The 72,089-nt window shown below is 39.0% G+C and overlaps 1 protein-coding gene across 2 annotated transcripts; it reads right to left on the bottom strand.

Moving 5' to 3' along the window:
- Nucleotides 1-25,735: 25,735 nt before the first annotated feature.
- On the bottom strand, nucleotides 25,736-64,993 carry LOC120528090 (CD209 antigen-like protein C). Of its 2 annotated transcripts, none has more exons than XM_039752109.1 (6): nucleotides 64,865-64,993; nucleotides 57,692-57,799; nucleotides 56,907-57,119; nucleotides 38,179-38,330; nucleotides 34,876-34,994; nucleotides 25,736-25,984 (listed from the first exon to the last, which is right to left on the bottom strand). In XM_039752109.1, exons 1-6 carry the CDS (start codon nucleotides 64,965-64,967, stop codon nucleotides 25,963-25,965), a joined length of 717 nt encoding a protein of 238 aa, XP_039608043.1. In that variant the 5' UTR covers nucleotides 64,968-64,993; the 3' UTR covers nucleotides 25,736-25,962. The 2 variants fall into 2 exon arrangements, with proteins under 2 accessions (XP_039608043.1, XP_039608042.1); XM_039752108.1 differs by lacking the exon at nucleotides 25,736-25,984 and adding an exon at nucleotides 33,647-34,225.
- Nucleotides 64,994-72,089: the final 7,096 nt, after the last annotated feature.

Below are 72,089 nucleotides of genomic sequence, written 5' to 3'. Positions count from 1 at the left end.
ACATTGTCGGTATTCTCCATAGCATTTGCCTCCAGTGAAACATGTGCCAGTGCAACTGAAGGCTGGCAGACGAGCTCAGGTAATGGGTGACAAGGCACACCCTCACCCTGATGCCCAGGCTCTGTCATTAATATTCCCATCTTGTGTTTTTTTTTTTCGTTCCTGCCAGTTTACTATAATTATTGGACACATATGTAGAGGAAATGTGTGTCTTATTTTATGTCTATGAAAGGAAGGACGGTAAAGCCTTGAATGAAACTGAGTGTTGATGCTTTGGGTAACAAGACAGGTTAAGGAGCAGGGAATGTTAAACGTGTCAGTGACTGCAGGGGATTGTGTAACTGGAAGATGATTTAAGAATACAGAAACGACAAAAGCTTAGTCTTTCAATAATTCTATTTACATCAATGATTTACTCTGTTGTGCTGCAGTTCAGAAGATTACTTTTTTACCCCCCACCACAGTCTTTGATAAGATGCATTCACAAGTAAAGGATGTTGATGACAAAGTCAGGTGCTTTTTTGAAAGTTTGGCTCCAGATGTGCTTATCCAGCTGCTCCTTTTTCTGATCAGTACCTCAGTGATCTTTATGTTCACCTCTGGAGTTTACCTCTGTTATATTGCGTCTCTATGTGAAAACAGCAGTGTCAGATGGGGGGGTTAGGGAAGGATCATGAATGCGAATGAGAGAATGAAACTGAAAAAAAAAACAACAAAGCTAACCTTTACAGGTATCATAAACTACACCGGCTGTTACAGACTGAAATCATATGTATGTTTTTATTCTAAAACAGTAAGAATACAGGCAGCTCAGTTCTCAAAATGGACTCATCCGGGATCAAACCCGTGAAGTTTTGATCACCAGTCAACAGCTGATACCGTTGCGCCACCGTCAGCTTCTTTTTCTGCAGTTATATTTTTGAATAAAAGTGAATTTGATCTGTTATATTTGTACCTTTTGTGAAAGTGTTTCTTTGATATTTCGACTTCAGGCGTCACACATTATACACTTCATGTCTACATTTTGTCAGTTATTACTAAAACATGAAAAATGTTTCTGTTTTACCGATGGCTTTACATAGATCGTTGTAGACACGGAACACACATGAAATGCAAGTGCTCCAAATAACGATATAGTATTTATAAAAGGTGTCATTTTGCTTGACTTCTCACTCTATACAACCGTAAGCAACTGACACGCAGGTAAAGAGACTTGAGCTGAGAAAACTGTTTGGGGAGGGGGGATGTGATAGCAGGCTGCTTGCTGTTTGCTGTTTATCAACACATTTAAAGGACAAAAGACTCTGAGGAAGAGGTGAGAAGTGATTTAAGGTGGGACGGATTTTTGAGTTTTTTCGTAGGCTCTGGTAATTCAAGTGTTAATGTAAGTAAATCAAAAATAGGAGTGGTCCATGGAAAGACACTGAGGGACTCAACTGATGACCTCACTCCATGTGGAGCATGTATTCTTTGTCTCTTCTACTCTTACCTGTACTCTTTGTCTCAACTAAAACAAATCAAAACTTTGAAATACTGCCACTACACAAAATCAAAATATCTGAATCAGCCAACAGATTACATTCTGCATATTTGCAACATTAGTACATTAAAATATCCAATATTCATTTTCCAAAAAATATGCAAGATGCAATACTATCAAAATACAGTATTTGAATATGATTTTAAGAATGAGTGCTGAATTTAGTGAAATGTTGAAGATGAGTTTAACTGGTCTGATTACTGTTTTGAAAAATTTGGACTGGCTAACTATTTCTCATCCCTTCCTCACCTAATAATTAATATGTGATGTGCATACTGACACAAAATGGCTGCCTTTGAATCATCCAAATGGATGCTGCACATTGGTGGTGGCTGGAGTAGCACCCAACTCACTTTTGCAAAGTGCTTTGAGTAGTGAGAAAAGCTCTATAAAAATTATTATTATTACCGTATATACTCGAGTATAAGCTGACCCGAATATAAGCAGAGGTACCTAATTTTACCTACAAAAACTGGAAAAGCTTATTGACTCGAGTATAAGCCTAGGGTGGGAAATGCAGCAGCTACTGGTAAGTTTCAATAATCAAAATAAATACCAATAAAATTACCATACATTAATTGAGGTATCAGCTCATTAATTGAGCACACAGCCCGGAATGAGTCTCAGAGAGGCTGCACAGCACCACACAGTGCTGTTCTTCTACCACCTGCAGACCAAACCAGGTACAGTGGAACCTCGGGTCACGACTGTAATTCATTCCAAAACTCTGGTGGTAACCCGATTTGGTCAAGATCCAAAGTAATTTCCCCCATAGAATTGTATGTAATTACATTTACTCTGTTCCAGACCATACAAACTGTATGTAAACATATTTTTTTAAAGATTTTTAAGCACAAATATAGTTAATTATACCATAGAATTCACAGCGTAATAGTAAATAAATGTAAAAACATTGAATAACACTGAGAAAACCTTGAAAAAGAAAGAAAACTAACACTGCAAGAGTTTGTGCTATAGCGCTACGAACCACTCGCTAAAAACACTTTTTTTAAATGAGTTTTAAGCACAGGGAAAAAATGAACATTAGAAAAATCCATAATTTAATAAACCATCAAGAAAAGTAACATTGCAACAAGCACGCTACGAACCGATCGCTTTAAACAGAAGTGAAGTGGAGCTTAAAATCCAATAGAAAAAAGCCTTCATTAAATGCAACAAGATTAAAACAATGCTCAAATCAGTTTCTTTAAAAACAAGCCCGGTGCATTCTTTAACTGTCTTCTTGGCCTTATGCAGCCAGCTCTCTCTCCTTTGCGTGTGTGTGTCTGTATGTGTCGCTCTCTCTCTCTCGCTCACTGCACAGGGAGAGACTGAACACGTGCAGAAATCATCGGCACACACAAGCCGAAAGGGAAACTGGCTTGTTTGTATACCGAATGTGTGGTCATGAACAGATGCAAAAGTTTGTCGAACTTTTTGGTTGTAACCCGATTTGTACGTGTTCAGAGATGTTCGTTCACCAGCTTTCTGTTGGGTTGGCGGGGGCAGCGGGAACTCGAATATTAGCTGAGGGTGACGTTTTTCAGCATAGTTTTGGGTATTATTAACTGAAATCTTGTGAAATTCTGAGCAGTGGTTTGGCTGTTGGTAATATAAACTTTGCAGAATTTGAGTGTTATAAGCTCGAAACTCAATAGTTAGAATTTACCCAAAAAAACTAACCAACTCTTAAATCTAAGGGGCGTGGCTTCTCCTCAAAATTTTCACAACTACAAAAACACACATCTTTCCAAATACACAAAACATATTCTGTGGCTATCAAAATGTGTTTTACAATTGAATACTATTTTTCCATTAAAACTAGTAAAATGTATAAAATATGTAAAAGTACATATGAAGTGATAATTATTTTGGTAGAGATTTTTTTAATCTCTCCTGTCATTTTGTCTTTAACACTTGAATTACCAGAGCCTACTGAAAAAGCTCGTAGATCCGGTCCACCTTAAATCCATTCGCACCTCTCCGGCAGCGTATTTTATCCTGTAAATGTGCTGATAAAGACAAGCAGCAAGTAGCCTACTATTCCATCCCCCCCCACCGTTGCAGAACATGCACAAAGTTCTCCCAGCTCATGCCTGGATTGATTATCCTGGAGTGAAGTGCAAGAGTTTTAGAGTGGAAATAATAGATCGTTATTTGGAAAACATGCATTTCATGTGTGTTTTGTTTCTACAATAATCCGTGTAAACATATTTTTAAAACAGTATTCATATTTTAGTAGAAAATGACAAGATGTAGGCATAATCTATATAATGTATGAAGTCTGAAGTCCAAAGATCAAATTAACACTTTCACAAAAGTTTTAAGGAAAAGTCAACAACTTTTGTGGCATAGCGGTAAGATTTGCTGACTTGTAATCAAGAGTCCCTAGTTCGACCCCAACTGCCTCCTATATTTGCCATTTTCAGTAGTGAGCTGCTCTTATCTATACTAATAAAAGGCAAAGCCCTCACTGACTGACTCACTCATTCACTCACTCACTCACTGACTCATCACTAATTCTCCAACTTCCCATGTAGGTAGAAAGCTGAAATTTGGCAGGCTTATTCCTTACAGATTACTTACAAAAATTAAGCAGGTTTCATTTCGAAATTCTACACATAACGGTCATAACGGTCAACAACGTCCGCCATGTTGAACTTTCTTATTTATGGCCACATCTTCACGAAATTTGGTAGGCGGCTTCCCTGCGCTAACTGAAACCGATGTACTTACTTATTTCGATGGTATGACGCTACTGTCGGCCGCCATATTGAACTTTCCAATGTCACCAATTTTCCAACTTCCCATGTAGGTAGAAGGCTGACCCCATCTTCACGAAATTTGGTAGGTGGCTTCCCTGCGCTAACCTTAACCGATGTACATACTTATTTTGGTGGTATGATGCCACTGTCGGCCACCATATTGAATTTTCCAAACATCACTAATTCTCCAACTTCCCGTGTAGGTAGAAGGCTGAAATTTGGGAGGCCCATTCCTTATAGCTTACTTACAAAAGTTAAACATGTTTCATTTTGAAATTCTACGCGTATCGGTCATAACGGTCAACAACGCTCTGTTAACCCTTATTACACAGTAAAATATAATCGAAACCATAAGCAGAAGTACCTAATTTTACCTACAAAAACTGGAAAAGCTTATTGACTCGAGTATAAGCCTAGGGTGGGAAATGCAGCAGCTACTGGTAAGTTTCAATAATTAAAATAAATACCAATAAAATTACCATACATTAATTGAGGTATCAGCTCATTAATTGAGCACACAGCCGGAATGAGTCTCAGAGAGGCTGCACAGCACCACACAGTACTGTTCTTCTACCACCTGCAGACCAAACCAGGTACAGTGGAACCTCGGGTCACGACTGTAATTCATTCCAAAACTCTGGTGGTAACCCGATTTGGTCAAGATCCAAAGTAATTTCCCCATAGAATTGCATGTAATTACATTTACTCCGTTCCAGACCATACAAACTGTATGTAAACATATTTTTAAAGATTTTTAAGCACAAATATAGTTAATTATACCATAGAATTCACAGTGTAATAGTAAACTAAATGTAAAACATTGAATAACACTGAGAAAACCTTGAAAAAGAAAGAAAACTAACACTGCAAGAGTTTGTGCTATAGCGCTACTGAACCACTCGCTAAAAACACTTTTTTAATGAGTTTTAAGCACAGGGAAAAAATGAACATTTGAAAAATCCGTAATTTAATAAACTATCAAGAAAAGTAACATTGCAACAGTGCACGCTACAAACCGATCGCTTTAAACAGAAGTGAAGTGGAGGTTAAAATCCAATAGAAAAAAGCCTTCATTAAATGCAACAAGATTAAAACAATGCTCAAATCAGTTTCTTTAAAAACAAGCCCGGTGCATTCTTTAACTGTCTTCTTGGCCTTATGCAGCCAGCTCTCTCTCCTTTGCGTGTGTGTGTCTGTATGTGTCGCTCTCTCTCTCTCTCGCTCACTGCACAGGGAGAGACTGAACACGTGCAGAAATCATCGGCACACACAAGCCGAAAGGGAAACTGGCTTGTTTGTATACCGAATGTGTGGTCATGAACAGATGCAAAAGTTTGTCGAACTATTCGGTCGTAACCCGATTTGTATGCGTGTTCAGAGACGTTCATTCACCAGCTTTCTGTCGGGTTGGCGGGGCAGCGGAACTCGAATATAAGCAGAGGGTGATGTTTTTCAGCACAGTTTTGGGTATTATTAACTGAAATCTTGTAAAATTCTGAGCAGTGGTTTGGCTGTTGGTAATATAAGCTTTGCAGAATTTGAGTGTTATAAGCTCGAAACTCAATAGTTAGAATTTACCCAAAAAAACTAACCAACTCTTAAATCTAAGGGGCGTGGCTTCTCCTCAAAATTTTCACAACTACAAAAACACACATCTTTCCAAATACACAAAACATATTCTGTGGCTATCAAAATGTGTTTTACAATTGAATACTATTTTTCCATTAAAACTAGTAAAATGTATAAAATATGTAAAAGTACAAATGAAGTGATAATTATTTTGGTAAAGATTTTTGTCTTTAACACTTGAATTACCAGAGCCTACTGAAAAAGCTCGTAGATCCGGTCCACCTTAAATCCATTCGCACCTCTCCGGCAGCGTATTTTATCCTGTAAATGTGCTGATAAAGACAAGCAGCAAGTAGCCTACTATTCCATCCCCCCCCACCGTTGCAGAACATGCACAAAGTTCTCCCAGCTCATGCCTGGATTGATTTTCCTGGAGTGAAGTGCAAGAGTTTTAGAGTGGAAATAATAGATCGTTATTTGGAAAACATGCATTTCATGTGTGTTCCGTTTCTACAATAATCTGTGTAAACATATTTTTAAAACAGTATTCATATTTTAGTAGAAAATGACAAGATTTAGGCATAATCTATATAATGTATGAAGTCTGAAGTCCAAAGATCAAATTAACACTTTCACAAAAGTTTTAAAGAAAAGACAACAACTTCTGTGGCATAGCGGTAAGATTTGCTGACTTGTAATCAAGAGTCCCTGGTTCGACCCCAAATGCCTCCTATATTTGCCATTTTCAGTAGTGAGCTGCTCTTATCTATACTAATAAAAGGCAAAGCCCTCACTGACTGACTCACTCATTCACTCACTCACTCACTGACTCATCACTAATTCTCCAACTTCCCATGTAGGTAGAAAGCTGAAATTTGGCAGGCTTATTCCTTACAGATTACTTACAAAAATTAAGCAGGTTTCATTTCGAAATTCTACACATAACGGTCATAACGGTCAACAACGTCCGCTATGTTGAACTTTCTTATTTGTGGCCACATCTTCACGGAATTTGGTTGGCGGCTTCCTTGCGCTAACTGAAACCGATGTACTTACTTATTTCAATGGTATGGCGCTACTGTCGGCCGCCATATTGAACTTTCAATGTCACCAATTTTCCAACTTCCCATGTAGGTAGAAGGCTGACCCCATCTTCACGAAATTTGGTAGGTGGCTTCCCTGCGCTAACCTTAACCGATGTACATACTTATTTTGGTGGTATGACGCCACTGTCGGCCGCCATACTGAATTTTCCAAACGTCACTAATTCTCCAACTTCCCGTGTAGGGAGAAGGCTGAAATTTGGGAGGCCCATTCCTTATAGCTTACTTACAAAAGTTAAACATGTTTCATTTTGAAATTCTACGCGTATCGGTCATAACGGTCAACAACGCCCGCCATGTTGAACTTTCTTATTTATGGCCCCATCTTCTTGAAATTTGGTAGGCGGCTTCCCTGCACTAACCAAAACCAATGACGTACTTATTTCGGTGGTATGATGCCACTGTCGGCCGCCATATTGAACTTTTCAACAGTCTTTGTTACTTATGGGCCCATCTTCAAGAAACTTGGTACACGGGTTCCCAACGCAAACTGAATCCTACTTATGTACATATACACGTCCATAGCCTGCAGCTCGGTCACCGTGTGAAGTGGCGTTGGGTCCCCCATCCCAACGCTTCCCACGTTGTTGGATACCTGCCTATATAAGACCATCTGTCGCTCCGGTCTCTACATTCCTGTCCTTGCTTTGCCACGGGATTCACATCTCTCTACTGATAACTACAGCCTTTTTGTTTAATCCACGGCTTCTCCGCTGTTTTATTGTTTATTACAATTATAGTTATTATATAGGTATTTTAGACTCAGTTTACATTTCTCAGGTTCCCATTTCCTTTATCATTCCAACCCCCATTACCATGTCTATCAAGGTGCTCACTATTGATCAAAGAACTGTCACTTACCGAGTGGTTTCCATGCCCGAAGATGGCACCTACCTTTTCCATTCTCTTTGTTACATATTGCACGGCCATATCGGAGGAACATTGTGTCTTATGTATTGAATGACTGGGACAGGTTCAAGGTGTGGACTGATGACGGTACAGGAGATAATTATACTACACAGGAGCACTATAAGAGTGAAATGCTTAAGCCCTTCACCTATGCATCTGCATGTGAGTTGATGGCTGTCGCTGAATTGTTTGGTTGTTGCTTTCAAGTGTACGAAATAGCCAAATATTTTACACCTCTCGACAACCGCCAGTGCCTATTAAACATCTTAGATTCACAGGTGACTATTTCAGTAGTGGACACTTTGATGTTTATGAATGTTTAAACTCCCAAAAAGCTGGATGTGATTTTATTGATGAAACCGGTTCTGTGCTTACAACGCTTGACAGATGCCGAATGTCACTTCAACACAACAAATCCTGCAAATACTTTCGTAATTGAAACAAACCATGAAACTCAAACCGATTATGACAGCAGCTATCCAAGCTGTCAGATTTGAGACAAGATTACTGTTCACTTGGCCAACTGTAAGTTGCATGCTCAAGAGTAAGCTCAGCGCACAGCTTGGTCATGTTACAACCGTAGGGCCAAACTGACAACATAGTATACAAAGAAATCTTTAACAAATAATTATTGGCATATTTTCCCTCAGTTAAAAAAGGTTTAATTTTCTCTAAATAAAAATTTTAATGCATACTTACGCTGCTGAAGCGGTATTTTGATATATGTATGTATATATATATATATATATATATATATGACAGCAACACTCATAACAGTGACAAAACAATTACATTGACAATCATGTTACGTTATTTTTAAAATGTTTCCTTTTCTTTTTCATAACTTCTCCGCTGCGAAGTGTGGGTATTTTGCTAGTATATACATAAAAGCCATATACCACTGACTCACTCATCATGAAATTTGGCATGTAGGTTACCCTTGGCCCATAGGTGCTCGCTAAGAAATGGTTTTAAAAATTTCATGGTCCAAGAGTGAAATTTCTTATATTTTTAGACTCATTTGTGTCTGTCCATTATTCACGAGAGAACTACTTAACGGATTTAGATTGAGTTTTCTTCTATAATTTGTTTGAACATTCCATTGATTTTGCGACTTTCTCATCGCGCTAAGTATCATAGTTTGCTTGCGGTACCAATTTATTAGCGCAAATCAGAGAGAGACTCATCAGGCTGCTTGCCCTCCTCACTGATGCGTCTGCCTCGGCCGTAACCTTAACTCTGCTTAGTTAGCGAACGAGAGAAGTACTCAATGGATTTAACATTCCAGTTGATATTACAACTTCTCTCATTGAGCTAAGAATCATAGTTTGCTTGCAGGAGAGATTTTTTCACACTAATCTAAGACAAAGGCTGCAGGCCAAGGGGAGGGAGAAGAGTGACGTCAGGAGTAGAGAGCTGTGTGGGGCCCTCTTCACTATCCTGTTTCACTAATACGCGGGTGAAGCCGCGGGGATGGCTAGTTAATAAATAAGACAATATTACATAAGCATAGTACAAACCAAACAGAGTTAGTACAATAGATAGATAGATAGATAGATAGATAGATAGATAGATAGATAGATAGATAGATAGATAGATAGATAGATACTTTATAATATGGAAATCTGTAAACAACACAAAGAATTAATAAACAAAGAACATCCATGAGCCAGTGTGAAAAGAACCTGGCTGCAGCATAGCATCCATAATTCTCATTTTCTTGATCCACACTTGTAATAGTAAATAAGGATCTTTAATTGATGTGAAAAAACAGCATAAATTAAACAAATTAAAGCAGTAAGTCCATGCTGTGTCCTCATAGGTCTTGTGAACTTCCCCTTTTATCTCACAATCTGCACTCAATGACACCTATGTGTGGTACTCATGATATTTTGATACCTGTTATGATTAGGCCTTAAAACTCAAAAGATACAAAGCTCTAAATACTAAAAAAAGGTGTGAGCACTAAATGCTCGACAAAGGAATGGAGCCAAAACATTAAAAAAGAAGGGAGAAGAGTAAACTACAAAACCCCTGGCTAAAGTAAACAAAACAGACACTATAACAACATAAACAGAAACAAACAAGAAAGTAGAGAAAACTGTAAAATTTATAAAAACCAAATATAGCAAACAATTCACAATCTTAACAATAACAGGCATATGAATTCCTTCCGATATGTGCTCTGTAGAAGCAATTCTTTTCTGCATCAACATTAAGCCGTCATCTTCTCCCTTTTCTTCTGAATCTGAAAACAGAAAGTGTCAGCAAAGATGTCTTGCTTAAATATGTGTTAAAAAGTTTAATGTCATTGTGCTCTGTACAAAAATCCACTCACATGTACAAGCCAGGCGAAAGTTAGCACACAGGGGCTCTCAGCATTTAGAATTGCTAGGCAAGCATTTGAAGAGAGAAGGGGACAACTACGAAAATGGGCATTGTACTCTTTCTGTATGCTAGAGAAGAAATTGAATCCTCTCCTGGTCTTGTTTGGAACCTAAGTAAGGGCCTGCACGTGGAGAAGACAGTATAAAAAGACTTGGACAGCAGCCAAATACTTCAAAGCTGATTGACTGATGGAAGATTACGTCATCTGTCCTGAAAACCCTTCCAGCGCAGCAACAGAAAATGGCAGACTGTATACATTGAGATCCCACCTTGATAAAAGTATTGTCTTGCTATGGCTTCCTCCATATGTAATGCCGCGTAAATCATCATTAAAGAAAGCTAAGTTATTTTCTCTTATGTGATTTCTTACCGCCATATCACTATGGGAGAGATATTGTCTTTTAATATTATATCTATTGTCACGCATGCGCGAATAGGAGACCGCGGACGGACCTTAACACACTTCGGAAGACGTTCGCCGACAGGGAGTGGCGGTGTACTAACCTTTCTCCTTTGCTTTCTTACAGAAAAAGACACTCCGCCACCATAAGCCTCATTTGCCCTCAGCACGTTACTTCCGCCCTTCCTCCGCCATTGTACCTGACGTCATCAATCCCATCTTCCCTCACGGTTCCTTCCTCCACTTCCGACTCCTCCTACATAAAATGGCCGCCGACGCCATCTTCAGCGTCGCGCATATGAACCTATTTGTGTTTATATTTTGACCTGTTTTTTTTGACTAAATTGTGGATTTTTCTGCAATATACGGGGCCGGAAACCCCAAAACTTTATGCTGCTTGTTGTTGCATCTTTTACACTATATAGTTTCCAGTTACTTAAAACTCCGCAATTACAAAAGAACTTATTCCAACTAGGGAGCTATTACCCCCTACAGGAAACAATTCTCCAGGAATTTCTGGTGAATTTCCAGGAATCCAAAGGCAGCTGACAGGCCTAAATCTTCCAGTATGCCGTTGACCTGCCATTGAGCCTTCTCCTGTGATAGGCACCTGAGTATCCCCATTATATTATCTCCACTGGACAGACAACCGTTTTTTATTTATTTATTTATTTATTTATTTATTTAGTATTTGATTTGATATACTTCATTAATCCCCAAGGAAAAATTGTCTTTTTTCATGTCCTTTGTGTTTTCCAAATCTCTCCTTCATTGCAGAACTGCTAAAATTTTCTTATAGACCAGCAATTGTGAACAAAAGCAGAATCAGGATGGCAGAACCATGATCTGCTGTTTGGAAAAAAAATGCATACAGGCTGCATAAGTATTGTCTTCTCCCCTGACCTGTAATTTTTTTTCATTCTACATTGCTTGCTGATTTTAAGAATTCAATAAGAATAAAAAAGAAAGTTTTGCTGAATTGTTAATAACAGGAAAGGCTCAGCAATTGTTATTTTATGAAGGTGCCATTTTTAATTCACTAGTGCCTTCTTGGTGTTATTTCCGAGTGCTCATGGCGAATTACCCCTTTTATTGCCTATAATAATCAGTTTTGTTTGGTAAAACTGAATATACAATGCAATATAAGAAAATATTCCACGCATGCCACATTTCTGAGATGTAAAAAGCATTAGTTAGAAGGTTTCGAAATGTGGTGACTAAAGGTTACAGCAACATCAAGTATAACACCAGCATTTTAGGTGGAGTCAATCACAAACTAACAATGAGTAATATCTCTGTTTCGCATAAAAGGGCAAAACATCTTATTTTAACCTTTTCTTCCACTATAAACTTTTGGTGAACTAATGAGAAATCAGTCTAAATACAAACAACCTGATGACCGGTTTGGACTCTAAAATATAAGCTTGCAAAGTGATTCAGCGTGAAATAAATGAGCCAAAAAAGAATGAAATTGGAGGCCTGTGTCCCAGAGAATATAATAATAATAATACATTTTATTTATACAATGCCTTTCCCATGCTCATTCAGAATTATGTAAGCGTGATGAATTTTGAGGAAATGCATTTTGCTGGCAGAGGAAGTGAAAAAAGCATAAGAGCCTACGTTGTTTAATACTATAACCTAGCATCTAGGGGTATGGTGTTTTATTGCTGTATAGAGTCTAAAGACAACTGGAATGTGATTTATGAAAAGTGAAATGGGTGAATTGTTAATAGTTTTATAAAATGTTGCTTTTGGTGCCTTAGACCATGCCTGACATCCACTTAATATCTGTTGTGGAAAGTGGCCCGGACACAGACAATCAGACATCGTTAGTTCACCCACGACACGTTTATTTACAAATATTATATACAATAAAGTGCATACACAACCCCCAAAACTCCCCCAAAGTCCAGGCCTCACAATGCCTCTCTTTCTCTCTCTTCAAACCGCCTCCTTTCCTCTTCTCTGTTCTCCTCCGCTCCCGACTCAAGCCCCCAAATGGAGGGAGGCAGCCCCTTTCATCCCTACCCAGACGTGCTCCAGGTGCCTCCTGATAATCTTCCACCAGCACTCCCCAGTGTGGCAGAAGTACCGGCTGAGCACCTGAGAGCACTCCGGGAGTCCCTGGTCTTCTTCCCCCCAGCACTCCCGGGTGTGGCGGGAAGTGCTGAGGGCTCCTCAGGCATTCGGGCACCCCTGACGGTGACCATGGGCCCCTATAGGGTTGAGCTTCAAAGCTCTGTTCCTATGGTCCCCAAAGCTATCAGGGCGGTTGCCCCCACATGGTCTGGAGGAAGCGTAAGCCCTCCTCTGGTCCTCCTGGGCGTCCCGGCTGGGTACCACCCCCATCCACACGCCACACTGTTTATCTGCACCCTTGCACCACCAACCTCCACAAATTCTAATTTTATGGGTTCATAAAAAATCCTAAAGAACCACACTAAATGCAGATATTCTGAATGTTTTTAATAACAAGGAAGTCATAATATTGTGACAGATTGGCTGGGTGGAATTGAGGGGCACACTTTATTTCATTTGGTAATGATTTAATAATTATGGGTGTGTTTGATGCCTCTGTTTGCCTGTAAACACTACCGTATAATTGGGTAACTTTATACATTTTTTTTCATTTATGGTCAATCTAGATTTTTCCCAATATTCGGGAATTCTTCATTCGTAAACTAAATTAGCTTGCGGTTTAGATTTTTGAATTACTAAATATTATATCAGCAACTCATCTAACAACTACTCTCAAATGGCATTTAGAGATGCTCTTTTATTTATGTACAATATGTATTTATATATCTATAGAAAGTTCATGAAAGCTACAAATATATATTAGAAGCAAAGAAATGTGAGATTTTTGGGGTCAAAGATGGGCAGAACCCCATTTAATGCTATTAAGACAAAAAAAAAAAAGAGAACCGAAAAAAGTCATAAATGTTTAGAGCTTCGTTGCCTGGCTGGACTGAAATTGCTGAACACAAAATCATAACTGAACATGCCGTTAAAATACAGATGTGCCCATATCGGCTTCCAGAAGCAACGAGGAATGTGATACAAGAGGAGGTGAAGCAGATGCTCGAACTGGGTGTAATTCACGAAAGTAAAAGCAAATGGAGAAGCTCAATTGTTTTGGTTCCAAAGCCGGATGGTTTAGTTCGGTTCTGTATAGATGGTTGAATAAGGTTTCCAAGTGTGATGCATGGCTGATGCCGTGTATTGATAACTTATTGGAGAAACTCAGAGAAGCTTTGTATATTACCAACCTGGATCTCACAAAGAGATATTGGCACATACCCCTGGAGGTGTCCATTTGTGATGAGACTGCGTTTGGAACCCTGGACGGGTTGTTCAAATTCACCAGGCTCCCATTTGGGTTCTGTGGTATGCTATTGACTTTTTAGTGGATAACGGATCAGATTCTGCAACCTCATTCTGACAATTTCTGGGTCCTATTTCGATGATGTGGTCATTTTCAGTAATGATTGAAGGTCACACCTTGACCACATGCAAGTGGTGCTTGACAGTTTGAGGCTGGCTGGGTTAACAAGCTAACCATAAGAAGTGTAAATTGGGGATGTCGGAGACACATTATTTGGGGTATTCTATGGGTATTGGTTTGATTAAACCTCAGTTGGACATGAAGGGTGAGGTGCTATCGTATCCTCATCTGAAAACATAGAAGGAGATTCGTGCTTTCCTAGGACTCGCTAGATATTACAGATGATTCATTCCGAACTTCTTGCATAGGGCCAAGACTTTCATTGACCTGCCAAAAATCCCAAAAGATGCACCATTATCTGAACATATGATTGTAAGAGGCTCTTCTCTAACTTAAAGGCCGCTTTCTCGTCATTCCCTAGTCTGTGTAATCTAGACTTTTATAAGGAATGTTTGGCAATTAAGTGGACAGTGGAGCAGATGGTTTACCCTAGTAACGGAGCACGCTCCACTCCAGTGGCTCTACCAGCAGATACAAACTCATGACTTAATAGGTGCATGTCAATGCAGATGTCCTCTTGTGTCTGACCGAGCCCAGCTTGGATGGTCACTGTGAACAAAGCTTGGGGAAGGGATGTGAGGGTTTTGAGACCTTGAAACTTGCTCCGCTGTGTGGTGTTCCAAAACTCTATCAATGCAGACAGGGCTTGCTTGTCCATCACAAAGGCAACCGCTGGTTTGCAGGCTCACTGCATAACATGACAGTCAGCTGATGGTTGATGTGGGAAACAGTCTAAACTGGCCATTAATAAGGCTTCGTTATGGCTTATTTACTGTGTCTGTGTGAATTAAAGTGGTGGCTGCCTTTTTAATAAAGATACTGACTTGCCTGTTTTGATGTAAATAATGTTGGTTTTCATGAAGTCGCCACATCTTGGGGTACCACCCACAGACTACAACTTATACACATTCATATCAAGAGACAGCATACAAAAAAGAAATAATAAACAACTCTCATAGAAATAACATGTAAACATGAAAAAGAAAAATAACAATAGAACAACAAATGAATACAACCCAGAGACAAATCACAGAACATAACAGTGTGTGCTGCAATTCTTACTTCCACCAGATCTTTAATCATGAAGGTCCTTATGTTTAAGATTTGTGCAGCATGTTATTGTGAATGTAATATACTTACTTCTCAAGAAAACCATGCCAAGAGGGAAGGAATCACAAGTCATTACATATACAATGTTAATATACATTTCAGCATTACAGAATCATACGATTACAGTAAACTTCAGAATGAAATTTCAACTCATGGAAAGCATTTCTTGTCAATGAGACATGGGGCTTTCTACCTGCCCATTGAATGATTAAGATTTAGATTCTAGGAAGGTGCACTGGAATTCATGGCTGCCCAGAGCTGTATAAGAATGAATAAGACCAAGATGACCCTTTCTTACCACTGCACACACATTTCTGGTGTCCATTTAGTATGCTCAGGTACTGTATCTTTCTAGTCATCCTGTATGAATTTCACCAGTATGAATATCATTCCTGTTCCTCTTCACTGTCTATGATCACCGGGTGTCCTTCATTGACTTGCAGCTACCAATTCTGCGTGTCCAGTTTAGTTTATCATTGGAGAAGTACTAACACTTGGAGTTAAACAGCTGCCATCTCTGTGGACAAACATGACAATTCTACCTGTGAAGAATGGAATAAAGGTGAAAAGATCTCACACTGCAATGTTGCATCAGCTAGTGCCACATCTCTGCACGTAGACATGTAACTTAAATCCATGGGAGTTATCATATTTCCTCCATTCATCTATTGATATTTCTAAAACTGAATTTAAAAATTTGAATATGGTCTCCTGGAACTGTAAGGTAGCAGTGTGCAACCATAACACACTTGTTTTTTTTTAAAGAGAAAGAATACAAACAATAAATGACTGGGAATTTTAAAAGTAATTCAAATATTTTTCTTTAAATTTCTGTTTGCTAAAAAGCCGCTTGTGGCCTTATCTACAAATTATTAATATAATAATGGCATAGCAATGAGATGCTTGAAGTTCTTTGCATCATCAGTGGTGTTGGAGATACGATCTTCCCTGCACCCACTCATCCATCTAGTTAACAATCTTCTAAATCTTTTAGTCCATATTGTGTTTGGAAGAAGTGGAAACTTATGTCAACAGTGAAGTTGGAAGGCAGGAACTAGCCTCCAAATGGACTTCTATCCATCAAAAATACACACACAGACACACACATGCCCTGAAACTGAGGCAGCTTACACTCATTAATCAACTTAAAAGTTAGAATGGGTGTGACTTTCTTGAGGAAACCATGTAAACATGAGGAGATCATGGAAACTACACAGAAGGATCATTCATACTTGATATCCCATATTCGGTCAGACATCAGCACTATTCTTATTAATTTAGTAAATAATATTGTACACAACTGATGGAACTTCAATTTCAATGTGTATTATTTTAAAATGTAGTATGATAACTGTCATGAATTGTAATAATGATTTCCTATCCAGTGCTCATACTACGTACCGTGGACCTTAGAAACATTTTGTGTAGAGCTTTGGCAGTTGAAATGAGACTTGCCATTAGGTGCTGTGATTGTGCCACAATTTCAGTGTCTATTTTTAAATGTTTACTGACTGGTCCTTTCAGATCCACAAAAAAACATTAGGTGGCAAATTTAATTGAAACATCTGTTCTTTTGGTACCAGGACCCTGTGCTTCTTCATACCTCTGGTGTCTTTTCCACAAAGTGGAAGGAACATCTGTTAGGCTTCCTTGGTGGCTTTTTCAAATTTAGCACCATCATAGGGAACTCTTTGGCTCCTTTCTCATCAGGGTATGATACATTCATCATATTGACCCATTTTCTTGTATTTCAAATTACAGTGGCTGTCATTATGAGAGCAAATGGTTTTAGAGTTTTCGTATTGTATCTCTTTGCTGCCATCTGCTGTATAGTCTTGACTGGGAAAAGCTCAGGTCGGAAGTGTAAACACACACACACAAGATTGTATAGAGGGGATGTGATTTATAGCAGATTGCATTCCTTTCACTGCTGGCTACAAACCTGGTGTGCAAATAAAAGCATAGCATTTGTGAACAATTGGGATGATTTTGGGGAAAGGCCTGGATTTTTCAGAAGAGATGGTCTTCATCCTAACTGGAGGGGATCTTATGTATTATCCCAAAATATGGCAGCAACACTGCCTGGTTGACTGATTAGAGCACCATCCAGGCCGCAGTCATGTGATCTTAAATCACAGGCTGTTGTTTATCCCACCTGTTATTTTCCTGAAGCTGTTACCCATAATCCCTGTTGTGGGGCATCCAGTAAATTTAGTCTTGAAACAAACCATAAATTAATCGATAACCAAAAATAAGGTGTATAATTAGACCAAGGGATAAAACCAGACACTCCACCAGGGGCATCTGTAATAGAAATTTAATTCAAATTAAAACAAAAATATATCAGCAGTTCAGAAAGAACCATGCAGTTTTAAATGCTGTTTATTGAACATTCGCTCTCTTGGCACTAAAGCTGTTTTGGTAAATGATATAATATTAAGTACAAAATCTGATCTGTGTCTTCTTACTGAAACTTATTGGAGAAACTCAGAGAAGCTTTGTATATTACCAACCTGGATCTCACAAAGAGATATTGGCACATACCCCTGGAGGTGTCCATTTGTGATGAGACTGCGTTTGGAACCCTGGACGGGTTGTTCAAATTCACCAGGCTCCCATTTGGGTTCTGTGGTATGCTATTGACTTTTTAGTGGATAACGGATCAGATTCTGCAACCTCATTCTGACAATTTCTGGGTCCTATTTCGATGATGTGGTCATTTTCAGTAATGATTGAAGGTCACACCTTGACCACATGCAAGTGGTGCTTGACAGTTTGAGGCTGGCTGGGTTAACAAGCTAACCATAAGAAGTGTAAATTGGGGATGTCGGAGACACATTATTTGGGGTATTCTATGGGTATTGGTTTGATTAAACCTCAGTTGGACATGAAGGGTGAGGTGCTATCGTATCCTCATCTGAAAACATAGAAGGAGATTCGTGCTTTCCTAGGACTCGCTAGATATTACAGATGATTCATTCCGAACTTCTTGCATAGGGCCAAGACTTTCATTGACCTGCCAAAAATCCCAAAAGATGCACCATTATCTGAACATATGATTGTAAGAGGCTCTTCTCTAACTTAAAGGCCGCTTTCTCGTCATTCCCTAGTCTGTGTAATCTAGACTTTTATAAGGAATGTTTGGCAATTAAGTGGACAGTGGAGCAGATGGTTTACCCTAGTAACGGAGCACGCTCCACTCCAGTGGCTCTACCAGCAGATACAAACTCATGACTTAATAGGTGCATGTCAATGCAGATGTCCTCTTGTGTCTGACCGAGCCCAGCTTGGATGGTCACTGTGAACAAAGCTTGGGGAAGGGATGTGAGGGTTTTGAGACCTTGAAACTTGCTCCGCTGTGTGGTGTTCCAAAACTCTATCAATGCAGACAGGGCTTGCTTGTCCATCACAAAGGCAACCGCTGGTTTGCAGGCTCACTGCATAACATGACAGTCAGCTGATGGTTGATGTGGGAACAGTCTAAACTGGCCATTAATAAGGCTTCGTTATGGCTTATTTACTGTGTCTGTGTGAATTAAAGTGGTGGCTGCCTTTTTAATAAAGATACTGACTTGCCTGTTTTGATGTAAATAATGTTGGTTTTCATGAAGTCGCCACATCTTGGGGTACCACCCACAGACTACAACTTATACACATTCATATCAAGAGACAGCATACAAAAAAGAAATAATAAACAACTCTCATAGAAATAACATGTAAACATGAAAAAGAAAAATAACAATAGAACAACAAATGAATACAACCCAGAGACAAATCACAGAACATAACAGTGTGTGCTGCAATTCTTACTTCCACCAGATCTTTAATCATGAAGGTCCTTATGTTTAAGATTTGTGCAGCATGTTATTGTGAATGTAATATACTTACTTCTCAAGAAAACCATGCCAAGAGGGAAGGAATCACAAGTCATTACATATACAATGTTAATATACATTTCAGCATTACAGAATCATACAATTACAGTAAACTTCAGAATGAAATTTCAACTCATGGAAAGCATTTCTTGTCAATGAGACATGGGGCTTTCTACCTGCCCATTGAATGATTAAGATTTAGATTCTAGGAAGGTGCACTGGAATTCATGGCTGCCCAGAGCTGTATAAGAATGAATAAGACCAAGATGACCCTTTCTTACCACTGCACACACATTTCTGGTGTCCATTTAGTATGCTCAGGTACTGTATCTTTCTAGTCATCCTGTATGAATTTCACCAGTATGAATATCATTCCTGTTCCTCTTCACTGTCTATGATCACGGGTGTCCTTCATTGACTTGCAGCTACCAATTCTGCGTGTCCAGTTTAGTTTATCATTGGAGAAGTACTAACACTTGGAGTTAAACAGCTGCCATCTCTGTGGACAAACATGACAATTCTACCTGTGAAGAATGGAATAAAGGTGAAAAGATCTCACACTGCAATGTTGCATCAGCTAGTGCCACATCTCTGCACGTAGACATGTAACTTAAATCCCATGGGAGTTATCATATTTCCTCCATTCATCTATTGATATTTCTAAAACTGAATTTAAAAATTTGAATATGGTCTCCTGGAACTGTAAGGTAGCAGTGTGCAACCATAACACACTTGTTTTTTTTTAAAGAGAAAGAATACAAACAATAAATGACTGGGAATTTTAAAAGTAATTCAAATATTTTTCTTTAAATTTCTGTTTGCTAAAAAGCCGCTTGTGGCCTTATCTACAAATTATTAATATAATAATGGCATAGCAATGAGATGCTTGAAGTTCTTTGCATCATCAGTGGTGTTGGAGATACGATCTTCCCTGCACCCACTCATCCATCTAGTTAACAATCTTCTAAATCTTTTTAGTCCATATTGTGTTTGGAAGAAGTGGAAACTTATGTCAACAGTGAAGTTGGAAGGCAGGAACTAGCCTCCAAATGGACTTCTATCCATCAAAAATACACACACAGACACACACATGCCCTGAAACTGAGGCAGCTTACACTCATTAATCAACTTAAAAGTTAGAATGGGTGTGACTTTCTTGAGGAAACCATGTAAACATGAGGAGATCATGGAAACTACACAGAAGGATCATTCATACTTGATATCCCATATTCGGTCAGACATCAGCACTATTCTTATTAATTTAGTAAATAATATTGTACACAACTGATGGAACTTCAATTTCAATGTGTATTATTTTAAAATGTAGTATGATAACTGTCATGAATTGTAATAATGATTTCCTATCCAGTGCTCATACTACGTACCGTGGACCTTAGAAACATTTTGTGTAGAGCTTTGGCAGTTGAAATGAGACTTGCCATTAGGTGCTGTGATTGTGCCACAATTTCAGTGTCTATTTTTAAATGTTTACTGACTGGTCCTTTCAGATCCACAAAAAAACATTAGGTGGCAAATTTAATTGAAACATCTGTTCTTTTGGTACCAGGACCCTGTGCTTCTTCATACCTCTGGTGTCTTTTCCACAAAGTGGAAGGAACATCTGTTAGGCTTCCTTGGTGGCTTTTTCAAATTTAGCACCATCATAGGGAACTCTTTGGCTCCTTTCTCATCAGGGTATGATACATTCATCATATTGACCCATTTTCTTGTATTTCAAATTACAGTGGCTGTCATTATGAGAGCAAATGGTTTTAGAGTTTTCGTATTGTATCTCTTTGCTGCCATCTGCTGTATAGTCTTGACTGGAAAAAGCTCAGGTCGGAAGTGTAAACACACACACACAAGATTGTATAGAGGGGATGTGATTTATAGCAGATTGCATTCCTTTCACTGCTGGCTACAAACCTGGTGTGCAAATAAAAGCATAGCATTTGTGAACAATTGGGATGATTTTGGGGAAAGGCCTGGATTTTTCAGAAGAGATGGTCTTCATCCTAACTGGAGGGATCTTATGTATTATCCCAAAATATGGCAGCAAAACTGCCTGGTTGACTGATTAGAGCACCATCCAGGCCGCAGTCATGTGATCTTAAATCACAGGCTGTTGTTTATCCCACCTGTTATTTTCCTGAAGCTGTTACCCATAATCCCTGTTGTGGGGCATCCAGTAAATTTAGTCTTGAAACAAACCATAAATTAATTGATAACCAAAAAATAAGGTGTATAATTAGACCAAGGGATAAAACCAGACACTCCACCAGGGGCATCTGTAATAGAAATTTAATTCAAATTAAAACAAAAAATATATCAGCAGTTCAGAAAGAACCATGCAGTTTTAAATGCTGTTTATTGAACATTCGCTCTCTTGGCACTAAAGCTGTTTTGGTAAATGATATAATATTAAGTACAAAATCTGATCTGTGTCTTCTTACTGAAACCTGGCTTAGTAAATATGACACTGTTCCCCTAGCTGAGGCGTCACCAGATGGATACTCGTTCCTTCATAAGTCTAGAGATTCTGGTCGAGGAGGAGGCCTTGGAATAATTCATTGTAACAAAATGCAAATCACTTCTAAAAATGTAGGCAACTTTACATCCTTTGAGGCATTCATTTTAAATATTAAAACAGATTCCAACACAATTATAGTGCTAGTCTACAGACCACCAGGGCCATATTCATTGTTCATGACTGAATTTAGCAACCTTCTGTCTGATTTGGCTATAAATTATGATCCGTAGTTCCAATGGGGATTTTAATGTACACATTGATGTGGAAACTGACACTTTTAGCAAATGTTTTACTTATTTGTTAAATTCAGTAGGATTTTGTCAGATTGTCAAAGGTCCAACTCATAATCATAACCATACATTAGATTTTAATGTGACCCTGAGAGATGCTCTGGACACAGTGGCTACCCTAAAAACAAAAGTGATCAAAGCACATAGAAACTCTCCCTGGTTTAATGAAAATACTCGAGCTCTTAAATTAGAGTGTCGAAAACTGGAGCGCAGATGGAGAACAACAAAGCTACATGTCTTTCAAATTGCATGGACAGAGAGTGTAAATAAATATAAAAGCCCTCGTTAAAGCTCGCTCAGAATACTATTCTACATTAATAGATAGCAATAATAAAAATCCTAGGGTACTTTTTAGAGCAGTGGCTAAATTAACAAATGGGAATTCAGATCAACAGTGCAAAATACCAACAGATATTAGCAGTACAGACTTTATGAACTTCTTCAATGAGAAAATTAAAAATATAAGATCCCAGATCTCAGCATCACAGTACAAACCAAATACTAGCTTAGCAGACCCTGTCGCACATTGCATTCAGCACTTTAATAATTTTAATCCTGTAACTCACCAGGAAGTCTTAACTTTAATTACTAAAATGAAGCCCACTACTTGTTCCCTAGATCCAGTGCCAACAAAACTAGTAAAAGTGCAATGGATGTTCTTGCAGCCTATTCTAACCATTATCAATAGTTCATTACTGCATGGCACAGTACCTGATGCACTAAAAGTGTCAGTCATTAAACCTTTACTTAAAAAGTCAGACCTAGACCCACACATACTAAATAACTATAGGCCTATTTCAAATTTACCATTTCTCTCTAAAATACTAGAGAAAGTAGTCGCCAGTCAGCTTCAGTCACACCTTACGCATTACAATTTATTTGAGAAATTCCAGTCTGGCTTTCGCACTGGTCATAGTACAGAAACGGCACTAACACGGGTTGTAAATGACATTCTGATATCCTCTGATGAAGGAAATTCCACTGTAATTATGTTGTTGGACTTAAGTGCAGCATTTGACACCATTGACCATTCTATTTTACTGCACAGGCTAGAAAACGATGTTGGGCTTACAGGCCCGTGCTCGCTTGGTTCAGTTCTTATTTATCAAATCGATTCCAGTATGTACAGAAATGTGCAGACAGTACTCCATCATTATACACAGAAGTTAATATGGTGTCCGCAGGGCTCAGTACTGGGACCTTTACTGTTTTCACTTTACATGCTTCCACTGGGATCTCTCATTAGGAAACATAATGTTAATTTTCACTCGTATGCAGATGACACCCAGTTATACCTTTCATTTAAATCAAATGAAGTTTCTCCGATGTTGTCTTTAATTAGTTGTGTTAGTGAATTAAAGGAATGGATGAATGAGAACTACTTGTCTTTAAATACAGATAAAACAGAGATGTTAATTGTTGGAGGGAATGACGCTGATCACAGCAATATTTTGTCGTCATTTAACTCAGTTGGAATCCCAATTAATTTTACTGAATCAGCCCGCAATCTAGGAGTTATCTTTGACTCTAGCATGTCATTTAAAGCGCATATTACAAAGTCGTCCAAAACATGTTTTTCCATCTTAAAAATATTAGGAAATTAAGGCTTTCTAAATAAACAGGATTGTGAGAAATTAATTCATGCATTTATCTCTAGTAGGATTGACTACTGCAATGCGGTGTTCACTGGCTGTTCAAACTGTTCTCTATACAGCCTCCAGTTAATCCAAAATGCGCTGCAAGAATTATTACAAGAACAAGAAAATATGAACACATAACCCCAGTTCTTAAATCTTTACACTGGCTCCCAGTTAAGTTTAAGGCAGATTTCAAAATCCTCCTTTTAACATATAAAGCATTAAATGGCCAAGGTCCGCTTACTTGTCTGAACTTATCATGACTTACAAACCTGAGCGCACATTAAGATCTCAAGATGCCGGTCTGCTTAGGATTCCAAGGATTAATAAAATAACAGTGGGAGGTCGAGCTTTTAGTTACAGGGCCCCTAAACTGTGGAATGGTCTTCCTGCTTCCATAAGAGATGCCCCTCGGTCTCAGCCTTTAAATCCCGGCTGAAGACTCACTACTTCAGTTTAGCATATCCTGACTAGAGCTGCTGATTAACTGTACATACTGCATCTCTGTTGTTAGTCATTAGCACTATAACATAAGTAACATGATAATTATATTTGAATACTAACCCTCACCTATTCTGTTTCTTTTCTCGGTACCCAAATGTGGCCATTGGTGCCACGCCCACCTGCCAAGTTGTTTGCCTGCCTATGGTAAAGTCATCCCTGATGGAGGATCACAGGAATCATGGGAAAGAGGGTCCTTTCATCGGAGCAACGTTTCAGCCGTGGCATGGCCAAATGGGGAGGCAGCTAGATGGATGAGGTCTCCAGGACTCTAAAAATATCCAAACCTAATTATGTCATATCATCTACTGTTAAACCGTAATTCTAAAATTTTTATTATTATGCTGTCTTAAGGAATTGTTCTGTTCTGTATATTGTATTGTATTGACCCCCTACTTTTGACACCCACTGCGCCCAACCTACCTGGAAAGGGGTCTCTCTTTGAACTGCCTTTCCGAGGTTTCTTCCATTTTCCTACAAGGTTTTATTGGGAGTTTTTCCTTGTCTTCTCAGAGAGTCAAGGCTGGGGGGCTGTCAAAAGGCAGGGCCTGTTAAAGCCCATTGCGGCACTTCCTGTGTGATTTTGGGCTATACAAAAATAAACTGTATTGTATTGTATTGTATTGTACAAGAAAGGTCTGTAGCTTTCAAGTTCTATCATTAAGCTGAAAGAAAAGGTTGTCTACATGTGCACTCACCCAGGTATAAACCTACAACAATTAGACAAGCTTCTTCAGCTGGCACAAAATCAGTTTCACATACTAGAAGCGAAACATTTTACTAGACAAGAAATCACACAGAACATCCATCTATCCATTATCCAACCCGCTGAATCCAAATACAGGGTCACGGGGGTCTGCTGGAGCCAATCACAATTGTTGACTGGTGGTTAAGAAAAAAAAACTAAACAATCAAAATTTGTTAATGTTAAAAAGAAACTCAATAAACAATGAGGCAAAAGCCTACCTCTGTAACCTGTTTCTAATTAGGAACGTGGCTGGAACAAAAACCTGCAGTAACTGTGGCTGTCTAAGATCTGAGTTTGACAGCCCTGCTGTTCATTCAGACACAGTAGCATTCAGAAAATGGCAGGATGTTTGACCAACAATATTATGCAATGTTTGTGTTTTATAGTGGAAACTTAAAAACGTCCTCATTTTACATCATTATAAGAAAAAAAGAAATGAATACAGCATGGACCTTGACCTTGAACTCTAATTCTCTGTGAAAGGCAAATTAATTTTTTTTTTAAAACTCTCCTTTACACTTTTAGACTCAATGATGTAGCTGTCTCACTCCCAGTTCATTGCTCTGACTAGATTTCCTTTCCCCACAACTGTTACCACAGTCTTTCCGACTTCAAGATTACTGGACTTTCCTGAGAAGTACCAAAAAATATCTGTCTTTACCAGTCATGTACAATACATATGAATATGTGACAAAATGCCTATATTTTGGACTCACTAGGGCTTTTGTTGAAAACACATTTATAAGAAAATTACTAAAAACCCTGAAAGAACTACTATCTGTGTCGTAAATATGGCCCTTAGGTAGTCTCCTGGTTTTGAGGGAATAAGGAAATGGAATTTAAGTTACTTACCTTGAGAAGATTAATTTTTAAGTGGACATTGTTTGCTCAGCTTTGCAAATCTTACAGAAAGCTTTGCATTTTTATGATTCACTGCGGACAACTGGGTGAGTGAGTTTCACCCCTAGAATCTTGTGTTCCTCTGACAACTTGCTGTACTTTTTTGACACAGACTTATATTTGCTTGTCACCTTCCTCAGTTTTTTCTCAGTTAAGGAGCAGTTTTGTGGCAGCATAATATCAGTAGCTTTATCCTTGAAAGCAGGGATATCTGAAGAAAGGGAGACATGGCTTTGTAGTTAACCTCTGGAATTATTGGAAATCACAGATCAAATCCTTTATGCATCCTTAACATCTGACATCAACTTTATGATCAGATTGAATAGACTGTACTTTGTCTGTAACTCAATTTGACATGTATTGGTGCATGCTGGGGCAGCACGGTGGCTCAGTGGGTAGCGCTGCTGCCTCACAGTTAGGAGACCCGGGTTCGCTTCCCGGGTTCTCCTTGCATGGAGTTTGATTGTTCCCCCTGTATCTGCGTGGGTTTCCTCCCACAGTCCAAAGACATGCAGGTTAGGTGCATTGGCAATTCCAAATTGTCCTGCGCGTGTGTGTGCCCTCCAGTGGGCTGGCGCCATGCCCATGGTTTGTTTCCTGCCTTGCGCCCTGTGCTGGCTGAGACTGGCTCCAGCAGACCCTCGTGACCCAGTAGTTAGGATATAGTGGGTTGGATAATGGATGGAGGATGCAACATGCTGTTAAAGGTGTTGTAAGAGATAACAATTAATCCATGACATGGAGAACAAGACATGCCCAATAACCTCTAGGAAAGAGAGAAGCACTGTGTTCTCGTGACTAAGCCCAACATCACACTACACAACCTTTCCATTGATTATCAGCTATATCCTTCATTAATGGAATTTTAACAAGTCATAGACAAACTACTTCCTGGCTTCATTCCTAAATTCATTTCCCCTTAATTTTCACTGTTACCCTTGAGTATGTGATTCATATTTTAGTTGAAAGAATTTGTATGGCTTCACAGTGCCTTCTCTGCTTGAGACAAAAGAAGTTTAATTCTCAGAGTCTTCTCACATGTACAACATGTTCTTAACACTAGAATTACCAGAGCCAACGAAAAAACTCGTAATTCCGGCCCACCTTAAATCCCTTTGCACCTCTTCGTCAGCCTCTTTTGTCTTCTAAATGTGTTGATAAGCCCAAGCAGCAAGCAGCCTTATACCATCCTCCCCCATCACCTCAGAACGGCCAAGAAGTTCTCCCAGTTCCTGCCTTGATTGATTATCTGGGAGTGAGCTACTCAGAATTGTAAGGGGAAATAACTTGATGTGTGTTTTGTGTCTAAACAATCTATGTAAACAAATCATTAAAACAAAAATGATTTTCATGTTTTAGTAATAAATGACAAAATGTACACTTGAACTACTGTATATAATATGTAAAGGCTGATGGCCAAATATCAAATAAACACTTCCATAAAATGGGCAACTACAATATGACAGCTTCCGTGGTGCAGCAGTTAGAGCTGTCGCCTTATAATCGAAAGGTCATGAGTTCGAAACCAGCTGCCCTGCAGATTTTTCTGTTCTGAGTAGTGAGCTGCTCTTATTGTTACTATTATACAATAAAAACATGCATTTTATTCGTGTCTGTAAAGGCCGGTGAATATTTATGGGGGTTGTAAAAGTTAGCTTTTTTTTTCACTCTTATTTTCTCGATCACAATATAATGTCCAAAGATCTCCCCCCCACGCCCCTGCCCCAGATCTGACGTGGTTATTTTTTATCTAAAACTGGGAATAACTGTAGATGTGAGTGGTATTTTGAGACAATGGAGCTGGAAATTCTCTGATCTAGAGGGGTAAAAGCTGACACACAAACGCTGTTGAATCTGCCTTCTTCGTATTTCACCGTCACTTGAATTTTTTTTTATTCAGTTTTATTGAGTGTTCTTGCTCATGCTGAATTAGTAGGCATCTTATTGTCCATGATGTCAAATAACTTATTTTATGACCTGTATAGTACATATCAGAAATCATTGACAAAAAAATGCAGAGAAAAGAGGCTGACAGTGAGGTGCGAAGGGGTTTAAGGTGGGCCGGAATTACAAGTTTTTTCGTTGGCTCTGCTAATTCTAGTGTTAAATCTTGGAATTCACTTGACTGCTTTCCTCTACACAGCTTCAAGTCCTGCTATGTCTTTTTTGTAGTCCTATGACTAGACTGCACACAATACTGCATATGTGGTCTTATTAGTACATTGTATAATGTAAGCATGTTTAACAGTTTTTTCAATATAACCAAATTTTTTATTTGTGTATTTAATTGCTTCTGCACATTATTCAAACAAGGGGAATGTTGTGTCAATGCAAATCCTATATCCTTTTCAGAGTTTGCTTCCTTTGGACGGTGTTTCCCATCTTGTATTTATAATTGACGTTCCTTTTGCCCACATGTAGCACTTTGCACTTTCTTAGATTAAACTGCATTTTCAGGAGGTTGCCTGAATTATTTTTGCTGCCTACACAATATCTTCTGTTCTTCAAATCTACAAATATTACAAGTTTAGTAAGCACAACAGTATCAGTGTTATCAATATAAATCAGAAAAAATAATGGTCCAAGTACAGACCCATGATTGGCTCCACTGATGACCACACTCCATGTGGAGCATTCTCCTGCTGTTTAACCAACTTGTGATCCAGGTGGTAGGTTGCTTCTGATGCCATTGGGTTCTAGTTTCAAAAAATAATCTTCAGCGTGAGACCATATGAAGGACTTTTTGCTGGCTGCTATTTATTAAGCTACTTTCATATAGGTGATTTTCTAATTTATTTCTTATTATGGTTTCCATAATTGTGCATGTTATAGAATTATGAAAGTTATAGAATAAACCCTTTTTTTAAATTACCGTTCTTGTGGATTTGAGTCACGTTTGCAGCTCTCCAGCCGTCAGGTGCTTCTTGTCTCAGAAGTGACTGCTCAAATATGCCTAATAATAAAAGTTTATAGATGATGTCTTTCAATTCTTTCAGTTCAACTAGTAAAATCCCATCAGGTTCTGAAGATTTTATTAGTCTTCAATGTATTGAGGGCTTGAAGCACACCTGACTCTTCTGTTTTAAACTCTTGTTTTTACTTCTGTATGGTGCATTCCTTTTGTTTCTTCTTTTAAATATACTTAAATGAATGTTTATTTAATCCATTTGCTATTTCCATCTCTTTTTTTATGTCCCTAAAGTTTCTTAAATTCTGTTTTATCATTTTTAATTGTATTAGTCCTAAAATTGCTTGCTGATTCTTTTCATTTCACCAAATTTTTTTCAGGGTTTTTTTTTTGGCCTTTTAAATGCTTTTTTGTTCTTTCTCAGTAGTGACTGGTATTCCTCTAAGTCTGAATTATTTAGCTATTTTAAAAATTTTCTTGCACAGTGATCTTGTGGATCTTGTGTATCCATTTTTGGAACTTCTTGAATGGAATAAACATATTTTGAGCCTAGATTAATAAGTCTCTGAAGTGATTCTGAAAGTCTCTGAAGTCTCTGACCGATTCTCTACTCTTTATCCTTAAAACCACTGCTTGCCTTTTTGCCACACTAGTTGGAAAAAACACCTGAGACTGTGCAGAGCTGTCATTTTTATAGGTTCTCGAGCTATAAATGATATGATGACCGCTCATTCTTTTGTTCATCTTTGTTTCTTTTTATGTTGATTTTGTTGCCTCTTTCTCTGTTTTTGGTTTTGTCTTTCTACATAAGCTGCCCGTGTTATGTTGCAAGTTTTTTTTTTTTTTGGGTGGTCTTCCAAAAGGTGAAACCATCTGCCAATTACCGTCAGGAATTATATAATTCCAGAGGGGCTTCCACAGTTCCTTGTGGTTCAGTTTGAATTGTCTGGGAGTGCCGAGTTTACTTTTGCCTTTTTCTCATGTTTCTTTGATTTGTTGGGTTTCTGGATTGCTCTCTTTTTTTTCACCTCGTTTTGAAATTCTGTACTGGAGCCTTGTTTGCCTGGGTTGTATTTTGTTTTAGGCAACTCCATTTTTCCTTTTGTGCTCTGCAGAGCTTTATTCTTGTTCCAAGAATTTTTGTCACAATTAACATTTTTACTTCACAAAGATTCGGCGTTGCCTTTATATTCTAAATACAAAGAGGACTGTTTGATTTATGTTAGGTAGAATGCCCAGAGGGGACTGGGCGGTCTCTTGGTCTGGAACCCCTACAGATTTTACTTTTTTCTCCAGCCTTTGGAGTTTTTTTTTGTTTTTTCTATCCACCCTGGCCATCGGACCTTACTCTTATTCTATGTTAATTAATGTTGGCTTATGTTTATTTTTTATTGTGTCTTCTATTTTTCTCTTCATTTTGTAAAGCACTTTGAGCTACATTTTTTTTGTATGAATATGTGCTATATAAATAAATGTTGATTGATTGATTGATTGATTATATTTAGCCAGGGTTTGGTGGCATCCAACATAGTCACAAGTGGAGCCTTTTTGAAAGTGTTTCTGGAACTCATGGGGATTTATGCACTTTGGGACTCCTAGTCCACAACATATCACATTCCTCTTCTTTAACTTAATTTTGCTACATCTTCATAAATCTCACGTTATCATAGTCCCAAGTTGGTACTGCTGTCTCTGGTTCATGCATTTTATTTCTAATGATTTTCACATTATGAAGTAAACATAGAAGAGGAATGCTGTCTATTATATACTTCATTTATGATGGTTGGCTCAGAACTTTGATAAATGATATTACTTGAATTTTAAATTATGCTATCATGTATTTTTGTTGCACTTTTGCTTAATTATTCAGAAATTTAATGTGTGCTCTTTGGTATTTGAATTTGTTATTGTGTTATTTAAATTGTATTTTCACCTTTTCTGTTAGGTATCTGATTTACACTTGGCATTTCATTTTTTTTTTCTTTAGTTAATCAGTTTGTTAATTTAATAGATGCACTGAGTATGAATCACTCAAAACACAAAAATATGGATATTTTTATTACTGCTTCTTCAGCTTTTCTCCTGAGAAGCAACTTGCAAGAATGGACTGAATTTAGATCATTTTATGAGCACAGCACTGGATAACCGAATGGATGCCACTCCCCTTCACTTTTTCTCTGTTTTTGATAATTTTTTGCAAAATATCCAAGTGCGTCCTTAAATTGGACTAAGTAGGTCTACAAAAGATAGATACGTGGATGAATGAACGGTCAATGTCTATATTTAAAAGGAGGTGAGTGAAGTTTTATGCTGCAAAGCTTTTTTTAATTTCCTTAAGACTTGATTATTCTGTCACAGTTTTTTTTTTTCTTTAATCTAATAATAATACTTTTTAAAACTGTGAATGTTGCTGGCCACACTCTTACGCCTACAGTTCTGCTTTCATAGTTAAGCATTTCAATCAGCCCAATCCAGTTCAATTTATTTCAAATTCTTGTAGTCATCTTGATTTCTAACAATTAAAAAAAATCTATCAGCATAGCATCGGGTAGCTGCACTCAAATTACAATTAACGATGGCCTGCATTTATTTATATGCAGTTTAAGAGTTGAAAGTGTTAATATGTATTTTGTATTATAAATAGCCCTCACAATAGTCATGTGTACCCAGAATAACACTGAAGTGGCACAAATTCTACTTAAATTAAACCAAAAATGCTTCTGTATGTTCTGTTGCACTCTTTGTCTTTCACTTTTGCAGCACCGTCTTCTGTGCTGTTTTTCCACTATGTGACCAAAGTCTTTTTTGCTCAGACATCTCCTGCATACTTTTGGTTTGGTTAACTTCTCCATTTTACAATCATTCTTCAATAAAGCAATCTTTAACAGTAGATAACACTTCTCTACATAGCATGAAAATTCCAGCAGAAGTTAAGGGGAGGTGCTTTTGAAGTGGAAGTCTGAAAAAACTTTGACGCACAACACATTGTTGGAATCTAATTAATGCAACTGAAGCGGGGACCTTGACAACTTTAAAAAAGTATATTGATGATATAGCTGAATAATTTAACTACTAACTAACCAGTCTCATAGACTGAATGATATCCTGTCATTTGTCAATCTTATATTCTTTGCTTTCTTAAAATATGTGTTTCCATTTAGAGTATAATGATGTGAATACAGCATGCCAATTCTATGAAAAAGCTAGCATGCGTTATTAATAACTGCAACATTACCAAATTTTGTTTTGATACTGATGTTTGAACTTTGAACTGATTTTATTTTTTTGCAAAGAGACCAATTCTGCAGGTAGACAGACATCAGTCAAGTTCTAGATCAACATCCAGGTACATTCATTGCTGAGCAAAGTTGTGTCAGGCGGTGGGAGAACCAGTGTGTTGTAACACATTTTCTATGTCAACACCCCACGTCATTTGTTTTTCCATCTATGCCCTCTCACCTCCACACAGATTCTTGAAGGCCTGAGATGCCTGTTCACACACACAAATACACACTTACTTTGAGATAGTTTCTTCTTTACCAATAATGCTACAGCTACCTTGTGCGAATCTCTCCAGGGTAAAGGATGTGGCTACTTGTCCTAATGCTTTGTAATCAGAATATCCCTACACTGAGGTGTAGAGCTCAAACCAATAGCTCTAGCTCTTTTCATTAGAGGAGAAAAAGGATAAAACAGCAAGTTATTTAGACAAACAAAAAGACCATCCTGTAAACAGAAGAAGCTGACAAAATGAGATCTCATAGACACTGGCTTTAGTCACCACATCCCTTATTGCATTTTAAACACTGTTTACTAAAATCCATTGAGGATTATAAATGTACAAAAGAAACAGTGCAACAACATTTTATATGTTTAATGTCACACACCAAATCAGGGACAGATTTCAAAATCAAGCTGATACCTCTGGATAGCTTAGGCGTAGCCTTGTTAAAGTCTTATTACATGATAGTATTTTACTAACTGATGCATTAAAGGCACTGCCCAATCTACAGTATTACTAACATTATGTTTATTACATACTTTATGTGTAAAAATATGGAAATGTAAAACATACACTGATTTGACTAGTGTATGGCAGAGGGCAATGTTAAAGAAAATGGAAATCATCTCAGCTGATGACGGTCATCCATTACATGGAGAACTAAACTTCAGTAAATCAGGAAGGATAGTCGATTTGAAAACCCACACAAATCGCTCCAGGAACTCCTTTCTTCCTAGTGCCATACGACTTTTCAATAAGAAATATCGGTGATAATGATTAAGCTTTTAATATATATCCTGTAACTTTCTTCTTTTTTTTAGTGTAACTACCTTACCTTAACCTTTCTTGTTTCTATTAGTCTGTTTTATCTCATTCTGTCAGTTATTAGATGCAACTGAGAAGGCAAATTTCATATTTTCTTGTGTAAACATGACTAAATAAAGAAACCTTAAACCTTAAACATGATGGTATGATTTGAATAGATTGAGTTTTTGTAATTTTATATTGCTAAGAGCAAATTAATCCATGTTGTCTTTTGCTGGAAACCACCATGCAGTTTATGTCCCTCGTACACACAGCCTTCATGACTCCCAGCAAGCTTCACTTCAACGTCATCAGTCTACTCACAAAGAAATGGTGTGTTTAACACCTCCTGGGATTTGGCACTCTTGTATGCACTCTGAATCATTTTATTGCTTTTAACATTTGTTTTTGTGGTTATTTATACATACACAGTACTTTTGCAACATCATTTTGTACCTTTCTTTCTGGATCGTTATGATTTGCTAAGATGACATCCTAGCTTTGGATTAAACACATTTTTTCAAAGTAATTTTTACTTTGTTTTCCTGTAAATCAGAGTAATGTCATTAAACCAGGAATTCATTATTTTTACTTTTGATTTTTGAATTGCAGTTTTGTTTTTGAGTCTTTTTCTCTTCTCCTGCAACTTCTTTTGACTTGCCCGTTTCTTTGCTTATTCAATCTTTTGGTCATTTTCTGCATGCTCATATGTCCATATGTCCATGTTTTTCTGACCTCCACTAACATTTTTTGTCTTCTACAACCATACATTGCATTACAAAGTACTGTGAAATATTGTTTAATGTGAATTTTACCTTTCAACAAGTATTTTTCTTCACATATGGCTTAACTATCAAGTATTTTAAAAGTGTCATTCAAAAGACTCAAAGAAATAAGTTGAACGTGACTATGTGACCAGGTCACAATGACAGCAAATGCACTTTTTAAAATTTCTCAGTGATCTGTCACTGCAAAATAAATCAGCGTCTCTGAGTGAGTGGTCTCCTTTACAGTCAATCCAGAATTTCCCAATGATGCTGTAGATTCTGTCTGATTTATCACTTAAAAGTCATAGTGGAATTACATCTGCTGCTCTTTCACAGATTGCGTTTTTTGTCTCTTAACAGGGGACATCATACCAGCCACTATAAATAATGGTTTTCTGTATATGCACACAGTCCTCTAAATTTTTCCAGTTATCTGGCTCCATCGATCCACCCCAATTCATACCCCAGAAGCTGAAAGAAAATACAAAGTCTCAGAACTTCTGTTGACTACAAAATCTACCAAATACACATCCAAAATAAACTAAACACAAAAGGGAGATTTTGTTTTTGTTTAAGAGCACTAAGGAATCATGGAGGTAAATAAGGAAAGTAATCCGTAAAGAATGTGGGAGTTTTATGACTAGGTAACGAGAAGGGAGATAAAAAGATGACATAAAAGAAAAAAAAAAGAAAATCCATAGCAAGGGAGAAATGAAAAGAGAACTAGAGGGAACAAAAGTGACAACAAGGCAAAGTGGGTGCGATTAAGACTTGTGATGTACAAGTGACACAAAGCAAAAGCAAACAACCGTGTTCTTCTGTTTCTCAGTCCTAGAAAAGACAAGACCAGAACATTGGATTTTTAAAATAAGGACAGCACTAGGTTGAGACAACGGTTTCCTCCCACCATCACTTTCTTTTTGTATTTTATTATTGATTAGTAATTTTGAACCCAATATCTGTTTAAATGGAATGGGGTTACAGTTGCTGTTTTTTTACTTCAGTTTTTTGTGCTGTTTTTATTTTGGCCACAATTTAACTGAATGTCATTTGATTTGTCCCACCAGGTAGACTACATCTTTAAAACTTACACATACAGAGGGTTTGCTTAATGCCTGTACCTTTTGCTTGGGTCCAGACGTTTGTTGTCCACCCAGACAAATTGACCTTCAGTAGCCATGTCATTCAGACCAATCCAGTAGCCGGAACCTTTTTTGCTCGCCTCATTTAATAAAAATGTCTAAAAACAAAATATGTTTGAATAAGCAACAACAACAACAACTACAACATTTATTTATATGGTACATTTTCATACAAAAAATGTAGCTCAAAGTGCTTTACATGATGAAGAAAAAGAAAAAAAAACCAAAGTAAGAATTTAAATAAGACAAAACTCATTAATATAGAATAAAAGTAAGGTCTGATGACCAGGGAGGACAGAAAAAAAACTCCAGATGGCTGAAGAAAAAATAAAATCTGCAGGGGTTCCAGGCCATGAGACTGCCCAGCCCCCTCTGGGCAAGCAGACCTCGTAGAACGAAATGACACATACAGAAAAGATGGTCTGGATTTATTTTTATTGTCATTTTATTTTTCATGTAAGTTTCATGGAAGCCAAGTACCACTTTTTATATATTCCTATGGGTAATTTGTAATGTTGCGATTTCCATAGAAGGGACTTGACAGGTGTTTCTGTTTAAATTCTTTAATTTAGCTCCATCACTTTCCATGATGGCATGTCCATCTTATTTCATGCTCACCCATCTTGGTTTTTTATTTGGCGTCAGTGTTTTCTTCAATGAGCCCACTTCGCTCATGACGTGTGTGAATTAATTTCTGCACTACAAAAATAAGAATCTCTCTTCAAGGAGATTTTGGTCCACCATCCGGCGTCTCAGGAAGGGGAAACAGTACACCGTATATGGTGGAGATGGTGCGCTGCTGACCTCGACTTTGGACGTTGTGGGCCGGTGGGGGGAGTACTTAGAAGACCTCCTCAATCCCACTAACATGCCTTCCAATAAGGAAGTAGAGCCTGGGGACTCTGAGGTGGGCTCTCCCATCTCTGGGACTGAAGTCACTGAGGTGGTCAAAAAACTCCTTGGTGGCACTGCCCCGGGGGGTGGATGAGATACGTCCGGAGTTCCTTAAGGCTCTGGATGTTGTAGGACTGTCTTGGTTGACACATCTCTGCAACATCTCATGGACATCGGGGACAGTGCCTCTGGATTGGCAGACCGGGGTGGTGATCCCCCTCTTTAAAAAGGGGGACCGGAGAGTGTGTTCCAACCATAGAGGGATCACACTCCTCAGCCTCCCTGGAAAAGTCTATTCGGGGGTTCTGGAGGAGGAGGGTCCATCGGATAGTCAAACCTCGGATTCAGGAGGAACAGTGTGGTTTTCATCCTGGTCGCGGAACAGTGGACCAGCTCTGCACCCTTAGCAGAATCCTGGAGGGTGCATGGGAGTTTGCCCAACCAGTCTACATGTGGTTTGTGGACTTGGAAAAGGCGTTCGACCGTGTCCCTCGGGGAATCCTGTGGGGGATGCTCCGGGAGTATGGGGTACCGGACCCCCTGATAAGGGCTGTTCGGTCCCTGTACAACCGGTGTCAGAGCTTGGTCCGCATTGCCGGCAGTAAGTCAAGCCCATTTCCAGTGAGAGTTGGATTCCGCCAGGGCTGCCCTTTGTCACCGATTCTGTTCATAACTTTTATGGACAGAATTTCTAGGCGCAGCCAGGGTGTTGAAGGGGTCTGGTTTGGTGGACTCAGGATTGGGTCACTGCTTTTTGCAGATGATGTTGTCTTGTTTGCTTCATCAGGCCGTGATCTTCGGCTCTCTCTGGAGCGGTTCGCAGCTGAGTGTGAAGCGGCTGGAATGAGAATCAGCACCTCCAAATCCGAGACCATGGTCCTCAGCCGGAAAAGGGTGGAGTGCTCTCTCAGGGTTGGGGGCGAGATCCTGTCCCAAGTGGAGGAGTTTAAGAATCTCAGGGTCATGTTCACGAGTGAGGGCGGATCGGTGCGACATTAGCAGTGATGCGGGCTCTGCATCGGTCTGTCATGGTGAAAAAAGAACTGAGCCGTAAGGCAAAGCTCTCAATTTACCAGTCGATCTACGTTCCTACCCTCACCTATGGTCATGAGCTATGGGTAGTGACCGAAAGAACGAGATCGCGAATACAAGTGGCTGAAATGAGTTTCCTCCGCTGGGTGTCTGGGCTTTCCCTTAAAGATAGGGTGAGGAGCTCAGTCATCCGGGAGGGGCTCAGAGAAGAGCCGCTGCTCCTCCGCATTGAGAGGAGTCAGATGAGGTGGCTCGAGGATCTGATCAGGATGCCTCCTGGACGCCTCCCTGGTTAGGTGTTTCGGTCACGTCCAACCGGAAGGAGGCCCCGGGGAAGACCCAGGGCACGGTGGAGGAACTATGTCTCCCGGCTGGCCTGGGAACGCCTTGGGATTCTCCCGGAAGAGCTGGAAGAAGTGGCCGGGGAGAGGGAAGTCTGGGCTTCTCTGCTTAAGCTGCTGCCCCCGCGACCTGACCTCGGATAAGCGGAAGAGGATGGATGGATGGATGGACTACAAAAATAAAAAAGCAGTGTAGTACATTTTATAACATTTATGTAGAGAGTTTGTTCCTCAGAGTGATAGGCACCATACAGTTATTACAATTTCAGAATTAGAGAGTCACACAGTTAAGGTGAACTTCAGAATGAAACTGCTGTGTATAGAAATCCTTCCTTGTCAGTGACACACGAGCTCTCACTGGCTCGGGACTACAGGTACCCAAGTTCTGGCTGCAGGTTTTTGTTCAAACTCAGTTTCATATTTAGATACCAATGGTTCTTGCTGAAGTAACATTTTGTATGCTTCATTTTATTTCACTCCCCTGTTCAGATTCCCAGTGCTTAATTTCTTCTTTTAGTCTTAAATAGCTAGATTCTGTGTTTAATTGCTTCCTATTTTCTTATTCAGCTGCAAATTAACGATTTAACTTGGTCCAATTTAGACCTGTCTGCTCATTATGAAGTATTAATTAATGGACAGATGTTGTTGCTATCCATTTGTGTTAATCAGTTTATACTTTGTTTTCTCTGTGTTTTAACAAATTTGTATAAAATTTGTATGAAATAAAATGGAAGACAAAAACAGAAAGAATGAGAATAACTAGTATGGTATAAATCATTGGGAAGATATTCTCGAAAAATGAAAATCTGTAATAACCTGAGATGGAATTTTATTTTACCTTTGAACCCCTAGATAGATAGATAGATAGATAGATAGATCTTTATTTGGCTTAATGCTTGTTCTTTATTCTGTCCTTTTTATCACCGAATCCAGACTTCTATTGCCTTTTGAAGCTTTCAAGTACTGCATTTTTCTAACCACACTGTATGAATCCAAGTAGACACAAAGGCCATACCTGCTCCTCCTCACTCTCTATGATTACCAGGTGTGCACCATATTGTCTGCAGCCATCAAGGCCTTCTATCCAGTTTAGCTTTTTACTGGAGAAGAAGTAACACTTTGAGTTGAACAACGTCCAGTTCTGTGAACAGACATAACAAGTCCTGCCTGTGAAAAAAGAACAAATGATGAGAGAAAGAGTAGCTGAGGAGAAGATATCACATTAAAAGTTGGGTCAATAACAGTCACATTTCATCTCCTAGACATGTACTTTAAAGCACAAGTCACTCTCTCCATCTATCTATCTGTCCATGTTTCTCAACCTGTATTATCCAATTCATGGTTAAAGGGAGTGGGAGTCTATCTATCCCTGCAGCCTGAGGATCAAAGGCAGGATGTCAGCTCATCAAACAAACTCAAACTGGCCTCTTCCGGGTCATCATTTAAACAAATTTTCATATTATTAGGATGAATGAGTCTAGACATGAACACTGGGAGAATATGCAGTCTCTGCACAGAAAATGTCCAGACCAAAATCTGAATACAGCATCCTGAAGCTGTTTGAAAATGTAACACCCTAACATCTTCTCATCTTACGAACAATTACACACCAAATTTAACTTTCCAGCAATACATTTCTTTCACTACCTCCAAATCAGAAACTCTGCTAAACAAAATCTGCCCAATTTTTCTCACCTCTCACCTCTTTCTGTTCCGGTAAAAATATTGATCAGTCTTGAGGACTCAGACAGCATTTCCGTAATATATAAAAACATTTTAAAGTCTCCCCCTATTAAAGATCTCAAAGTACAGTGGGAAACGGATCACTTACTCAAAATTTCAGAAAAGGAGTGGAAGGCAGCCATGCACAGAATTAACTCGAGCTCCATATTTGCAAAGCTTACAATTATTTAACTTATAATAAGATATCAAGCACATCTGTTTCATTTAAATATGTCCAAAATGTTTCAAGAGCTAGATCCAACCTGCGAACTTTGCAATCGAGCTCCAGCCTCATTGAGCCACATGCCTTGGGCCTGCACCAAAATAACATCATTCTGGGCCAAAATCTTTAAATACCTTTCAGACAGCCTTGGTGTCACAAATCCTCCTAATCCACTAACAGTTGTGTTTGGTGGGCTCCCAGATGGGCTTAAAGTGGAAAAAGACAAACAAACTGTAATTGCTTTTACTACACTATTGGCACATTGACTTATCTTGGACAACTGGAAGAATCTTGACTCTCCTATTCAAGGTCAATGGGTAACTGATATTATATACTGTTTGAAATTGGAAAAAATCTAATTCTCACTTAGAGGATTATTTATTTATTTATTTATTCTGTATTAAATGTTTTGCTCTGTTGGCCTAGCTCTCTTTTTCATGGGTGGGGGTTGATTTGATTTGAACTTAGTTTTGTAAAATTTGACTTGCTTATATGGAAAATAATTTGCTCTTAATAAATTCAATAAAATTTTAAAAAAAGAAAATGTATCACCCTGGTGTATATACTTGGGAGCAAAAATATAATTTTAAAATGTTCAAACTAATCAAAATGTCGTGGAATGTATCTGTTTCCTTTTAGGGGCAATATAGCTCCCTAGTTGGAATAAGTTCTTTTGTAATTGCGGTCTTTTAAGTAACTGAAAACTATATAGATATGATATTAAAAATCGATACCTCTCCCATAGTGATACGGCGGTAAAAATCACATAAGAGAAAAAAGCAGCTTTCTTTACTGACGATTTATGTGGCATTACAGACGAGGAAGCCAAATAGCATGACGATACCAAGGTGGGATCTTGATCTATACAGTCTGCCATTTTTCGTTGCTGCGCTGGAAGGCTTTTCAGGATGGATGACGATATCACCCATCCATCCGTCAGTCGGCTTCAAAGTATTTGGCTGCTGTCCAAGTCTTTTTATACTGCCTTCTCTACCTGCAGACCCTTACTTAGGTAAATAGTCCATTTCCAAACAAGGAAAGAAGATTTTTTGCTGACTGTTAACAGAGGACAAAATAGTACACATCTGGCTTTAGGCTGACTATACATTCCTCCAGCTGTCTTTGTCTATCTTGTTCTATGCTTGGCCCAGCACTTCTAAATTCAGAGAGCTCCTGTGGGCTAACTTTGGCCTGGCCTGTACATGTAAATGCATTTATAAAATAATTTTTGTACAGAGCACAGTGACATTAAACCTGTGTTCTTATTACAGTATCCTATATAAGGAAAACAGTATTATTTTAAAAATGCAATAATAATCAGACAGCTTGGAAGTGTTTGAATGGTTAGTTGAGTCTGAGAACAAGCCATTAATCCATTTGCTATATTTCTTAGTTCGTATTAGGATTGGAATAAATGAGAGCCTATTGCAACACAACAAGTAGCCCAGTATGCAGTCCTGGCCATCACACAACCTTACACTCTGAGACTGAGGCAGCCTACGCTCAGCAACAAGCAGGCTTCTGCTTGTCCATACAGCACAGCTAAAACCAACAGAGAAATTGTATTTTTTATGGGTCAGTTGACTCCATTCTTCTTGAACAGCTGAAATTGATCAATGGCTATGCACAACATGTGCCAAACATTTCAACTCCTGAAATAAAGCCTTGATGCATACAATTTTCCATTAAGAATTTCAATCAAATGATTTCACGCTATGAGAAATTTAAGCAGAATTTCATAACTACAGATACATTTGGACACACCACTGTCACCCAGTGTCCAAAGAACAACTCAAACAAGAGAATCATTTGGGTTTTTCCAGCACCAGAGAAGTTCAGGCTTCACCTCAGTGAAGGCAGGATCATGTACACAATTTACATGATTTTGAGGATGTCTTCCATATTGATTGCATTCTCAAAAAGCCCACATAAAACTGCTCAATATTAGACTTGCATTAATTTTTGCAACCATCAATCAGGGAAAAGCAGCATTGCAAAGTCTGCTCAGTGAAACAGTGCATTAAAAGAGACGTTCAACCCATCCTGTGCTCCAAACCAGGACTACTGTGATTGAAGAGCCAAATCTGTGGGATGCTTTTTGCCAAAGATAAGGACATTAAGTCACCTAGAAAGGAGTGGTTACTTAAGAAAGACAAAAATGTTGTATTTAACACTAGAATCCCTGAGGCCTGCAAAAATGTAATTTGTCCCTGACCACCTTCATTTTACTGACATACACGAGAAATCTTCAATATCTTTATCACTGTGCCAATTGCTCTACTGATAATCATCTTTGTTTTGGAAATGTGTCAATTAGCAGCACTCAACCTGCACTCATCCATCCCCGACTTAGCAAGCTGTATGCCCTTCCTGACACAGTAATTGTCTGTATTCATCTTCCCCAGCCAGAATTCAATCATACAATTCAGAGCAACATCATTTGAACAATTTTTTTTTAGTACAGTTTTATCTTTATATATAATATGTTACTGTTCATTTGTCTGCCCAGGATTTTAAATCACCTGTAGCTCTCAAACCGTTTGACCTATTGATCTGAAATGTGGCACACGTGACGTCTACTATCTGCTTTAGGGGTGATGATTGACCTCCAAGGTTATTTCTCTTTTTATTTTTATTTTATTTTATTGTAGAATCGACTCTCAACAGCAGCCAGCAGGGCCACTGTGCGCCACATGCATATGGGCGCCGTTCTCATCCCTACCACCTTTGCCATCACTTCCACTACCTTTTCATATGTTGAATTATTTGTGAGACAGATTGAAGACTTAAGTGCCAGCTTAAGTGAAAAATTAAGGTTATCGCAACGCAAAAACTGATTTAATCAGTTTTAATGGGAGAAGATGCCGACGAAAGATGAGAAGCAGCGGGTCGCCATGGAGGAGAAAAGAAGAGCTGCTCAAGAAGCAGTAAATGCATCAACCTCTGAGCAAACTAGTGCTAAACATACAGAGAAAGAGTATGAAAACTAGGAATGCTCGAGTCAAATGTATTCACTGCACGTTATAGTGTAGTGTGCCATTACTGGTTCTTAAATAAAAGCTTTCTTGGTTTTTTTATACCTTTTGTGAAAGTGTTTATTTTATACTCCAGGAAATGCCTCTTGTAGGAAGAGACGATGAATAGTGAAGTACATATCAGATTTCTTCTCCTTAGGCACATACACTGTCAGCATAGCACTGCCAGTTCTAAGCCAGAGTGTAATGTTTTCTGAGTTCATGATTATTTTTAAGTTGTGTGATTGTTATGTTCTCTTTGATGACGTCTGTAGTAGGGAGATTAAGTTGTGGGTAGTTTGTTTCTGTGTCTAGTTTTAATATATGCTGTTTTGTGTGGAAGAATTTTCTTCAATTATTAATCTGCCCATTGTGGAAATTAATTGTATATATAAGACTCAATCTATGGCTGCTTTGTGGTGGTGTTGTTTGTGTTTTGTTTGTAGTGTTTCTGTTTCCCTTTGGAGCTGCTGTAGGTCTGTTTATGACCAACATACTGGATGTGTTTTGAGTATTTGTGAAAGACGTGATGTATATTTTTATATGAGTATATTCACTTGTTTACTTTGTATAAGTTTGTATAAGGTATTTGTTTAGTTCACCATCTGCCAGGATTTCAATTCGGTTGCCATTTTTGATGGTATACCCATCTTCAATAAGAATTCCTTTTTTCCACATGAATTGTTTTGCATTTGTTCAGTCCAAACTCTGTGTGTATGTGTTGTGAATATGGTTCACTTATTTCTAGCAACTGTTGTAATTGTACTGTATCTTTGTTCCTGCATATATCTTTATGTTGTGCATATCAAATAGCTGCTTCTCTACATATGCAGAGCAATTCTGTAGACGCTGTGCATTATGTCAAAGGTTTAATGTAGGAAAAGGCACTCAGGTAAGTCCCGCCGTTACTCCTAACCCAATGGGTCCGTTTGAACACCTCCAAATGGATTTTATTGAACTAACACCGTCTAAAGGTTACCGATATTGCCTTGTGATTGTCGATGTGTTCTCCCGATGGGTAGAAGCTTTCCCTTCAAAACGCAATGATGCCAAAACGGTTGCTAAAGCACTAATTAAAGAAATTATTCCAAGATGGGGCATCCCCAAAGTTACAGACAGATAATGGTACTCACTTTGTGAATTCCATTATAAATGAATTGACTACCTGGCTACAGATCAATGTACATCATTACTGCAAATACCATCCACAAAGTGGGGGTATTGTGGAACGATGCAATGGCACCCTAAAAGCTAAGCTTGCAAAAATTTGTGAACAAACCAATTTATCCTGGCCAGATGCTTTACCCCTGGCTTTAATGGGATTGAGGGGACGGACACACCGGCAATTGGGGCTATCGCCGTTTGAAATCCTGACCGGACGACCCATGCCCGTTGGCATGGTTATAGGAAATGTGAACCTGCATACCGTGGACAATGATCTTCTCTCTAGTCTTACAGGCCTCCGAGGCGTCCCTGAAGGAAGTCCACGAGCAGGTTAATCAGGCTTGGAGAACCAGCCCTCCATCTAAGACTCGCCGATTCCCTTGGGCACCTGGATCCTGGTTCGAGACACCCGGAGGAAACATTGGCATCAGCCTAGGTGGAGAGGACCGTTCCAAGTTCTTTGTCCACACCACACGCTGTAAAGGTTGAAGGATTGCCCGCCTGGATTCACGCCGCACTGCAAAAGATGGCACCCATAATATACATACTCTTGTTGTTTTTTCTTCCATTATCCACTTCACGGGTGACACTGACTTTCCAGGTTGAGGAAACTGCCTCATTCCAGGTTGACTTTTGTGCAATTGTTCCCTGTACTGGCAGACAGGAGCAATGGGAATGGCCTGACAAATATGTCTGTGTGAGCTACCCGGTTTATGACTCTGACTCAAGTTTTGCTTCATCTGACTCTGAATGTGGCTTCTGGAGTGATGTGTTTGCAAACACAGGACCAAATGACTGGGGTTATGAACCCTGGCAGGCTACTCAGTATGGCCTAAAGACTCGATTCTCTATTTTAAAGGGACATGCCTCTCATGAGTGTGCTAAGAATCAGTGTAACCCATTAATCATTACTCTAAAGAATCCTTCTTTGCATGATTCAGGAACTTATGTCTTAGCTGCATATGCAAGTGGTCATGATCCCGAGGACTCTTTCAAATTAAGGTCAAGGCACCTGCTCCCTCTCCTCTGTCCCCTTTCCTACTTAGTTTTTGACTACTGCATCCAGTGAGTGAGGAAAAACCCTAGTTCAGGCTTTGAATCTAACCACCTTAACAAGCACGTTCTTCTCTGTTTTTGGTGTTGGTTTTTGACTTTGTATCTTCATTTTGTGATTTTTAATCTGTATCATAATAAGTTGAGAGTGAGACAGGATTAGATAGAGCTAAATGAGTCTTCCAGAATGCTTCCTTGTTTTACAACAATAGAACATTAGAAGAATCTAGAGGAGAACAAGCTCATCAGTCCTATCCACTTAATTGTTCTAAACAAACATCAAGCCTAGTTCTGAAAGTCCCTAATGTCTTAATATAATAAATACAATACAATACAGTTTATTTTTGTATAGCCCAAAATCACACAAGAAGTGCCACAATGGGCTTTAACAGGCCCTGCCTCTTGACAATCCCTCAGCCTGGACCCTCTAAGAAGACAAGGAAAAACTCCCAAAAAAACCCTTATAGGGAAAAAATGGAAGAAACCTTGGAAAAAGCAGTTCAAAGAGAGACCCCTTTCCAGGTAGGCTGGGCGTGCAGTGGGTGTCAAAAAGAAGGGGGTCAATACAATACAATACAATACAATACACAGAACAGAATAAATCGTCAATACAGTATAAAAATACAAATTTTACAAGTATGGAGCAGAATTTAACTGATGATATCACATAATATGGTTTTGATTTGTTTAGAGTTCTGGAGACCTCAGCCATCAAGCTGTCTCTCCCATTTGGCCATTCCACAGCTGAAACAGTGCTGAGCCAGCTAATCCGAAGAACTGAAGGGAAGCCCTGGGCCAACAGGTGAGGAAACTGTTACAGTGGAAATTTGACCCAAAGCGGGGAGACAGAAGAGGAAGGGTGTTGTGCTCTGGTTAATCTCCTATCATTCCCTTGTACCGGAGTAATAATTTTAAATGGGCTTAAGGTATCGGCCCTAATAGATTCCGGCAGCAACAGCTCCATTGTTGCTTGCCGCTTCATGTTGACTCGACAATGACTAAAAGTTAAGACCAGTCTGACCTGGTGAGACACCCACCAGTACAGAATCGCCTCATGCTTCATAAGTTACAAGGAATTGTTGAAAATATTAACTGTATCAGTCCTCTGAAACCCTCCATTTCAAGGGATACTGGGACAAGAGTAGTCTAATAATAAAACGGTTCAACACTAACCACTCCTAAACAAAAATTGGGCTTAGTGATGGACAGAAAGATGCGTCCCAAGCTGTGTCCATGCCATGTACAGAGTCGGCTGAGTGGGGAGACATGGTCACTCAGATTGACATGGCGATTCCCGGGACGTTGCACAATGAAACATCATCATCAGGCGCTGCGGCAGCCCGGGATGAAACCATGCCCATTGAGGTCATTTGATATTTGTAGTGGGAAAGTGGCCCCAGCCTACATTCTGGATATCTAATAGTTCATGAACCGAACAGGATCAGTTGAGACGATGAGACACAGGTAAAAAAACGAAGGGTGAAAGGTGTAAGTTTATTTATAAAACTGCTGTACAACAAAAATGCAGTAGTGTCAGGCAGGCTTTGATTCACATCCCTTTAGCACTGACACTTCTTCAGAAATAAAACTGTTGTTAGTCCCATGGTCCTACCGGTGGCAGGTCTGTGAAATATCATACACCCACCTCCTGAGATGTAACCTAGGCACCGAAAAAAACCATTGAGCATATTAAGCTCTGATTCTATTGGCTGGGAATCAATGAGGAGGTCCACCTCTTTTTCATGTCCTGCCCGGAGTGTCAACCATGAGCAATCATGGTGCTCTGTTTCCCATTCCCCTTATTGATGTCCCATTGGAACATATCTGGGTCAACATAGTGGGTCCCCTATAAGCCTCAGCTAGAGGACACAAATACATAATACTCCTAGTTGATTATGCTACCCAATTTCCCGAAGCTGTGCACAGCTACCTCCAAAGCTATTGCACGGGAATTAGTAGGGATCTTTGTACGAGTTGACATCCCTAAGGAAGTCCTGATAGACCAGGGGATGCCCACTACCTCAGAGACATTCAGGGAAACAGCCAAGTTACTTAAGATAAAGGATTTAAAGACCTCGGTATATCATCCTTAAAATGATTATCTACTACAGCTGTTTAACCAGACCCTCAAACAGATGCAACGCAAGGTGGTCAGCGAAGATGGAGAAACTGGCATCAGCTCCTTTCCCTCATCCTTTTTGCATATCAGAAAGTCCCACAAATCTCTACGGGGTTTTCACCGTTTGAATTATTGTATGGACGGCAACCTCGGGGCATACTGAATACTCTAAAGGAAGGTTTGGAGGAGGAGACCCTCCCCTCCACAAATATACTGGAATATATTGCGCAGTTAAGCAATAGATTCACAAAAATTCAACCCATCCTAAAAGCTCAAATGGAAAAGGCGCAAGCAGCTCATGTCCGTTGTTATGACCGTAGCACATCCCTGCGGGAATTCCATTCTGGAGATCATGTCATGGTCCTTGTTCCTACCTCCCATTCCAAATTATTAGCCCATTGGCATGGTCCTTGCAAAGTTAAGGCGAGAAAGGGGCTCATCAGTTTTTTGGTGAGACAACCCAATTGTCGACTGAGTGAACGGGTATATAATATGAACCTTCTGAAACCATGGAAGGAAAGGGAGCCTGACGCTTCCTCCGGCCAGCCCCATTCACTCTTTGCTCACAAAACAGAACTTAACTTTGGTCCCAATTTGACCGCCAAACAGTTACGAGAGCTGGAGACAGTTATCCTGTTTGTCCCAGAGGTAGTGAGTGAGAAATCTGGATGGACCTCCCTGATCGCGCATGACATCATGACAGAGCCCAGGGCGATTTTTCAAGAACTGGAAATCAAGCACATGCTGGAACTAGGTGTGATAGTTGAAAGTCATAGTCTCTGGTCCAGCCCTATTGCCCTGGTCCCTAAGCTTGATGGAACTTAGAGGTTTTGCAATGATTTCTGGCAGCTTAATCAAATCTCCCAATTTGACTCCTATCTGATGCCACGAGTAAATTACCTTCTCGAGCGGCTAGGACAGGCTGAGTTCTTGACCACACTTGACATGATGAAAGGGTTCTGGCAGGTTCCTTTAATGGACTCTGCAAAGGCTAAGACTGTGCTTAGAACCCCTGGCAGTATCGTGTCCTTCTATCTGGGTTACATGGGGCACCTGCAACCTTCCAGCGTCTGGTGGATAAACTCACTCCTCATAACTCCTATAGTGGTGCCTTCCTAGATGACATGGTCATCTATTCCAGCACATGGAAGGAACACCTAAAGCAGGTCCAAGCAAAGCCAAATATTTAGGCTACCTAGTGGGCCGGGGTACTGTGAGGCCACAGTGTTCCAAAGTAGATGCTATATTGAAATGGCCCAGTCAAAACACCAAGAGGCAAATCTAATTATTTCTTGGCTTAGTGGCCTGATTTTCCAAGAGAAGGGTGCCCTTGACTAACCTAACAAAGAAGAGGTACCCAAACAATGCGGTGTGGGACATCAATGTAGAGAATGCATTTAATGACTTTAAACAGGCCCTTACGTCAGCACCGGTCTTGAATGCTCGTAACTTCTGTTTGCCGTTCATTCTTCAGATGGATGTTTCTGAAACAGGTTTTGGTGCCATGCTGAGCCAGAGTGATGATGGTGTCAAGAACCCCGTTGTATTCCTGGAAACTGGAAACCAGGTATGCAGTAGTGGAACGAAAAGCCTTGGCAATCAAATGGGTGATTACACAGCTGGAGTATTATCTCTTAGGTCATGAGTTCACTTTGGTTACAAATCATGCATTTTACAGTGGATGGCCTTACACAAAGAATCGTACCTGCATGTCACAAGGTGATTTTTAGGCTTGCAGCCTTACAAGCTTCTGCTCGTTCATCGGCAGGGCTCTCTCCATGACAATGCTGATGCCCTTTCTCGGATTCACGACTTCTCAGTCAGGAATGCCTGAGCCAATTGGTCTGGACTGGGGGAGGGACTGTGTCACACACGTGTTCATACGAGGCAACTAAAGGGTTCAAAAGAAGGTAATTCCATGCCGGACCAGGGAGTGGCAGAGTGCACTAATCCTTTCTCTATTTCCTCTGCAGACATCACTTCTGGTTCTGGACCCAAGGACATCACTTCTGGTTCCAGGCACGATTATGCTACTTCTGGTTCATGTCCAGCTTTAAAACCACCATGTTTTGTCTGTTACCTCAGTTCTATTTTGGACTCAGGTCTGTAAAGACCTATTTCTCACATTTTGTCTTATTTTTTCACACTAACTTTCAAGTGTAAGAGGTGGCTGCCTCAAACATTTTTATAGTGTCTTTTTGCATCATTTCACATCCTTTTAAAGCTCTTTTTTCTTTTGCAGCTACTTTTTTTTAACACTTTATTAACCTACTGCAGAGTTTGTATTTAATTAATTATTAATTCCAAATTTAGGTATGTACTTCTGCATTACATGTAAAACATTTTTAAACCTGTTCCACTGCTCCTCGACTGTCTCCGTACTTAAAAGATTATCCCAGTCTTTTCTTTTTAGGCTTCTACCAGCGTTGGTGATTTACCATACTATGTTAAAAAACAGTTATTGATTACTTCTAAAAACTGTTTATCCCAGTTAATATTAGGATAGTTAAAATCCCCCATGACAATAATATCCCCCTGTAAACTTACCTTTTTAATATTAAAAAGATGTGTGTTGAAATTACTGTCTTCGTTGGGTGGTCTATCGAACATCCTAAAATAAAGCCTCTTTCCTTAATGCTTTCCAGACAAAGCCACATGTCCTCACTAAGATGGGGTTAATCGTCCCACTGAGGAGCACTTTCTATTTAAATTCTGTTTGATATAAAAAGCAACCCCACCTCCTTTTCTGTTCTGTCTATCCTTCCTAAAAAATGTGTTTCCCGCTAAGTTATACTCATCCACTTGTTGTTTAGCCAGGTTTCTGAAATTGCTATAATATCATAATTATGCTCTGCTACATACAATTCCCATCTCACTTGTCCTATCTTTGATACTTCTAGCTTTAAGGCAAGCTATTTTTAATGTGTTACTCCTTTTCCATTTAAATGTTGTGTTAGAATTTGTATTACTTAGGTTTACATTATTGTTTGTTCCTCCATGTATAGTTCTAAGCCTGGCCTGTCCTAAACTCCCTGCCGCCCATTCCCTATTTTAAAAAGTCCTCGGCTAACCTACTCATACACCTCCCCAATACATTGCCCCATCCACCCTGCCCCGGTTCAGATGTAACCCATTGTGGCGGAACAAGTACTATCTGTCCCAAAAAGAGTCCCAAAGCCCCTAAACCTATACTTTTCTATCCTGCACCGAATTTTGAGCCATGTGTTAAGCCTTCTAATCTCCTCAGTCTTACCCTGACTGGCATGTGGCAGACTACCCTTATGTATGTAATTTTTTCCAACATGGAGAATGATAAATTAATCTACCCTTTCTCTGGCCAATAGCCTATCCACCCTTCCAGGCAGGTCTCCTACCTGTGCACCCAGAAAGTAACACACCGTGCAAGACTCTCTGTCTCTGGAGCAAGCCTGTGCATCAATCCTCCTAATAATTGAGTCCCCAGCTATTAGTAACTCTCTTTTTCTGGGAATTGGTTTTGAGGTAGCCTGTTGGGGCTCCTCATCCCTGCCCACCACCTCAGAATCATCAGAGACACTGTCCAGCTCTGCATGGACCTGAAAATGGTTTGACATTTTCAATTCTGGAGTTGATGCCCACGGACAGTGTACACCTTTTACTCTATGCCTTGTGACCATGACCCAACTATGTCTTCCTGTCTGGTATGGAATCTCCTCCACCTTAGGGGTGCACACTATCTCTCTAAAGTACACCTGTGTCAGGTCTGCCAATTATCTTTTGCAATGCAGACCAGCCATCTCCTCCTCCAGTTCAGAGACCCTGAGCTCAAGGTGCTGGTCAGCTGGCATCACCTACTGATGTGGCCCTCATGGAAGACTGACTCCTCCAAGCATTCATCTAAAAAGTCCAACATCCAACAGGACTTGCACTGTGCTGGTTTCATTATTAAATTTTCATTTAATATTACGAAAACTTTTTCTTTTTTTAAATTAAAAATATATGATTCAATTTAAATGCTAAAAGTAAAAAAAATGAAGACAAAGAAATTAGATAATAAAACTGCTACAGCTGTTTTACACCTTCTGGCCCCTTAAGCTACTGTAATATTCTCCCTCCCAACTGCTTGCTGTTTTTCCTTGTGTGAAGTTCACTTTTTCTGGAAAAGATAGCTAAGAACTGTTCAATCTAAAATAAACAAAACGTGCTTAGTGAATGTAATCTGCTTGTTAATTTCTTACTGTCTTATCTGCTCTTACAACCTCTTGTGCTTGTACATCTGAGCCTTCCCCTTTATTGCTTTAATGCTAAGTAGGCTGAGGACTTTTTTAACTAATGACTGCTGTTTCTGTTACTTATCTATACTAATAAAAGGCAAAGCCCTCACTCACTCACTCACTCACTCACTCACTCACTCACTCACTCATCACTAATTCTCCAACTTCCCGTGTGGGTGGAAGGCTGAAATTTGGCAGGTTCATTCCTTACAGCTTCCTTACAAAAGTTGGGCAGGTTTTATATCGAAATTCTACGCGTAATGGTCATAACTGGAAGCTGTTTTTCTCCATTTACTGTAATGGAGATGAGCTTGAACGCCGTGGGGGTGGAGTTTCGTGTGACATCATCACGCCTCACACGTAATCACGCAGTACATAGAAAATCAGGAAGACCTCCAAAAAGCGCTGAAGAAAACATGCATTATATAATTGAGAAGGCAGCGAAACAATAAGAAGCGAGCGAGTGACATATACAACCATATTCATGAGTTCTGCTACTTCGGAAACAAAGCACGATGTAAACCTACACTTTAAATTAAGTTCATAGACAGGCTGCGCTGGCGTTTGTAATTTAGTGCCTGCCCATATAAGGCCGTCCCTCAGCGGAAATCCAATAGCAAACTCCCACTAAATATTCACGGGTTAAGGACTGTGCTTATGCAGAGGAAGATGAGATGGTCAGCGTGGTGTTTGGCACAAACTCAACGAAACTGCGAGAGAAAGTTTTAAGTGCCAGGACTAAGGTAACATTAAATACAGCCATGGACATAGCACGAGATGGCACCAGCACAACTGGGAACTTCGATGCATGTACACCGAGGCTCACGTGAACTGCGCGAGTGCACAGATAAAAGCAACAGTTCCAAAGAGCTGAACAAAACCGAATTACACAATTGAAAAGGCAGCAAAAATATGAAGCGCCTGATACATACAAGCATATTCATAAATGCTGCTACTGTGGAAACAAAGCACACGTGGAAAAAGTCAATGTCCCGCTAAAGGAAGACAGTGTAAAAAAAAAACCCGTGCATGCAGTGTGTCAGGTCTCGGATAAAGAAGAAGACGAGCTGTTTATTGATGCAGTAAGAAACGAATCGATGAATGAAACCTGTCATCTTTACAACGATTGACAAACACGGAATGTAACTTGAACACAACACATCCTACAAATACAAACCTGATTGAAAGAAATAATGATAATCAAATCATTGATGACAGCAACACTCAGTAACACTCACAAAACAAATACTGTATATTGACAGTCATGTTACGTTATTTTTAAAATGTTCCCTTTTCTTTTCTAGCTTTTTAACACACTACTTCTCGCTGCGATACGCTGGTATATATATATGTATATATATATATCCCGATCTACATACTCGAATAATGGATACTTTATTCGCCATCAATGATTGTTTTGGTAAAGCCATACTCAGTGTATTCATTAGATGAACGGTAAAAAGTAAGAGCGAGGGAGGATGACTTATTGAGGCATGCAGGCTGTAGTGGTCAACTCTATCTGAATTGCGATCACATTTGAAAAATATATCTTTTCAAGTTCTATTTAGTCCATATGTGTCAAACTCAAGGGCGCGGGCCACATCCGCCCGGCGTGTAATTATATCCAGCCCCGAGATCATTTTATATACTGTATTATTGTTATTAATGGCCCGGTATATGAAGCGCTGGTAACACAATAAACTACAGATCCCATAATGCAGCGCTTCAGCTGCCTTGCTGAACACTTACGCGTTAATCAAGTCTAGCTTATGATGCTGCAAGTTATTGCGAAGCTAGCTCACACGATGCTGAAGAGAAAAGTTGATTCTGAAAATAGAGCCTTTAAAAACCGATGGGAGGCTGAGTATATGTTTACTGAACCCGTGTGTCTCATTTGTGGAGCTAATGTGGCTGTAATTACAGAATTTAATCTAAGACGGCACTATGAGACAAAACATCAGGGAGTTCTGTGTTGTGGAGATTCTCAGGATGGATTGCAGGTGCTCATCAGTGAGGCTGAAAGACCTGAATGCAATGCAGAAGATACAGAAAGCAGAAGAATTAAATAAGAATCTGACACCAGCGGACGTTTTACCCGTGCACAATCACAAAGTGATTTCAAGTGAAGTTGCTTTTATGGGAGACACAAATGCACCAGTGCAACTTTCCCTGTTGCCAAGTAATGTTAAACCAAGTCGTCACTACGGTATTCCCAAATCGCACTTTGCTGATAAACCGAGCGCACTGAGTTTGCACGGCGCTTTGGTGACTTTGAAGAACAAAAAAAGTCCGTCTACATGCGGCTCGAACCTTGTGCATGTTTGGTAGCACATATCTGTGTGAGAAGCTCTTCTCAGTGATAAAGACTAACAAAACAGCACACAGGAGTCGCCTCACTGATGAGCACCTGCAATCCATCCTGAGAATCTCCACAACACAGAACCTCACACCAAACAGAAACGAACCTGTTGCCAAAAATAGATGCCAGGCGTCCAGCTCTAAAATGACATATGAGCAAAGACAACTGAATGATTTGATTTGTTATTGCTGAAAGGAACACATTTTATTTATATTTCCAGGTTTTGTTATGCAGCATGTTCATATTTGAATTTGTATAATTTTGAAAGGATATATTTTTATGGAGAGCAAAATCTTTTGGGATATTTAAAATCTAAGTTTATTTTTATATAAATTTACATAAGAGTAAAGAAATTTGAATGTTTGTTCTTTTAAGTTATTTAAGGTTTGAGTTGATTTATTCACGAATAATATTCCTGTCTGTTTTACCATTCCTACCAAAGATATTTCTGTCGACTAAATAAAAATTCCTTCTATTTAAAATTTAAATAGAACTTGAACAAATACGATAGTTCATAATATCCACGCAGACTTGCACGTAAGAGCGGGAGTTATCCGTTTTAACAAGCAGCGTATTGCACTGATCTGAAATAGCTGTGTGTGTATATATGTAGATATGTATGTATATGTATATATATGTTTATATATGTGTGTGTGTATGTATATATATATATATATATGTGTGTATATATGTGTGTGTATGTATGTATGTGTGTATGTAAATGTATGTGTATATATGTATATATATATATATATATGTGTATATGTATAGATATGTATATATATATATGTTTATGTGTGTGTGTGTGTATATATATATATATATATATATATGACAGCAACACTCATCACTCACAACAGTGACAAAACAATTACATTGACAATCATGTTACGTTATTTTCAAAATGTTTCCTTTTCTTTTTAATTGCTTCTTCAACACACTACTTCTCCGCTGCGAAGCGCGGGTATTTTGCTAGTTAACTATTAATTGGTCCTGTGTGTTTTTTTAATTACAGATGCCGATATCAGTTACTGCTGCTTTTTTGCCCTGCCTCTTTGAAGCTACTTCAAATACAAATACAAGAATAAGTACAAGTAACAAGTTACTTTTCCAAGCACACCCCCAAACACCCAGCTACTTTTGCTCCTGTGTGTGTGAAAAAAAAGCAAAAAATCCTTCAAACTGGAAAACAAGCTTTAAAATTTCCTGCACGTATCTTTAGAAGCAGGCAAAACACAAATGTATAGGAGCAAAATGCATTTATTTTAATTAACTTTCACACCACAGAAAACACAAAAACTCTCAGCAACTCTCAGCTGTCTCTCTCATTTGCAAAGTTGACATCTGCATAGAGGCGGTGTGTACTGATGTGCTGTTGATACATAAATGTGGTGTTGTTCTATAGTATCCCACTAGTGTTTGTAGGCAGGGAGTATCTTGCATTTTGTAATTTGTACTACCCATATATGTGGGAGAATGTTAAATCCTGTGCGTAGGCTTCTGTATTTTTTGTATGCCTGCTTTAATATAACAGAGTCTCTTAAGTGCTTTCAGCAGCCTTTTAGTTGATTGTTCTGTCAGTATATCATTATCTGTGATGTGTGTGTATATTTTCATTTGATATGCATGCAAAGTATTTTGTAAAGTGTAAGTAGAAACGTGATAGTTTTATATTTTTTGAGAATGTTTCCTTTTGACTTGGGATTCATGTATGTGATGCCCTCCATTAAAAACTGAGGTGACTCTAGTAGATTGTGTACAATGGGTGGCAGTTTGTCTGAAAGGACAAACTGTAGAGTAGTGAACCTCTTATACCAGAAACTGTGAATTCCATCCATGTCATGTGCCTTCATGCTGTATGTTTTTCTGATTGTTTCTGTGAGCTTTATTATGTTGATGTGTTTGAAGTGCAGTGGTGTTTTATTGTCCGTGTTTGGTCGCTCCTCCTTGATCCAAGCTGCTGTGCTATTATACTCAACCACATTAGTCCAGAGGGCAGACTGGTACTATGTGAGGTTTTCCTGTGTTGGCCTACCATTGGTTTGTATTCTTGAATTTTTCAGTATATGTCTTTATAATAGTTTTTCATTATTTTGGAAATTAAAGCTGTGTTGTTTTCATACTGGGCGGCACGGTGGTGCAGTGGTAGCGCTGCTGCCTCGCAGTTAGGAGACCTGGGTTCGCTTCCCGGGTCCTCCCTGCGTGGAGTTTGCATGTTCTCCCAGTGTCTGCGTGGGTTTCCTCCGGGCGCTCCGGTTTCCTCCCACTATCCACAGTCATGCAGGTTAGGTGGATTGGCGATTCTAAATTGGCCCTAGTGTGTGCTTGGTGTGTGGGTGTGTTTGTGTGTGTCCTGTGGTGGGTTGGCACCCTGCCCAGGATTGGTTCGTGCCCTGTGTTGGCTGGGATTGGCTCCAGCAGACCCCCGTGACCCTGTATTCGGATTCAGCGGTTTAGAAAATGGATGGATGTTTTCATACTATGTTTAATCTGTACTGTTTTAGCCTCTGTTTCTTTAGCTACAAGTCTGTGTATGTCTCTGAAGGTTCATTTTGCTTTTCATGTTTTTTTTTTTGTGTGTTTTTTGTTTCTTTTCAGTATTTGATGAAGTTTATTTTCAGTTCTTGTACTTTTGTAATCAGCCTAAATAATGTCTAACATCCTTAATCTGTGTTTCTAATCAATATTCCCAGGCAGGTTTCTTGGTTTGACGTGATATTGAGGTGTTTTGTCTATCTCGTGTTTTTATTCCAATGTAGGTGATGGTGGTGGCCGCCGAGGCATATTTTGGTGTATATGCATCTGTTGGTGTTTTTAAGTGTATCTGTGCATTGTGAAAATATATTTTATTAGTTTTATTGTTAGTGGCTGTTTGTGCTCAGTAGTGGATGTCCTCTGTCAGTTTGTGTAATAGCATGTAATCCTTGATGGATAATATCTTGGTGGATTCATCAGTAACATTAGTTGTGGGGGCGTGCATTGTTGAATGTGTTATCTGCCTGTGTGTCGCATGTCACTGTCTAGTTGGTATTTCCTGTTTGTTTCTGTAGGTTAGCAGCAACTTCCTGTTATATTTGTTCAAGTATTGTTTGTCGAATGAGGTAATGTGTGAGAATAGTTTTTCCATTATCTAAAATTCTTTGTTCTGTGATTTGTAGGTTCAAGTCAAAACCTTTTATTCTGCTGGTTTCCAGGCACTACCAGGCAGGTGGCGCAAGTGCATTGAGAAGGGTGGAGACTCCATTGAGAAATGACATGTCAGGTTTGTTAAAGTTCGTTCCATTTTTTAACTTTAGCTTGACTCCCCCTCATACATATATGATACTGAGATCATTATAGATCTACATTGCTTTGGATTGTCAATTCCATGTTAAATTTCCTATTAAACTGTTTTTTTTTTAAAGTAAACATGAGCCATGTAAAGCAAGTATTCAGAGAAAGAGTTAAACATTATAACCTTATATAAATTATGTAAACTCAATATAGTCAGAACATACATATCAAATGTTTCCAAACTACATAGCTGTCAAATTCCCTATTAAACAGAATATTTTTTTATTTTATTTTAGCTTTTCCTCCCATGTGAAACTGTGGGCAGAGATTGCACTGCACATTTGTCATGGCTGCATCCAGGAAGCTGCTGAGCTCTTGCAAAGTGTCCCTAAAACATCACTTTTATGTGCATACTGTCCATATCACTGGACAAGTCGTAAAGTCTGGACCGTCTAAGCCATCTTGAGAAGACTTGAGTATATTGTATGAAACTACTGTTCATATGTAGATATAAATAGGTAATTTCTTAACAACATGGAGATAAGGAACTGGAATTCACCTACTTTGAGAAGATGGATTTGTTATTGGACATCGTTTCTTCAGCTTTTCAATTACTGCAGAAAGCTCAGCATTCTCTTGTTCCAGTGCTGAACATTTGGACTGCAGGCTGTTGAGATTTGAATTCAGTTTGGAACAACAAGACTGATGGCAGGTAAGGTTCATCTGCAGAGCCTTGTGTTTCTCTGACAGGATGCTGGCAGTGCTGGCAGTGCAATCTGAGAGAAATGGTAAACTCATCATGCCCTCTTATCATCTGAGCTAACATTTAAAAACATTGAACATGAGTGTATGACTCATTTTATTTTGTAAGGTAATTTGTAATGGTGCATGCTCTTAAAGATGCTATAAAAAGTAAAGAATGTTGATGACAGGACAGATAAGACAAATCCATTACATTCTGAGAAAGCAAACAGCCTTCACACCTGTACTTTACGAGGAGATAGATGATACAGTACTCTTGGATGATTCCAGCTGTCTCTAAAAGAACTTTGGGACCTATACCAAAATATCCAAGAGCACCTTGATTGTCATGAAGACATGACAAGTATGACACTTGAGTGACCCTGCTACCTCAGTGCCTCTCTTTTTACTTAGAATTGTCATCAAGTCCCTCCTGTCTTCTACAGGTCTCCTCTGTAAAGGTTAGCTCACTATTTCAGTCTGATTTTGAGCTATGTGAAAAGTACATAGTCCTTGTCATGAGCCATTTTTGTACAATACTTTTGAAAACTACACTAGCACACATATTTGAAATTTGTGCTGTCAAGTCCAAGTTAAAGATGCTTACAGTAAACAGCCAATAAGACGGTGGTGGCCAGTAGTGAGCCACACAGGAACAACAGAATCTTCAACAGGCAGGCTTTCTTTCTTCTGCTTGAATCAGGCGTTGGTGCTCCTGAAAGATGAATGTAAAAAAAAAACAAACAGATGCCAGTAAGAGATTGTGCTTAGTGGAGTGGCATCAGGGCATTTTATCTCAAAGATCTCACCTTGCTGGACCATTGTCTGTTGCCCAATCCTAGCTTAAAATGCTGCAGGGATTAATTGTTGTTCCAACATTAATGTTCTGGCAGACACATGGTTTATTTGGTAAAGGAAGCTGCTCAGTATTAGTTGTAATTGTAGTAGTGTAGTGGTAGTTTTTGTTTAGTAGCAGCAGTAGTAGTCATAGTGGTAGTAATAGTAGTGGGAGTGGCATCAATACTATTGTTGTAACTTGTGCTGATGGTATTAGTAATAGTAATATTAGTAATGCTAATGATGGTTTTACTGCATTTATTACATTGTTAGTAGTTGCTGTAGTATTTTCAGTGGTAAAAGTACTGGCAGAAGTAGTGAACATGGTATTGGTAGTACTAGTGTCAGTAATAGTAGTAGTAGTAACTGTAGAATTGTGTAGTAGTGCAGGTGAACTCATTGTAACTGTTACCCCTTCGTACAGCACTGGCCCCATCAGGCAGCAGCACATTATTGGATGTCAGATAATCGGCTAACTAAACTAGACTGTCGGCAGGCAGTCAATAAATGTTGCCTGGGCAACATTTTAAAGACATTTAAATTGACATAGTCTAGCAATGAGATCAGCAACTGCAACAAACCCCTTGACTAGATGTCATGCAACATGGCATCGCCTGAAGCTAAAATTGTTCTTCCCTCAAATGCCCAGACACACACACACACACACACTCAGAGCTGGTTCATGTAGTGGCCAAATATGCAGAGAATGAATAATGACGAACATTGTTATAAAATTGACCATGAACATTAAAAATACACATTTTTAACTCTTAAACCATTGACAGCAGATAAAAAAGAAACAGCACTCCGCACATACATCAGTCCATTAGTAAACTAGTGCACAGCAGATCCATCCGTTAGATCCGTTTCATATCTTACTCTAAGTAATTGACAGGCTTTTTACTGTTTTGTAATAATAGTTTTTAAAGTTTACTTATCAATTCACATTTCATTTTGGTGAATGCAAAGTTCTTTTCTTTTTCTTTGTAGAATTTAACTCAATTTGAGCAGTTTGGTGGTGTTGTAGTTAGCACAGGTTATGTAGCTGCAGAGACCTGAGTTCAGTGCCCAGTCCTGTGATGGTCACACTCTCTTTGTATCCCTGTGAGTTTACTTTGATATTAAAATCTCCACTCAAATCCTGAAGGCATACTTCTTCAGTTAACTGATGTGTCTATATTGGTCTTGTCTGAGTGTGGTTGCCTGGGTCACATTGTTATTTTGTTAGTTTCTGTCCTGAATGAGATGCTGTAAAGGACAGGCCCAGATCCCCTACACTGACTGTTCATGTTGTGGCAGTTTACTAGTGCTTGACCTACACTATCTTCTTTTTGAGGTAATTTCTCTATAGAAAGTTCACTTTCTGAAATGCTACGGCATAGAAAGGAGTCATGTTTTGCCAGTAGGGATGCACACTGGAATGCTGCTGCACCTTGAAACATTTAGCATAACAAATGTGTAAGTTAAGAAAAATCCTGGACTTGTTTTGGTAGAAATGGGACAGTTCTTCTTACATATTTATCCATCCGTCCATCCATCATCCAACCTGCTTTATCCTAACTACAGGGTCACGGGGGTATGCTGGAGCCAATCCCAGCCAACACAGGGTGCAACGCAGGAAACAAACCTCAGGCACACCGTAGGGCATCCATACACACACCCACACACCATGAAGACACTAGGGACAATTTAGGATCGCCAATGCATCTAACCTGCATGTCTTTGGACTGTGGGAGGAAACTGGAGCACCTGGAGGAAACCCACGCAGACAAGGGGAGAACATGGAAGCAAACTTAGGTCTCCTAACTGTGAGGCAGCAGCACTACCCACTGTGCCACCATGCTGCCCCTTACATATTTGCTGAAAATCTATTCAAAACATAAAAAGAAATTTGATATTGATCCAGCCGGAATCAAACCATGCCTTGCAGAGAGCTGGTACCCTTTTCTATCAGCATTGACAGGTGCCAGTCCATTGAACTCAAATTCTTGCACACCACCACACTGGCTAATGTATACAGCAATTGGTGGATAAATAAATGATCAAGCCATTATTCTGTGCTGGATTTTTAGTGATGCAAGCATAAATAGCATATAGACAAACACTAATCGGGTGCTGTGTATACAAATATGGCTGTGTTTCTCAGCTTTACCCAGGTATTTTTTTCAAAATCCTATTGCAGATTTGAATAGGGAAAAAGTACACTCACGGATATGATTAGAGGTTGCAATGGTAGAGTAATTGTGAGAGATTATGCTTGTGATTAGATTATAAAAATCTTCTATGGTGCTTCTTTAGTAGAGTAAAATAATTCTAAGGGCTAAAACATAAGCTTTAATGTCTGAATTTAAAGTGGGACACCAACAAATACATTTTACAAGTTCTTGTGATTTAGTGATGCCAGAATGACCAGAATGAAGAGATTCCTGAGCCTTATCTAGATAGATAGATAGATAGATAGATAGATAGATAGATAGATAGATAGATAGATAGATAGATAGATAGATAGATAGATAGATAGATAGATAGATAGATAGATAGATAGATAGATAGATACTTTATTAATCCCAAGGGGAAATTCACATAATCCAGCAGCAGTATACTGATACAAAGAAACAATATTAAATTAAATAGTAATAAAAATGAAAAGAATTAAAATAAAATTAATGTTTACTCCCCCGGGTGGAATTGAAGAGTCGCATAGTGTAGGGGAGGAACAATCTCCTCAGTCTGTCAGTGGAACAGGACAGTGACAAAAGTCTGTCACTGAAGCTACTCCTCTGTCTGGAGATGACACTGTTAAGTGGATGCAGTGGATTCTTCATGATTGACAGGAGTTTGCTTAGTGCCCGTCGCTCTGCCACAGATGTTAAACTGTCCAACTTTAATCCTACAATGGAGCCTGCCTTCTTAACAAGTTTGTCCAGGCGTGAGGCGTCTTTCATCTTTATGCTGCCACCCCAGCACACCACTGCGTAGAAGAGGGCACTCGCCACAACCGTCTGGTAGAACATCTGCAGCATCTTACTGCAGATGTTGAAGGATGCCAACCTTCTCAGAAAGTATAGTCTGCTCTGAGCTTTCTTACATAGAGCATCAGTATTGGCAGTCCAGTCCAATTTGTCATCCAGCTGCACTCCCAGATATTTATAGGTCTAAATCTAATTCTCCTTCCAAGTGTGATAAGCTTTGGGAACAAATGTGCTTTCAAGCTCTGGTTCTGAAGTGGTGTGATATTTTGTGAAGGCTTCATTTAATCCAGTAGTGTGGATGGTTTTCCAGTATCTACTGAGGCTATAAACTTTTCTGAAGGACAAATAGTCTCAAGCTTTCAAACCCTCTCCTTTATTTCAAAGGGCTGAGACAGAGCTTCTCCTTGTCTGATATTTCATCCTGCTCTGTATAAAATTGCAAAATTAAACTGACTATATTGTCAAGTATTTAGGTGTCAGCAAGCCCTGAGATCAGTGAAATTTTTATAGTCAATATAAACCATAATTTTAATGGGCAGTGTCATAATTTCTCTGTCTTATGGAGTTTCCTAGAGAAAAAAGAGCATTTATTAAATTTATTAATACATACATAATACCTAATAAGCACCAATTCTCAAACTTGAAGGAGTTGCTTCCATTTCATATTGTAAGTTATGTCTGTATGCTTGAGGTTGGGTGCTGTGGTAAAGGTTTAAGGTCACAAAAGCTTCAAGGGAATCCCCTGGAATTGTTGTGTGGTTTCCTTCATAGTTCTTTGATTGGTGCTGTGCTTAAAGTGAAATTCTTAATAATAAAAGGGTTGATTGAAGCTTGCAGGGCTAGCTCTAGCATATTTGCTTCCTTAAGCAAAGCTGTAAAAGGCAGCCTAGGTCTGGCACATTCAAAACCAGAAAAGATTTAGTCAAGTTTCTGTAAGTCAATGGCTTATTTCTGTTTTCCATGCCATCCATGACAGGCACCTCAAAGATGAGTTTAGAGATGGAAATGAGAAGCATTGGCAGGCATTGTGGTATAGTGGTAAAGAATTTGGACCTCAGACCATGAGGATGAATGTCCAAGTCTTTAGAGTGGTGCTTCCTGTCTTGGTATATGGTTGGGAGACATAGACACTATCCAGTGACCTGAGATGAAGACTGGACTCCTTCAGTACTGTGTCTGTTCTGATAATACTCAGGTACCGCTGATTTGACTTTGCATCAAATGAACAGTTGCTCATTGAGTGCCGAAGGAGGCACATTACCTACATTGCGAGGGAGCATCAGTTACGGCACTACGGCCATGTGGCTTGATTCCCCAAAGGAGATCCGGCTTCCAGGATCCTCATTGTTAAGGACCTGAGTGGCTGGATCAGGCCAAGGGGATGCCCACATACCACCTAGCTGTGGCAGATAGATGTTCATATACGGAGAGTGGGACTGGACCACGTGTCTGTCTGGGGGATTGCAAACCAGGATTCAAACCTGTTACGTCGTGTGATGGGTGTGGTAATGTGCTGAAACAGTGCATGCTCCCCAACCTGACCTGACCTGGTCTGCTTCCTGCAAACATTTCTTTGTCCTGTTGCTCCATCTTCCCAAACCAACTACAGTCAACCCTCGTTTATCGCGGTTAATCCGTTCCAGACTCTGGCGCGATAAATGAATTTCCGCGAAGTAGGATTCTTTATTTATAAATCGAATATTTACGCAGTTAGAGCATAGAAAACCTGTTTACGACCTTCTAAATACAGTAATCCCTCCTCGATCGCGGGGGTTGCGTTCCAGAAGCGCGATATAGCGAGGGATTACTGTATATGGTCCCTACAATATTATCAAACATTGCATTCCAAAAAAATGGGGTTTATAAATATTCCTTATGTGCATTTCTTATTTCTGTTTTCCATGCCATCTAAAATGTTATTGTTTGTAGGCATACAGAGTCGCTCGGGTTCATCTCAATGCCGGGCAGCACTGGATGATTAGTGACAACTCTGTGGCTGTATGTTGCATGTCAGCCAAACAAAGAGCAAAATAGAGTGGACATTCACTGTGAAGCACAGCCTCAGTTCAAGTGACAGCTATAATCATTATGAGGAAATGAAGAATTAAAGTGTCCACCGTGCAGCATAAAAATCAGTGTCATGGATAAATAAATAAAAGTTAACACTATTTCATTAAAAGCACAAGAGCCACATAAAAATAGTTACCTTTAGAGAGATCAGATGAAATCATCCTGTTAAAAATAAATTAAAAGAAACCTCTAGTCCCATTGAAGCCATCAATACTGACCCAGAGTGTCACACACAGTTCAGCCCATCCTCAGTGTTCAGGTCAAACTCCGACAACTTGCCATGGCCACTTTTGCCCCAAGCCCTGCACACAAACAGCAGCTTTGCTCATTTCCCTCTGGACAGTTGCTTGAATCCTGATAGCTACCTTCTGCCTTCTCTGCCACTGGGTAAGTGATCTTTTCTCAGCTGGACTGCACACTGCCATCTTTCTCACCCCTAATGATAGCCTTTGTTAAGCTAACCCTCCAGCTCTACTATTGTCTCATCTTGTCTCATCTCTCTCTTTGCCATTTCATTCCATTTATTTCATTCTATTTATTTTTCTCCCATTTTTACTTGCTCGTCTGGTTTTTAACCACACACCACCAGCCCCAGCTGACGACATGCACTCTCCAAGCCGCTAAACGGTGGTCACCATGTTAAAGCGAGTGCACTTGCATGCAGGAAGTGATAAACTTGTAACAAAACCTCTAACAATAATAAATTACCCACAAAGCATCCCTCTGTGACAGGCCCCTCCACACCCTTTCAGATGTACAAATAACATTTTCTAGTAGTCATCCTAAGTACTTGTTAGAATCTCATTGAAGACACCATGAAACACTAGACAAAAATATATAAACAGTTCACTGCCTTGATTATATTTTTAAACAATACAATCACCAAAACAAGCAATTGTCCAATTTAATTTTAATGTAGCATAACAAAAAAGTCTTGAGGAAGATATTACATTTAATAATTGAATTTGCCTAAAATATCTAAAGAATCACAACAGAAATCAATGTAGTAAAAACACACTTCCTGCCTCCACACCCCACAGGACAGAAGTTGTAATTTCATGGAACAACCAAACTGTAATTCTGCTTTAAATGACTCTTGAAAACTGTTGTTTATTCATGCAGTAAAATAAAACTTGCTTTGAAATTAAGATAACACTTTCTGGTGTAAAGTATGAGAAACCACCACTCAGAAGTCAATTCTACTAGCTAACACTGGAATTCTAACTCTGTGCAATTTACACAACTTCAGAAAAGAAAAGCAAAACAGGAGTCAAAGTAACCTTACAAAATCATAATAAACTTCACATATTTTTTCTGTATTTTTATCCGGCATTTATTGTTCTCAGACAGCTTAAGGACATCCGTCTCCAAGAATGTTTGTGTAATATGGGTCGCAAAAGGCAGCTTTAAGACATTATGAGAGGTGTCCATCATTTGTTCCTCCCTAAGTTACCTGAACTTGCATGGCTTGCTCTGGACAAGCAGCAAGTCTATTGTAAAGCCGGCAAATAAATCAGAATTTGGTCTGGTAATACGTAAGAGACACAGACAGACAGACAGACAGACAGACAGACAGACACAGACAGATAGATAGATAGATAGATAGATAGATAGATAGATAGATAGATAGATAGATAGATAGATAGATAGATAGATAGATAGATAGAGTAACAGTTGTTAACAGAACAAACTGCACCACCAGCAAGCGTCTGCTCAATATTTAAACATCAGAGGCATGTCTTTATAAACCAATTACAGACCTTTCTGTTTTTCTGTAAATTATTTCCTATTGCAACATTTTACAATAACCCTTAACATTATTTACTCCTGCCCCGTACAAGTTCATTCGGCTACCCTTATAAGTCCCTTTTTACAGGCTAAACAAGTTTCAGAACTCTTACCTGTTGGCCCTCCAGATGCTCCTCTGTCCTGGAGTTGCACTGTGGTCGTGTAGACGTCTTCTGTTGGCTTTCTCAGTGAACAGTAACTGTTTTCAGCCTCCATTTCTTGATGCAGTTTAAAAATGATTGAGTTACTATATGAAGGGAATATTGCTTAATTGTAAAGGACAGGAAATATTTACTAATAACCACAAGGATAATGTTAAGTTTAATGTTACTTCATGGGAACATCCTGTAAAAACTAGAATATATATAAATAAATTCTGACACAATTTAAACTGAATAAAGAAGCATCAGTCCATAACAAAGAAAAAAGAATTTGCCTAGCAGATTACATGTGTAATTAACAATGGCTATCCTTAATAAGAGTGTTAGTTCCAAAGTTTGTTGCTTTATTATTAATTTTGTGTTTGTGAATCCAAAGCTCCACATATGTGCTGCTCTACGATCTGTAGAAATGTTCAGATCAAACATGGTGTATAGAAAGGTTTCCGTGACTGTTGCTTCCCTAGAATGATGTGCTGCCTATCCTCAGTCTTGCAGTAAGCTTTCATTGTGTTTCCACCTTGTTGTTGTTGCTGCTTTGAACCTCCACACAAATTTCTACAGGGCTGGGATTTCTGTTTTCTTACACACTTGCTCTGTTTTCATCCCTTCCTCAGAAGTCACCCGACAGACACCCCACCAGGGTGAACGGTGCACTTGTCCTCACTTTCTGTAATTAACAAAGTCTCTGTGGGTCTAGTTGTATGCATTACTCTAGGGTAAAGCAGCAAGTTCTATGAAAAAAACAAAACAATCAAAACAACTTTCTGCAAACAAAAGGAAAATTGAAAAAGAAATGTGAAAATCTCACAGACACAGGATTTAGTCGCTGAATTATTTACTGCACCACAAAAATTTTACATTTTACCTTAGGGCAAAAGAACCACCAGACACTAGAAATCTGCTATTATGGAATTTGGGAATCGATTAAAACTGAATTCTTCCATAAAGGAGACAATTGGTTTACGCCTTTAATGTGGTATATGATATTAGCACACTCCTGGTACATGTTTTCCAACTAGAAATACTAACTGATTACTTCATAAATTTTGAGAAATACTAGGAAGACCAAACATACTGTAACTGAAGTGTGAGTGCAATTTAACAAGCTCTCCTAACTGGAACTGGAATTAAATGTTTACTGTTTGGTCAGAGTGTAGAGAGTTTAATGGCTTTAAGCTTGATGTGAATGTAATCTTCTTGCTGTTTTTTGGTACACCAAATTGAATTATATATATAAATAATAAAAGGCTCCATCCAACCAATGGTGCCACTATTCTGAATTATTCAGTAAATATTCACTAGACGGTGGCACATCGGTAGCGCTACTGCCTTGAGTTAGGAGACCCGAGTCCTCCCTGCATGGAGTTTGCATGTTCTCCTTGTGTCCGCGTGGGTTTCCTCCGGGTGCTCCGGTTTCCTCCCACAGTCCAAAGACATGCAGATTAGGCGCATTGGTGATCCTAAATTATCCTCAGTGTGTGTGTGTGTTACCTGCCCGGAGATTGTTTCCTGCCTTGCGCCCTGTGTTGGGTGGGATTGGCTCCAGCAGACCCCTGTGACCCTGTAGTTAGGATATAGCGGGTTGGATAATGGATGGATGGATGGATATTCACTAGATGTTACTTACTATGATGGACTATATCTGATACGGAGGGGCACCAATGTGTTGAGGAGGCATATGAAGATTGTTTAAACTAGGGAGTGAGGGGGAGGCAGTTTAACAATTGAATGAACAAACAATAATATAAAAGTTAAAATGCAGAGTATTGAAAATTCTAATTCAACGTTTAAATGCAAGGTAAAATAAGTAACAGCTTGCCTTAATGCTAAAAGTATCAAAAATAAAACAAGAGAATTTTATGTAGCTGTGTATAATTATGTCATTAGCAGATGCATGTGGTCTTCAGGAGAAAAAACAACCTGAAGATTTCCTAGCAGTTTTACTATATTGATGAACTTGGCATCAGCTAAGTAGATCTTATCCAAGGCGAGTGCAGCTGTGGCACAAACTGAGCAGGACATGCTGGAATCTGTCTCAGGAAAACGTACAGTATGGTAGCTCATTGTGCAAATGTGCAACGTGCATGTAACACAAAGCTAATTTGTCTGCTTGGGTTGAGTGAGAAGTAAGGTGCATGGAAACACCACAAAAATATAAAAGTGCACACATGCACCATCTCAACAAGTGCAAGTCACTCTTGTGTAAGTTCCTACATCTTCTGTAGAATTCACACCAATTCACGTGGCTGTGGTCGAGCATGAGCCCAGCAGACTGCTGCACACACACACACACACACACACACACACACACACACACAGACACACACAGAGGTCTTTCGTTTATATATGTCTAATGGCAATAACAGAAACTGTCTAATTAACAAAGATAGGAATGAGTATAACATAGAGGGATACACATTTTTTAGGAAGGACAGACAGAACAGAAAAGGGAGGAAGGATCGCTGTTCATGTCAAACAGAATTTAAACACAAGTTCTCTCCAGTTCCTGTCAGATGAAACCCATTTTAGTGAGGACATCTGGCTTCATCTGGAAAGCGGTTGGGAAAGATGTCTTACTTTAAGAATATGTTATAAACTGCCCAATGCAGAGAGACAGTAATTTCAATGTGTATCTTTTTAATAATATTAAAAGGACAAGTTTACAGTTTATATAGTCATGGGGACTATAGCTTCAAAAATAGCCTTAACTGGTAAAACATTGCAAATAGTGCAGTACAAGAGCAGAAGTTTAAAGACGTAATCAGTAACTGTCTTTAAGATAGTATGTTAAGACAGCAATGTTGGGTGAAGCCTGCTTAGATTTAATATTATCTAATAATCAGGATAGAATTGAGGGTGTAGAGGTGATTTATCCACTAGGGTCAAGTGACCATAGTATAGTACAGTTCTCAATGTTTTGGAAGAGTGCGGGTGCAAAGAATAAAACTGTTAAGTTTAAATTTGGTAGGACAGATTTTGAGTAGATTCGGAAAAGTCAGTCTAAAAGGAATACACTTGGATAACAGTTGAGGAGATTTGAATCACATTTAAAAACATTTACATGCAATGCAGGACAGCTACATAACTACATCTGGAATTAATAGGAAATTTAAAAAAAGTCAGTGGGTTAATTAAGACTTAAAAAAGAACCTGCAAAGGAAAATACAGCATATAAGACTAATAACTCCAGTGGGAATCATAGGGCATATGAAAACATGAAGGCCACCATTATGAAGGCTATTAGTGGGTCTAAAAGACAGTCAAAGAGGAATATAGCATATAAGACTAAAGATGACCTAAATAGATTCTTTCAGCAATTTAGTAATAACAAAACAATCAACTAAGGAAGTGAATAACCTCAGATAGCGGTAAAATTGTAGAGGGAGAAGTACTGCTATTATTAAATAGGCTGAAATCAAACAAGTCACCAGGACCAGATAGTATTTACCCTCAAGTTCTTAACGATGGTAGCAAGTACAGATATAAACCTTGATGCATATTTTTAGAAAGTCACTGTGCAATGGGGAAATTCTGAAAGACTGGAAAATGGCAACCATTATCCCATTATATAAAAAGGGTGACCAGGCAGATCCAAGCAACTACAACTAGGCCTGTAAGATTAACATGAATCACAGGTAAATTGATGGAAGAAATTATTAAAGATAAGTCTGAGCAGCACATGACAAGAACAGGAGTTTTACTGAACAGTCAGCATGGGTTTAGAAGAGGGAGTTCATGTTTGACTAACATGCTGGAATTCTATAAGGAAGCAAAAAAAGGATATCATCAGAGTGGAGCATATGATATCATTTATCTTCACTTTTAGAAAGCATTTGATAAGGTGCAACATGAGAGAAGTGGAAGTTCAGGGTGTTGGTTGTAGATGGGTGCAAAATTGACTCTGACACAAGAAGCAGAGTGTGATGGTGTGAGGAACCTCATTAGAATTGGCCAATGTTAAGAGTGCTGTCCTACAGGGGTCAGTGCTGGGGCTGCTGCTATTTTTTATATATAAATAATTTGGATAGGAATATAAGTAACAAGCTGGTTAAGTCTACAAATGATGCCAAGATTGGTGAATTAGCAGGTAATCTGGAATCTGCTACATAATTACAGAGGTACTTGAACAGCATACAGGCTTGGGAAAATTAGTGGCAGATCAAATTTAATGTAAGTAAATGTAAAGTATTACACATATGAAGTAAAAACATTAGGTCTGAATATGCACTAGGATGTCTGAAAATCGAAAGTATACCTTATGAGAAGGACTTGAACGTGACACTATGAAGTGCCAGACAGCATTCAGAAGCCATTAAGAAGGCTTGCAGAATGTTAGGTTATATAGTTTAATGTGTAGAGTACAAGTCCAAGGAAGTTATGCTCAAGCTTTATAAGGCACTGGTAATGACGAGGCTTCATCTGGGGTACTGTGTTCAGTTTTGGTCTACAGCCTAAAAAAAGGAAACACCAGTACTGGAAAAAGTAAAATATTTAATGAACTGAGCCTTTTCAGTTTATGCAAAAGAATATGAATAGGAGATATGATGGAAATGTTTAAAATTACAAAGGGTATTATTACAGTGGATTGAGACTGTTATTTTAAAATTAGTTCATCAAGAGTATGAGGACACAGTTAAAAAATTGTTAAGGGTAAATTTCACTCAAACATTATGAAGTTTTTCTTTACACAGAGAACCACAGACATATGGAATTAGTCACCAAGTAGTGTAGTAAACAGTAGCACTTTGAAAACCAGACTTGATGTTTTTTTAAAAGAATTGAGTGGATAGGAATGGTGAATATTAGATTGTTCTAATGTTCTAATATTCTAATCTGTTAAAATGACAATGTTAACACATTAATTCTTATCATTTCTGACTTTTTATTCATACTTTGCATTGAATGATCAAATGTGGTAGAATTTTTGTTAATGTCTACACTTTTGAACACTTCAAGTTGCTTCACTGATTGTTCATCTATGAATTTTGGTTTATTGCATTTTATATGATCTTGTTTTGAAGTTAAATTTAAATTAAATAAAAACATAAATCAAGACCAAGAACTCTAAGTACTAAGTATTTCTTTGCTGATGATCCCCAGTGTAATTGTCAATGTCTGCTGCTATTTTCCTTTTAAAGATTTTCCTTCCATCCTTTATTTCTGTTCATGGCCATGTTTTACTTCAAAATAAAAGGAAATCATAAGAATGTTCCCTAACCCGTTCTTATAAACTTAGAGGAAAAATATTTTAGTCTTAAAAATAAAGCAATGTACATTTCATCCTATTTTACTAGGTGCTTTAGAAGGCATAGGGCAACGACAACATAAGCTGTACAGTCTCCAAAGATGAGACTCAGTTTCACAAATAAAGTAGTTACTGATGAAAAGACCAGGGAAAATTTCCAGCACTGACATTTTAAAATGTGTTTAAAAACATTTAGATAGAATATGTCATATATAATGGATGTCCAAATCTTTAAAAACAACAGATTAAAAACTTGGGGAGTGAGATAGATGGGACGAGCTGTGATCTGCACACATAACGATAATGATCCTACAACGCTATAAACCCCTAATAATTTTATTATGCTTCTTACACCTACATAATTATTGGTGTGTTTGTTGTCCTTGATCACTTTTAGCATGTAACTCGTATCTCTCCACTTCACTAGCACACCTTCAGATGTCATCACTTTAACTGCAAGCAAATTTACTCTATAAAAATGTTGTGTAGAGTCAGTGGAGTACAGCACTTGCACCTCATAAGACAATATTAGAGCCTGCAGAACAGAAAGGAAAAAAACAAACAGAATCGGATCAAATCAAAAACAAAACAGAGAGGGCAGAGAATGAAAGACTGGAGGTTAAGGAAGGATAAAGCGGTAGGACTGGGAGAGCCTGTGTTATGAAGAATGGATGCAGGTAGTTGGGAGTATGCCCCAGGGAAGTGAGCAGCAGGCCTGAACTAGAGTGCAGGTTTGGAGAAGGGGCGCTTCTTAAAACAATGCAGTGAAATGGGAGTCGCCCCATTGACACTGACGGACTGGCTAAGGGAGATGTGAGTGGGGTTTGGCAGGGAGTCCTACAGACACCAACAGGCTGGCAGTAGACCCCTGAACCTAGGATAAGTTGATGACTGCACCTGTTGGTGGGTGTCTCCTCATGTTTGGGATAAGCTGAGGAGGCACCAGATTTTAAGATCATGCATTGGGTCTTGTGCCTGTTTTATCACTAGAATTACCAACGCCTACAAAAACACTTGTAATTCTGGCCCACCTTAAAGCATTTTGCACCTCTCCGCTAGCGTCTTTTGTCTTATAAATGTGTCAATCAACACAAGTGGCAAGCAGCCTGCTATCACATCCCTCCACCGCCACAGAAAGGTGGTGGTGTTTCTTTTGTACTCCAAGACATGCACAGGAAAGAATGGTACAGAGAGGTCAGTTTCACGCTATATGCAATAATCAAATTCAAATGTTAACAATTCCCACACCCCCAAGGACCATCCTTCCTACATTTACGACACGCGTACCTCTTGCAGTGTACACACTTCTCTCTGTGCTGTGGTTCCTTTTACACCAGACACTGACTGAGTTTGCTTTCCTGGGGGAAGCGGCAGACTTGGAATAGAAGCTTGTCAATATTGCATCCTCTTTTTCTTTTTCCACCACCTTTTTTTGTAAGAAGTGACGACGAAGTTCCACTGCAAGGTGAGCCAAGAACACCCTTCTTTTCCCAGTGGACCCCATGCAGGCCTTGTACAGTACATGTGTGTTGATCGTCGCCAGGCCAAGCTTGTTATAACACAAGCAACCAGCCACCTGTGTGTTCCTGCTCGCGCTGAATAAGCTCACGCCTTCTGGTGCATGATGGCAATCCAGCACCAGGCAAAAAAAAGAGAGACAAATATATGTGACATTTTGAAGAAATCATTTTATGACCTGAATAGTACCAATCAGAAAACATCATCGCACTAATGTAATATTATTTGAAAATGAACAGCGTCAGATCGTGTATAAATTTATGGCACTTATGAAAGTTAGTTCTTTTTCAGTTGTTAGTTAGGATATGATAAGGAGTGGGGGAGACAGCGTGAACAGGACTGAGAGAATAAAATTAGTGCATAGATGTTTTTTGATTGGTACTATTCAGGTCATAAAATGATTTCTTCAAAATG

Source organism: Polypterus senegalus, chromosome 4 (assembly GCF_016835505.1).
Source record: "Polypterus senegalus isolate Bchr_013 chromosome 4, ASM1683550v1, whole genome shotgun sequence".
In the NCBI taxonomy this organism is placed as follows: Eukaryota; Metazoa; Chordata; class Cladistia; order Polypteriformes; family Polypteridae; genus Polypterus; species Polypterus senegalus.
Note: the sequence above shows the minus strand (reverse complement) of the source record. Positions and strands in the feature narration are given on the sequence as shown.

Bases quoted from the DNA above. Each gene is read 5' to 3' on its own strand.
- LOC120528090 (XM_039752108.1), bottom strand. From the start codon at position 64,967: ATGGAGGCTGAAAACAGTTACTGTTCACTGAGAAAGCCAACAGAAGAC. The intron at 34,995-38,178 runs GTATGGCCTTTG...TTTTGTTTTTAG, and splicing joins TAGAGAGTGAGGAGGAGCAG to ACATTTTTATTAAATGAGGC. The intron at 34,226-34,875 runs GTACAGGCATTA...ATTTTCTTTCAG, and splicing joins CGTCTGGACCCAAGCAAAAG to CTTCTGGGGTATGAATTGGG.